The sequence below is a fragment of the Manduca sexta genome, chromosome 5, assembly GCF_014839805.1.
Source record: "Manduca sexta isolate Smith_Timp_Sample1 chromosome 5, JHU_Msex_v1.0, whole genome shotgun sequence".
Taxonomy (NCBI): domain Eukaryota; kingdom Metazoa; phylum Arthropoda; class Insecta; order Lepidoptera; family Sphingidae; genus Manduca; species Manduca sexta.
The window spans coordinates 135,026-205,025 of NC_051119.1; the positions used below are offsets into that span (position 1 = coordinate 135,026).

At 43.1% G+C, this 70,000-nt stretch overlaps 3 protein-coding genes across 4 annotated transcripts in view; all 3 read left to right on the forward strand.

Annotated features, from left to right (window-relative positions):
- Positions 1 to 1,911, forward strand: part of LOC119190692 — a 93,360-nt gene extending 91,449 nt beyond the window's left edge. Inside the window, exon 7 of the mRNA XM_037443094.1 lies at positions 1,855 to 1,911. Coding sequence (XP_037298991.1) covers positions 1,855 to 1,911 — 57 coding nt within the window. The remainder of the gene's footprint in view (positions 1 to 1,854) is intronic.
- A 9,294-nt stretch (positions 1,912 to 11,205) lies between these two features.
- LOC115455955 (trichohyalin) lies at positions 11,206 to 34,081 on the forward strand. 2 transcript variants are annotated; one of them, XM_030184786.2, is made up of 10 exons: positions 11,206 to 11,361; positions 14,503 to 14,597; positions 16,316 to 16,573; positions 18,550 to 18,700; positions 20,574 to 20,757; positions 23,567 to 23,745; positions 24,859 to 25,035; positions 25,853 to 26,065; positions 30,611 to 30,720; positions 32,256 to 34,081. In XM_030184786.2, the coding sequence occupies exons 4-10, from the start codon at positions 18,560 to 18,562 to the stop codon at positions 32,341 to 32,343; spliced, it is 1,092 nt and encodes a 363-aa protein (XP_030040646.1). In that variant the 5' UTR covers positions 11,206 to 11,361; positions 14,503 to 14,597; positions 16,316 to 16,573; positions 18,550 to 18,559; the 3' UTR covers positions 32,344 to 34,081. The 2 variants fall into 2 exon arrangements, with proteins under 2 accessions (XP_030040646.1, XP_030040647.1); XM_030184787.2 differs by having other exon boundaries at positions 32,259 to 34,081.
- A 34,108-nt stretch (positions 34,082 to 68,189) lies between these two features.
- Positions 68,190 to 70,000, forward strand: part of LOC115455951 (uncharacterized protein K02A2.6-like) — a 4,161-nt gene continuing 2,350 nt past the window's right edge. Inside the window, exon 1 of the mRNA XM_037443122.1 lies at positions 68,190 to 70,000. This exon is cut by the window's right edge and continues 1,576 nt beyond it. Coding sequence (XP_037299019.1) covers positions 68,387 to 70,000 — 1,614 coding nt within the window. The 5' untranslated portion in view covers positions 68,190 to 68,386.

Consider the following 70,000-nt stretch of genomic DNA (forward strand, 5'->3'; position numbering starts at 1 on the left):
CCTTTTTATTTCACTGTAATTAATTATATCGGACATAATTCCATTATTTTTATGATGAAAAATATTTTTCTAAACGTACCAAGAATCAGTATTAACTATTGTTGAATATAAGTTAATCTAATTTCGATTACAATGATAATAAAATACTTAGAAAATTACTGTTTAATCGCAATTTACGCTTTCGGTACATTATCCATATAATGCACAATTTATTAACTCAATTAACTGAATACTAATAAGAAATTAAGTATTTAAATTAGTGTGCGATATTTAGCAATATGTAGAAATATGAAAAACATAATTCACACCTTGATACCTTAATCATTAATGTAGAAAAAATAAATGACACCTCTACTCTGTAATAGATATTTAGTTTTACTATTAAAACCATTTATATCTGGCCCCTATTTCTAACGAATACTAAAGAAATAATTAATTTAATAAATTATGGCGCGGGGTTTTGATCGTGAACATTACAATAACCCGTGTAATATACCTCTTGTTGGTACAGGTGGGTAGTTACATAAATTTAGTAAAGATATAAAACAGAAAAACATTCACAAAATGTAATACAATCAAGTATTTAGAATGAAACAACGTAGCCGCCGAAAACCGACGAGGCGTGAACGAAATCCTTCAAAAACTTCATCGAATCAATAAAATGTATAATCCGCTAATGTTACTTTAAACGGTCATAGAACACGCAATCACACGAGCCCAAACGAACCAAGTAATAACACCAACAATAATACTATTTAATTTATTACTCACGATTGATGATTGATTATCCAAAAATGTTGTGTTGCGCTCGACGAACAGTCGTCCAAACTGTCACTATATCACTCACAAATCGTCTATGGTCAGTTGATTTAATACCGATATTAGTATTAGCGAGTAGCTAACAAACGCGCGACGTTCGGGCGTCAATAAGCGGACTGAGCCGCCATGACAGTTTGGCTGGGGTGCGGGGCGCATGCGCACTCACACACCTACCTTAAGGTCATTCCCCATTGTTCAACCCTCATGGAAATTGATGCCAGAACGTATTAGAAAAGACGAAACCTTTTTAACTTCAAATCTCGTTTCTTAATTTAAAACGATGAAACGCTCGTCTGGCACACACAACGTCTGAAATCTTGTTTGTGATTTTTGAATCGTTTACAGATTTGTGGCTTTTAAACTTTTGTTATACAATAACCTTTTCCTTACTAAAACGTGTACTTGGACAAAATAAATTACGGAAACATATATGTATGGGTTTTATGATTTTTGTAAGTAGATAAATGATGTTGCCACAGATCCTGAAGACTCCTGCTGTATTTAACTGAGCTAATCATATTATGTTTATTATAGGTTTTAAATAAATGAATAATCTATAACGTACCTGTACCCCAGTCAGTTATAGAAATATAAACAAACCTACGCACACTCTTTAAATAATTTATATATATCTGCTCTCTTTTCTTTCTAGAACAATTGTAATTTGTGTATCGTACCTACTTAGTATACAGTAGGTATAAATAGTTATTCATAATACAGAAAGGGACTAATATGCCACATTACAGCAAAAATATGCAACATTAAAAACCATTCAATTTTATATCTTCCAATTGATAAAATATCAGGGTATGCTTGCAAGCGAGTCGAAACGCATCTAAGCGGTTCCAGCAGCCCTTGCACGCCATGATTGGCGGTTAGGATATCGAGCAGGCGGCAATAAACCGAAGCAAGGCGAAGCGACAGCTTTACTGTTGCTTTGCAGTCAGGTTGACTAAATTCAAGAGTATACAGTATGGCCACTATGTGTTGCCCGGTTTTGAATTGATCAACACCGGCTCACTGTGTCTGTTCCAGGTAACAATAGCTTTGTCGTTACTCGTGACAAACTACAAGCCCACCGTAACTGAGTGACCGCATCTACTGCGACCGTACCTGAGCGGCCGCATTTGATGTACTTTCCGTCGACATTCCACACTTAGTGGTGCTATTTATATTTTTTTCGAACCATTAAAAATTCACATGTTAACGGAATCGATAAAAATATTTTTCTCTTTTGTTTATTTTTATAAGTTATCCAGGGGCTGATAAGAATTATTTTTGGCTGTAAACGTCCTACAAAACATACGAACAGGATACTAGAATCCCCGGCTTAGCAATTGCAGGGGCCTAATGGAGAGCGAGGAAAGATAAGAACTACGATACATGGGCGTGCATTCGGTGTGAAAGTCCGAGCGCACAAGAATTGCCTCGGGATGTGTTTAGATTTTAACTAGACTATTATTACTAATACTACTAATTCTACCAGGTGGAGAACATTCCAGAAAGTCACCAATTATTATCCAGAAAAGTAGAAGGAAATACAGAAGAAAATAATGTACGAGGACAGTAGCTATATAAGCATGTTATTATATAAAATCAGACAAGTGCGAGTTGCACTCGCGCGCCGAAGGTTCCGTAAAAACTTGTAGGTAAGGATCTAAATATTTACGGTTTTCACATTGCTTCCTTTGCATGTGCTCCAAGACTATTTTTTTGCCAAATTTTATGATTCTAGGTCATTGGGGAGTCTCTTAGAGGTTTTGATTTCCCTGTATAATTGAAAAATATGAGACGTAATAGTGTTTTTATTGCATATTTTTTGTACCTATTTTGGTTTGTGGTTATTGTTTACAGTTTTCACAAACATAAATGGTTCTTTCATATCTTTTGAAAATGTTCCCTTACAAGTTTGGTTTTTTATCCGCTGAATGAGGCTCTAGATCCGACTTTTGGTATAAATTTCAACCTGATATGTGTATGCGCTGCTGAAAAAAATGGTCTTGAACGACAGACAGATAAACAAGTAATCATATATACGTATCTGTCTGTATATATATATATATATATTATTGCTTTGAATGACGAGACGAGCTTTCCGTTCGACTGACGGTGTAATACGACCGCCCATAAACTGTAGAAACACCATCCAACACCATGAATTACAATTTACAAAGTATTGTTCGGTATTCCACTGCGCTCGCCATCCTGAGACATGAGATGTTAAGTCTTATTATGCCATTTTTAAAGTATCGAACCCTAAAAACGTATTAAAACCTTTTATCGTAATGCGATTATGGGTGGTCACTGTCCTACTTAACGCAGCGTACCGTTCAATATAACGTTGAGCGCGCGATCTAAAACAAATGAATGTGAACCCATCCTTTCATACCGGTCTATTACCTTTATACAGTAAGTATTAGCTTTTGCTCTCGGCTTTACCCGTGTGAAGGAGTTTACTGGGATAACTCCCGCTAAAAAAAGTATCCGGTTTAATTATATGTATGGCTCACTATTTTGGTTATAATAGCTTCCACATAAAAGGTAAATATATGCTGTCGCTGACTTTTATTTAGAACTATTTAAGACAAACAATCCTACGGTACATCATCTTTGTCTAACTCCAACGGTTTAGGCAGCGTACACCAAGATAACAATTATTTTCCGACTTACTTGATATGTATCGTTACATTGTGACCAAATTACACAAAATCATTATAAATTGTAGCCTATATGTTATTCTGATGTATAACCAATATTACTGTAAAGTTTCATCTATTTTCGTTCAGTAGTTTTTCGTGAAAGAGGAACAAACATACATACATCCATCCTCTCAAACTTTGACATTTATAATTCTAGTAGGACTAGCCCAAGCAAGCTCCTTTCTAGTGTTATTATTAAAATATTCATGATAAGTATAGATATATTTGTGATATTGTGTATTTTAAGAGCGGCTTTACTTACAGGTGTTCATCTTTACGGCACGCGGTACGGCAGCGCGCTGTGGTCCTCTGGTTTCGAATCCCGGGTCGGGAAAAGTGATATTTTGGGTTTTTCTGGGCAGTCCGAGCTGCCCGAGAGGCTCGCCCCCTATCACATTTTTGTGGTTATACTATACAATTTACATACACCATCGAAGTACACACGAGAACCGCACATTGAACGTATTTGCAATTGAAATATTTTGCGAGAAAATTAATTTCGCACAATCCTGCAGGCCTTAACTTTGCATAATGTCGCCGACGACATAGCACAGCCACTCTTATGCTTTTTCATCTCAGCCTTTTGTTTTAAGCACAAAGGGGCGTAATCCCCGACTTTGAGCAGGGGTGTAGTTAGGATTCAGGTAAGGAGACAAATTAAGAGTCAAATATTGTTTTAGTACCTACAGGATTATGAATGTTTGTTGATTTTACTTCTTACTATGTTACAACTGAGTAATATCAACTAGTTTTTGCTCACGACTCCACCTGCGTGAGAAAAATTCAGGATAAAAGTCCCGCTTTAAATTTTCTCGAGATAAAATTGAATCTATATTTTAAGTAAGACTTCTAGTAATACATTGGTGAAAACTGTATTCAATTTAGTGCAGCAGTTTTTGCGTAATGCGTGTATAAACATACAGACGGACAGATAAAAATACTAACAAAATGTTTTGGTTTCTGTTGCTTTAATTAAGATCCTCTATATTAGTTTTCTTCAATATCTTCAATGTACAGAAATTATCATCATCATCATCATCTCAGCCACAGGAAGTCCACTGCTGAACATAGGCCTCCCCCAAGGATCTCCACGTCGACCTGTTGGAAGCGGCCTATATACAGAAATTATAATAATATCTTATCTTACAACTTAGTGATATTATCAATGCGAAAAATCGTGGACATGAAAACATCACATAAATATTGTGATGTTTGCAGTAAATGATGCAGACTAACACATATGAACCAAATCCTGTATTAACTTAAAGGCCATTCATTATTTTGCCAAATAGAATATTTTGATTTTTCCACCGCGAAAGGACTCATGCAGACAGCCGCAACCAAAACCTAGTGTAAATAATAATATCTAACAGTATCATTTCCAATACAAGTACTTTTTAGATTACTTAATTTTATCCTAGCATCAATTTAGTTAATAAGATTTTACGCTATCTCTTCCTAAGTGTCTATAATTAAACCTACTTAATACTTGTGTGTATTACGATTTATGATAAATAAAATACATCCGTTACGTTCCCCATTTTTTTCTCTTTATTTTAGAAGTTTTATCGCAGCGCGATAATGCCACTCCGTAAGAGACATTACGAATTATCTTATGAATAATTAAGATTAAGTAGAATCATAGTTATTATACAATATTGTGCAATCTAAGTACGCACGCCGATATCATATAATTTGTATATAAGTTTTGCCTCATCCGTAATTGGATTACACAAAATACAGTTAACACTGCCTGTCTCTTTAATATGTAAACACTTACTTTCTAAAAGCATGTTCACTATTTATTCACAGATTGACAAACACATTTGTAAAACCGGGGTAGTTGTATCACAACAATGGACAATTTACCTTAAGATATTAATACTTATATATAATGTTTGTTTGTCCAAGATGTTACGACATGAATATCACTTAAAATGTTTGTGGTACAGGCTTACTATATTAAAATGCCATAAAAAATATAAAAGGAAATATTATATAAAAACAGAAAAGCATCAATTACGGATAAATATAAGAAACCATATCAAGTATTCTTAATGTTAAGGGGGTCATAACTCACATATTACTGGATCCGTCCCCGCGCGGCCAGACACGATGGAGAATTATCGTACTAGTGTAGTCTAGGTTAGACTTCAGACTTTATTCGGTATTAGGCGCAGTTCGCTCCGTCATTCAGGAGTTTTTTACGAGCCATGTATGCGTGAACGTTCCTGGATTTAACGCTCGATGAGGCCGGAGCTGCGAGCTTTGCGAACTTCGCTCTTAATAACTTGGCGACTAGTTATATAATACGAAGATATGGTATTCAAATTAATATTTGGCGTCGAATAGTAACGTATTCATAAATTAATTACATTGACTATTAATGATTTCTTATGTTTATGCGAATGTTAGACATTAAAATTAAATTAATTTTTGGATTTTATCACGGTTTTATATTTTAATTGTTTTAAAAGGCCGGCTGCCAGACTTTAAAACATTGTGAGCTCATTCTGCGTAGATTAAACCACCAACAGGTTAAAAATTTAAAAAGTTTTAAAATATAGCTAGATATTGTATCTTTGATTTTGCGGAGGATCGAGGCTGCAGTCTTTGAAACGTAAGGAGAAAATTAGAATATTAAAACCGCAATAAAGCCAGAAAAATAGTTTAGTTTTAATGATAACGTTTACATCATAAAAATAATAAGACCAGCATCGAAGTTAGTCACTGGGCTGTTAAATTGCATAAAATTTTGAAATGATGACTTGAAAAAATCTCTTGGGTGTGCCAAGTATTTGTACATACAATACTTTATCAAATTCAAACTACGAGGGTAGTTTAAATTTAATATATTATATTACCATTAGGATAAAAAAAAAGGCAAGGCACTGTGAGCTCATATTGCGTAGATTGGACCGACAATAGCTAAAACAATTAAAAATTTGTATAATTGTAAAATGTAGGTAGATATAACTAAATGCTCTAATTGGGCTACGATATTGATAGATTAGTGCAACACATTAATGTTGTTATGCACAATCAATACTGCAGAATTCAGATAAATTTGATGTGCCATTGTTTTATTGTTCCTAAAGTATTCCATTTTGAAAAATTCTGACGAGAGTTTGAAACTATTTCCACTGCTATATGTGTGGAGTATATCTATATATATAAAAATGAATCGCTATTTTCCTTGGTCACGCCATCACGCGTGAACGACTGGACCGAGTTCACTATTTTTTTTGTTGTGTTTGTTATTGTCACAAGAAGGTTCTTATGAAAAAAAAAATCAAAAAATTGCGCCGAAAATTAGAAAATTTAAGAAAACTTAACGACAATATTAATTTTACATAACTGTCAGTGGTTTGAAATAACTAAGACAGCGATCGACAGTTCGATAGTTATAGTTTCTAAATAAACCAAGGCGTCAGAATATTTTGCAACACGAGGCACTCCGTCTGACGCAGCAATTTTACTAGCTGTCAAGTCTTACACTTGAAATGTATAATGAACTAGAGGGAAATGCTCCCGCGACTGCGGCAGTCACATCTGCCCTCTCAGATAAATGAGCTATATGCAGACGTCTCGAGGTACACCTCACACATAGTTTTTCAAAGACGAAAATTATTTTTATGAATGATGAATTTTACTTTAGAATGCAAAAGTTTGTGAAAAGCAAATGTTTGAAAGGTTGTTAGAAGTAAACGCAGAAACCTTTGAAGGGATTATGATAAAATTTCGGATTCGGATAAATCAGGTCCTCTATACTACACCACTTGTTTTCTGGAAAAAGGCAACAGTGGCACTTCTTAAAGCTATTTTAGAAAATGGAAAAAGGGACGCTATCATTATAACTTACCATCCAAACCGCCACAGAAACTATAATTTCACGACGATTTTATTTGAAACCGTGGCAATACCTCGGTCGAGCCGGCACACTGCTAGTCACACGACTGCACAGCATATTTAATCAACATACCTCAGGGAGTTTAATGAGAAAATAAACAAGTTTAATCACATTAGCGCATCGACACACGCGGGGCGGGCGCGGGAGCGTTCACCCCCATTATGTGGAGTGCACAGACGGATTTATGGTACGGTATTAGTGTTAATTTACTTAATAGTCGAGGATGGAACGCACTATTAAAGCTAAAGCTACCCACATTCGGAACGTGCCCTTTAGGTATGCAACAAGTATTTACATGTAAACGGCGATAGCCTGCTTAGGAATGTAACGGTCAGCAGAGATGAAAGGCTGCAGGGTAAAACTCAACGTATACATTTAAAACTTCTAAGTTATACTCACGAAGAGTATTCTTTATTAATTATTAACTGTTGCTCCCGGCTTCGCCCGTGTGAAGGAGTTTTCCGGGATATTTTTTTCCGACTTACTTGATATGTATCGTTATATTATCACCAAATTACACAAAATTATTATAAACTAGCTTCCGCCCGCAGCTTCGCCCGCGTGGATTTCGGACTTCAAAAATGGAGCCGGTCGCGAACGTTCGAGAATGTTCGTTTTACGAAGCTACTCGCTAGGTGATTCGCTAGCCTCTAGGTGCCAAGCAAGCCGTCTGCCTGTGCGTTCGCGACCTTATATATATACAGAAATAATCCTTATAGCATGATTCAGTATTCACGTATGATGGCTTATTATTAGCGTATCTCATGTATAACTTTGGTGTTTCTATACCGATTTCTATGATTCTTTTTTATGGAATATTTAATAATGTGAACTTTTTTAATTAGGGATGACTGAGAGTGTTATAAACGTAAGAATAGACAAATATAATGAGAAAGCTTCGAACTGCTAAGCTATCGGGAGTTACACGTGTTATTGTGAGTCAACCATAAAAGATAGAAATATGCTGTCGTGGGATATTTTTTTACATAATTTTAAGGAGAACATTTCCGTCATACATGATTTCTGTGTAGCTATAACCATTAAGGTTGCACACGCAACGGAAGCTTAAACAATGGAGTAACTTCTCCCGTTTTCCCAATATTTCCCTTCACTGCTCTGCTCCTATTAATTGTAGCGTGATGAAAAGTATACTATAACCAGCACAGGAGTATGACAAATAATTGTACCAAGTTTCGTTAAAATCCGTCGAGTAGTTTTTGTTTCTATAACGGTTATACAGACAGACAGACAGACAGACAGACAAAAATTTTACTAATTGCATTTTTGGCATCAGTATCGATCCCTAATCACCCCCTGATAGTTATTTTGGAAATATATTTCATGTACAGAATTGACCTCTCTACAGATTTATTGTAAGTATAGATAGATATAGATTGTAGCCTATGTGTTATTCTGATTTATAACCAATATTACTGTAAAGTTGAATCCAAATCCGTTCAGTAGTTTTATCGTGAAAGAGGAACATACATACATCCATCCACACAAACTTTCGCATTTATAATATTAGTAGGATTATTGCTCGCTTAAGCGTGAAGGGAAACATCGTGAGAACATCCATATATCTAAAGTTCCATATAAGGTTGCCAAAACCTGTGAAACCTCCCAACCTGTACTAGGTCGGTGTGGTAGACTAAGGACTTATACCCTCTCAGTTGTGAAGGAGGTTCGTGACCAAGAGTGAGATAAGTATTAGGTAATGTGGACAAAGAAAATTTGGTTTCTAAACGACAATCCATATTTTTAGGTATTTTTTTGTGTTGTGCAAAAGCCATTCTACCACTTTTTGATAGTCCTATTATTATTTAATTTTATAGTATGTAGGGATATGCAATTATATTAAAAGTTTTTTATATTATTATCAAACTTTTTATGAAGGTTTTAAAATTAGATGGGACTTGAAGACGCTTACAATGTAGGACTGTTATTATTTTACTTGTATGTGTTTGGGGAACCACCAATAAATTTCGATTAATTTCACTTAGTTAATCGAAACTAAAACTAAATCATTCGAATAGTAATCATTAACCCCGTCACCGCGACACCGTCACCCGAGCAACCAGTTGGATCGATAGACCGAACCTCTCATATTTGAGAACACAACTAATTGTGACAATTATATAGTGTACAATGGTTTTGGCCAGGCAGAACGGTAAAGCCCCAGTTTACTTCGGACATCCGGCTCATTTCTGGGAGGTAAGAAACCATTACCATGTCAATATAGCAACAAAGTTATAGTAATGTCCTTTCTTCGATCCCTGAAGAGGTAGTCAAATAATTATTATATTACTGGTGGTAGGTCATATGTGAGTTCGCCTGGGTAGGTACCACTGCCATGTCTATTTCTGCCGCCAAGCAGCAGTGTGTAGACACTATTGTGTTCCGGTTTGAAGGACATTGTAGCCAGTGTAACTACTAGACATAATGAGACTTAACATCTCACGTCTCAAAATGGCAAGCGCAGTGGAATACACAAACAATACTTTGTAATTTAAGTTGTTGGATCGTGTTTCTACTATTTATGGGCGGGCGTATGGCTTACCATCAGGCGAATGGCAAGCTCGTCTCGTCATTCAAAACAATAAAAAAATTAAGAATAATATTTATACTAATATTATAAAGAGGAGGTTTGTAACATTGTATGTTTGTAGCGTCTTTCTGGAACTACTAAACTGATTTAGATTTTTTATTAATAGGAAGCTACATTTTTTCTGGATTTAAGGTCTCTTTCAGCTGTGACAAATTTAATCTTGTAAGTCAAGACAACCATATGATATCGTATATGTCGCAAATTTAGCGATTTTACAAATTTCTGTAATCACGCGTTCCTGAGAAAAAGGGTCTCGTCAGGCGGGTCGACGGACGGACATAATGTGATCCTATAAGGACTCCTGAGGTGCGAAACACTAAAAATGATTACGATTATACACCGGTTATTATGGAAGAGCTTGACAGTTGACTATTGCAAGAATAATAGACAAGGGAGAGTAATGATCGATGGTCAGAAGCCGATTTTCATGCAGAATCGATATTACATTGAACACAATTAGATTGATTTTAGTTGTCAATTAAATTATTAAAATTGCATTTGAGTGCTGAATTTATAGAATGTGCGACTGTGTTAAATATTGAGTTAAGAAAATATTGAAAAATACTTTTGTTTGTGAAAAACATAAAAATAGAAAAAATAAGATCAACATCATAAAACAATAAACTAAACATAGCTTTTACCCATAATGAATTTTATTAAATGTGTAATTAATTTAATTTTGCAATGATAAAATTATATTAATACGGTATCGTCGAATTCAAATATATCGAGTATATATTAATCGAAAATAAGCGGTTAAATGATGAACCAGCACTTACTGATTTGCGTTCTATTCTAAAAGCAGCATTAGTTTTTCGATGTGTTTAAAATAATTATATCTGCAATCTACACGTAAAACGAAACAAAAGTAGATAATTAAAGTGTTATAAAAAATCAATAAATGTAAAAAAATATTTAAAAAATAATACAATTAATGACAAATTTTAACTCATATAGAATATAGGTACTACATATTCTAAATTTTTATATAGTAATATGCCTAACAGGTAATACAAAAAAATATTTTACTGTAAATTCGTTAAAAAAAGAAATATCAAAACGCTGTGTTAAGAAAAGACACTTCCGTACACGTCATACGTCGGTAACGTCACTTCATAGTGACAGTTCCGAATTTGAAATTCGAATAGCCTTTTCTTTCTACCGCCGTCCGCCATAACCGTTATACGATTGTGGCTGTGCTATTAGTGACTACTTTGTATTACTTTATATTATATTTTTAAAACCATTGTGAGTTTAAAGCGTCGAATCCTATACATCTAATACGTTTTACGAAATAAAGTTGATCCATCGCATATTTATCGAATGTAAGTACTTAATATTTCTATACCACGTGTCACGTAAATTAATTGTTCGTATTTTTTGTGAAACAATTCCCTTCTGGCTGAACTTTTAATAGTTAGATAAACGGTGGCGAATAAAATATAACATTATTTAATTATATTTCACGTGTATGCATGAAATAGGTACTTAGTTGAACACGTTTTTTTTTTATAAGTACTGACACAGCAAGGTGACCCCAATGCTAATGTTAAGTGAAGTTGGGTCCAATAGAATATCGTCTGACGGTGGATAGCCGTGACAGTCGATACAATTATGCCGGCATATTGTAACCGGATATACGCAGGCTGATCCCGGAACGTGACACACTTACGTGGGTCACTATGGCGGGTTTGGATACCTCGTGTGCGGTGGTCGTTATCCGGGCGGATATAAAATATATCCTACCACCAGCTAAATGTATCGTATCGTATGTCGTTATAATTCATCACTATATATTAAGCCAGGTTATTTTGTAATTAGGTATTTTAACATGATAAGAGTTAATCATAAAAATTCAATATAAACAATTTAAAAATTACAAACGTATGAATAAAATAATTTATTCGTTTGTCTTGTATCTTGTCGGGTTATAATTTTTAAATATATTTTTATGAAATATCAGCTGTAAATGTCGATATATACTGCGATTACAAAAAATAATTTTAAGTATATTGGGGCTGTATTTCTTATTGGAAACTTAAACTTAGGTAGGTAAATACTGCAACAACAATAAGGAATTTTATATTATTGTGTATTTATCATATTTTCTGCGATGTATATCTTGTAACAGAATTTTGGTGACAAAACTTGCATTAATTGGGTTAGTTTTTGTTTTCATTAATAACAAAACCCTTTTCAAGTGTAGAACGTATTTTTTTGGAAACTGATTTATATCCAGAATGATTTTAATAATTCCAGGCCCTTTTGACCTCAAACTAATGCAACAAATTTTAACCATCTTATTTCTCCCAACCTTTGAATGCGAACACTTTTCTGCATTGGTAAGCTTTCCGTTCATTATAGGACGTAGGGTGCCTCGTAATTGTTTTATTGTAGGTAATGGGCAAGGGATGAGGGAGAATATCCTGCCCCATTTCATTTTATAGGCGATGACGCATTTAACTAATTACATTGAACGCCGTCTAACTGCCGGTATAATGATATTTTAATTCCAAAGGTAGGTCTTGATTACTGCTTTGGTTACTGCATTTATTTATCTGATTAACAAATGATAATAATATATTATCGTCAAGTACCTTTAACTGCACATTAATAAGTTAACTAAATTCGCATCGAAAATTTAGTTTGATGAAATCTGTTATAAGAGTAAAATTATTAATACCTAATTCGATTTCATAACCTTTATAGATTTTTGTTAAAGGCTTTATTTTAAAAATTAAGAACGGAAATTACATTATACGTATTCAAAATTTCGTCAATCGTTATACTTACCTATCAATATTTAATTATTTATTTACTCTTTATTGTACCAAACAAAAAAAATGATAGAAGAAAAGAGAGACAAAAGGCGCATGTATAAATGGCGGTCTTATCGCTCTAGGCAATGTCTTCCAGACAAACATGGGGTGGATATAAAAAACAAGAAATAGAAATATTATAATCTTAAATGAAAAATAATTTGTATTGATTGAACATAAATTAAATAATTTGTGTAGGTATTTTATTTGTAAAATTTTGTTGTAAAGTCGCCTAATTTGAATTATTCTTTTTATTAAAATTTCTATTTTTTTTACTTTTGTGTTTTCCAATTTTGTCTAGTTTTAGTTTTTAAAAACACAAAAAAAATATCTACTGAAATCTACTTTACCCACTACTAGCGACCTCTATTTGAAAAGCTACGTACAATTTTGTTATTCAATTTTGTGGGTGTCGTGTCCATTGTTTAGAGATTCAATTAGATGGCGTTTAATATTATTTTGTTAGCAAGAACTTCGTTCATGATGATCAGAGAAGTTTACACACGAAACGGCATCTTATTTCTAATATACAAAGCCTGACTTAATCGTTAGCGTTTAGCAAAGAGCCGACTTTGAGTTTTAAAAAAAAACATGTATGTAACAAATCCTTTCTAAAATGTGGAAATTGGTTTGCAAGCAATATATTAATTTGTACCGCCAGCAGTTGTTTGACCAACAGAAGCAGCGACATCTGTTTGTCAATGCGAACAAACTAGACAGATTGACTGCAAGCTATTGTCTGCACCATAAATGTAACAAGTCACTAAAGATTTCCGAATAAAGTTGTAGTTTTGGCGTTGACTTGTACCATAATTATTAATCAAACAAAATATTATAAGTAAACCTTATTACGATGTTACATTTTTTGTTAGAATTAACATGACTAAGCTAACAGAACCAGATCTGCCGTGGTAATCTAGAAGGCAGCAGCGGCGAAGGGTGCATACAACGGCGTCGCCAGGGAGGAGTAGGGGGAAGATCTAAAAAAGTTTCCAAATGTAAAGCAACCAAAGTGCTAAGTCTTTGATTCGACTTGACGTGCTTGATCGATCATTCCCGTACGTCGAAACTCGAATGAAACCGATGACTGCCGGCTTTTCTTTATGAAGCATTTATGTTTAATCTAATTGCCATTAGAACGATTTGCAGACCGTATTTATACATATAAATACTTATATGTCGTACCTTTCGCCACTGGAGGGCAGTGAGTCAAATGCGGCTATTTTATTACTGTTTTACTGGTTGGAGACTTAATGAAACTCTCATATATCAGGATCGACTTTATTGTGTGCGCGATATCGGTCGTGGCAGGAACGGAACAGGATAACTGGCAACGACAGTGTTGCCGTCTATTGAGGCATGACCATAGACCGACTTTATTTATTGTTGTCTATGTGACAATTACTGGTTTGGAATGTATGTACTTTAAACGAACTTTCTTCCTATATAGGTTTTATACATCTACGTAAATTAAAAATGAATTTTATTGTTTGATAAACAGCAGTAAGAACGATAAAATAATGTAGTTAACCAGGTAATAAAGCAGAACTGAGAACAGCCTTTTCTGACTTACTGCCCTCTCGATTATCAGAGATATGAAGGCGTTAAAACTTTGCAAATATAATAAAATAATGTATATTGTTTCAGAAACGCAAAATATTAGAAATGAAGACTACCGTGGACATAGCAGACATGAAAAAATTGTCCGACGTCGTCGACTACGACTCACTCCATTTACGAAAGTATGTATACTGTACTGTGAGGGTTCTTCCTTAGTAGCCCAAAAGCCTGGCTTGCCCTAAAATTATTTGCACAAAACGGAATATGTAACAATAATCATAATTTTACGGTCGGTACAGTAAAGATAAAAATTCCCGCGCTTTTTATCGCTGCACCGCACCGGTTGCGGTTCGCCCCGAGCGCACCTACACACACACTAATACATCGTAACATATACCACATCTGAATCGTATCAGTATGCACACATTTAATTTTTAATGTAAAACACGCGCACAATATATCTTCCGTCACTCTCTCTCGCGTGGGGTTCTACGAGGCTTTTCGCCTAGGTATTTCTTTCTCTTTAACACTTATAGATCGAATACGCATAAAATCCTACCACACACGCATAGCTATAGTAGGTTTCTATAACAATCAGTACTAGAAATAAAGCCATTCTTTATAAACAGTATTGCCAAGTCTGTGGACTCACTACTAATATTAAACATTTATTTTACATAATATTCCTTATTTGGATGTTTTTTTTTATTTTTCATGTATATTTAATGATTTTAGAATAAACATAATGCTATTTACCTAATAATAATTACTTTTACGAATTGTATGTATTTTAAATAAACCTTTCGTATAATTTTAGTAGAAATTTTGAGTATGATTTGTGATTAGTAACTGGCAACACTAGTTGTTTGTTTTGATTGAGCCGGCGATGCATTTTTTTTAAGCTTTTGTGTTTATTACATGTTTTTGAATTATTTAAAACATTTAAATAAAAGAATATGATACCTTATAATAGTTTCAAGTGTGTGAAAGTTTGATATTAAAGAAGAAAGTAAATTTGTTAGGTTATGATGAAAAACAACATTCAACAAGCTGGCGAGAGGCGCGAAATGTACTGAGTTAAGAACCTTATAAGCTATTTAGTCTAGTATCCAAAACTAATTGACGTGATGGATACTTCCATACGGACAAGTATTACCTAAGTTGTGTCATTAGCTTTACACATTTTTCTCGACTGAGACAAGTGTTTGGGATACTTCTGGTTAAGGATAATGATTAATCGGCGCTGTATGTAAGAGATATTCCAATTTACAAAAACATATAAACGCAATAATTCCGGTAAACAGCGAAATACAATCTTATTATATCAGCAATTAAATAGGTACAGTAGGTAATATGTGACGAAATTTCAAAACAGAACATTGCGCGTCGACACTCGACAGTCATTGTATTGTTAGTCTTTATGAGATTGGTTGATAATTGATATAGGTTATTTAACTTTTTTCAGAGGTCATGACGGGTCAATTTTTTTTAAACACTAGTTTTGTATTAAACGTAGACGATTTTTTTTGTGCTGCTTCGGCTTGTCCATACCCGACATGGTAGGCACGCCACTGTGTACACATACACAATAAGATCTAAGCCTAAAAGATGAAGTATGTAGGCGTAAATTATAAATTAATTGTAAAATTATGTTTAAAAACAAGCATTTATTTAAATACTCTAAAAAGTAAAAAATTAAACTGGGTCTGGAATTTCTGCCCAATATGGCCATAGGCTCACCCCCTATCATATCATAGGACGGAACACACTTGGCGAAATGGGTATCCATTCGAGTCCAACTCGCGCTTGTTTGTAACTACAGTGTAACTTAGTATATACTAGGTAAAATATATATTTTTATTCTTATGTACTCATTGATTTTATAATTTACATTTTACAGATTAATAATAAATAGAACAAGCAAGAAAGTGTCAAAACTATTGGACAAAGAAGAAATAAAACTCTGACAAAGAAGAAAAAACCTGAAATTACTTTTGGAGAAAGAAAACGAGGAAATTTTGGAAGAACTCGAAAGAAAGAAGCAAAGAGAAGAATGCGATTATTACAAAGAAAAATATGAAAAACTACAAAAGTATCAAGAGGATCTTGAACTGGAAAAGGAAAAGGAGTGTTTGAAAGCTTTGGAAAGAGAAAAAATGTAAGTAATTAACTATAGGAATAGGTTGGTTTACTTACTTTTTGAGAAATCGATCTATTATTATCAAGCGCTGGCCAGTTTTTTTAATCGGACTTCGGCAAATTGGCTAAAAATGTATACAAATATTCAAAATTAACTTTCGTGCGCGGCTTCGCCCGGGTGAAAGAATTTCCGGGATTAAAGTCCCCGCTATATATTTTTCCGGGATAGAAAGTAGTCTTCAAACTTCCTAGGCTATTAAACTATCTCCATACCAAATTTAATAAAAATCCGTTCATTTATTTTGAGAAAATCGTTTCATCTTTGTTCTATAATATGATAAATAATTTGTCACAGCGGATCGAAAATTATTGTTTACAATGATATTTCATTATAAACTAGTTGACCCGACAGACGTTGTCCCGTCTTAACCATGAATTTGCAGCGCGCATTCTGTCAATCGATGAAATTAACTTTTATTAAAATTTTGTAACGTTCCGCTCAACTTCCTTAATTTTTTCTTTCATAAGATCCTTCTCCTGACAATAACAAACACAACAACAACAACAAAAATAGTGAAATCGGTCCAGCCGTTCACGCGTAATGGCGCGACGAAGGGAAATAGGGATTCATTTATATATATAGATGTATATAAGCGCGTTGTTTTTAACCGATTTAAAAAAAGAGGAGCTTTTCCATTTGACGTGTTTTTTTATGTTTTTACCTCAGAACTCAGTTAATTACAAACCGATTTGTATTTTTTTTTTTATTTGAAATAAGTACGTTCCATAGTTTTTTTTTAAACCGGTTAAGTAGTTTGATCTTTAAACTATAATAACTCGAATACGTATGTCGTCCAAGTAAATTAATTTAAGAATTTTGCTTTCCTGTGACTTTTCAGTTGTGTTTTTGTGTTACGATTGTTTGTCTATATATACACACCTTTTTCCCTTTTCATGGGTACGCAGAGGCGTAACTGCTCAGCTTGATAGTCGTACCGCGTGTGCGACGCAACTACGCTATTTATTTCTAAATAATATCAGCCCTGTATTATATACTTGCCCACTGCTGGGCACGGGCCTCCTCTACTACTGAGAGGGATTAGGCCTTCGTCCACCACGCTGGCCTAGTGCGGATTGGCAGACTTCACACACCTTCGAAATTCCTATAGACAACTTCTCAGATGTGCAGGTTTCCTCACGATGTTTTCCTTCACCGTTAAAGCGAACGATAAATACACAAAGAATACACACATGATTTTTTAGAAAAGTCAGAGGTGTGTGCCCTGGGATTTGAACCTGCGGACATTCGTCTCGGCAGTCCGTTCCACACCCAACTAGGCTATCGCCGCTTTTTATTCATTTCTTGCTAACATAAAAAAGCAACTAAAAACTTTTTGACAAAATTTAATCCGCCTTAAAAAGATACTACAAACGAAATATAATTTAACATTACATGGTTATCAATTTTGAAATCCGAATGAAAATTCCTAAATATTTACATGAACAAATATAGTAATAATTTCAATCAGGCACCGACTTCATAATTGGTGTATTGGTAATGTTATTTTTTATACAAGCATGACAAATTGCACCACTGTACCTGTTGGTAAGTCCAATAGAATCTTGACTGACGAGAGATGATTACCTTTCGGCAGTCGACACAATTATGCCGGCCTGTTGGAACCGGATATACACAGGCTGATTCCAGAACGCGATACATATCGGCCACTACGACGCGTTTTAACCTTGTTTTACGGTGGTCGCTATCCGGGCGGTATAAAATATATCCACCAGCAAGTTTCAGTTTATAATATTTTTAATTATATTATCAACACTATACGAAGCAGCACGGGTCCCAAAATAAAAAAAATAACAACTAAAACATGTTATACTTTGTTTCTATATATGTAAGCATACATAGTTGTTAAACACTCGAGTTTCCCTTCCGATTATAGTTTAATTTAGGCTGATCGTTACGTATATTTGTAATTCCAGAGCAACAGGCATGCGATGTACGAAACAAGACGAGATTATGCTGAAACAGATGCAAAAAATGCAAATGATGGAAAAAAAGGAAATAGAAGAACAAGAACGAGCGGTAGAAGCCATGTGGCATCAAGTACTTATTGATGATTTTCTCAGAAAGGTAACACTTAGATAAATATGTCGAAATTCAATAATGCACTTATTTATTTTGGTACCATAGAGATAACTAAAAAATTTAGTTCCTGTAGCGCAATAACCAACTTACAACTGTCTCTATCTACCTAAAAGGCGGCGCGTAGACGCTGTAAAGTACAAACTGACCAAGTAAATAAAAAACCTGTTTAAGGACGCTATGCTAGATTTTTTGTTTTAAAGTTAACGGTGCCTTTACAAGAAATTACAGACACATCATGCCTTTATTCCTAAAGGGATAGGTAGAGATGCAAATAGTGCGCTTTTCGCCAAGTGTTATCCATCCCATGATGTGATAGGGGAGTACGCAATTGCACTGCTGAGGCAGTATATTTATTTATTTAAGAACCTTTAACGAAGAATACGCGACATATAATAAAACAATGGTGTAGCAATTACATATTAAGTGGTTTTTTTTATTGCTTTGAATGACGAGACGAGCTTGCCGTTCGCCTAATGGTAAGCGATACGACCGCACATAAACAGTAGAAATCCAGTGTGAAGTTCTTCTTGAATTATAGGAAACCACAGCATGTTAATTTAAATGTTTGTACAGTGAATTATTTATATAATAGTTTATTCATACCACAAAAATCATCCACGTCAAATCGCATTTTTAGTTTAATAATCATTACAAAAAATAAATAATGAATAATTATTATAAATCAATGTCGCTTGCCGCGTCTGTCTGAAGGCGATAAACACAAAAACTACTGAACGGATTTTTTACGGTTTTCCCAATGAACGGAGTGGTTCAGAAGGAAGGTTTTCGTATAATTCATTGATGTTTCGTGTAAATTGGTTGACATATGACGTTAATTGTCGAAAATGTCGGAAAAAATTAAGTCGACGGAGAGCTTTCATTAAAAACGATTCCTCATCACAATGAGATATATTAAAAGACTGTATGGTGGAATTGCTCGTTACTGTTATAGGGCTATAGAAAAGTCTGCAATGGCATATGTCTATCTTTTAAATATAACTTACTATACCATTAATGTAAGAAAATGGTCACATATAATGTAGTAATTAAGAAGCTATTACAACGGATACGATATTCTTATCGAATTATATTCAAAATTTTATTTAAAAGTTAGTTAATTTAAGCATTTCCTGCACATTATAATTACTTACATCATACAATTTAAATTAATATCCTAGGAGTTGTCACAAAACTAAAAAGATTACGCGATAAAATTCAAGCGGTCTCATACCGACGCGCCGTGAATCCAGACACACGAGTTTTTTTTCCAACCACGTGACCTCTTCAACAGTAATCGTTGTATTTAAATTTACATAAAACCGTAATGTACTATTGACATAAACCTTCCTCAAGAATTGCACTATCTTTCAGTAAAAACCGTACAAAAATCCGTTAAGTAGATTTTGAGAAAATCTATCACATATACAAACAGTTTTTGAGGACTTTGTTTTATAATATAATATCGATTATGTATTAGTACTGGGGCGAAGTTGGAGCGAGTCGTTATAATAATAATAATATCAGCCCTGTATTATATACTTGCCCACTGCTGAGCACGGGCCTCCTCTACTACTGAGAGGGACTAGGCCTTAGTCCACCACGCTGGCCTAATGCGGATTGGTAGACTCCACACACCTTCGAAATTCCTATAGAGAACTTCTCAGGTATGCAGGTTTCCTCACGATGTTTTCCTTCACCGTTAAAGCGAACGATAATTCACAAAGAATACACACATGACTTTAGAAAAGTCAGAGGAGTGTGCCCTTTAGATTTGTACCTGCGGACATTCGTGTTGGCAGTCCGTCCCACACCCAACTAAGCTATCGCCTATCAAGTCGTTAGTTATTACTAATTTCAGACGCACATAGAAAAAATAATGGCACGTAAAAGACAAGAGGAAATGGTCGAACGTCGAAAAGTGTATGACGCGCAGATAGCGAGCGCCAATCAGAAACGACAGCAGATTATCCGAGAAGAGATTGAGAGAGAGAACACACGGCTCGAGAAAATCAAGCGGAAAATGGAGCAAGATCATTATGCAGGTATATCAATCTTAGAGATTTGAGGCTGATTATTGAATTATGAAGTAGATTAAAAATGATTGATAGAATAAGATGTGACACAAAGTAAAAACTACCCCCTTTATTCATAGACGTTATTTATCTAAGGACGGAACAATGCTGTGATGGCAAGTCTGTTTCTCAGCTTTGTTTATCTGACAGCTTGCTGTTTGTTCACTTTTGTTTTTCTGACAGCAACTAGTTGGCTAATATTGTATCTCAATATTAGCCAATCATGATGACCCTACCCTACGCACTGCGAAGGCTGTCATGCCGTCAGCACTCAGAAACAGATTTGTTATCACAGCAATGCTCCGTCCTTAGATAAAAAAAGTCTATGAATAAGAGGGTACAGTTGTATGTATAATATAGTTTCAAATTTATCTTCAGTTAGTTAATAATCTATATCTATACTTATAATAAATCTGTAGAGAGGTCAATTCTGTACATGAAATATATTTCCAAAATAACTATCAGGGGGTGATTAGGGATCGATACTGATGCCAAAAATGCAATTAGTAAAATTTTTGTCTGTCTGTCTGTCTGTCTGTATAACCGTTATAGAAACAAAAACTACTCGACGGATTTTAACGAAACTTGGTACAATTATTTGTCATACTCCTGTGCTGGTTATAGTATACTTTTCATCACGCTACAATTAATAGGAGCAGAGCAGTGAAGGGAAATGTTGGGAAAACGGGAGAAGTTACTCCATTTTTTAAGCTTCCGTCGCGTGTGCAACCTTAATGGTTAAAGCTACGCAGAAATCATGTATGACGGAAATGTTCTCCTTAAAATTATGTAAAAAATATCCCACGACAGCATATGTCTATCTTTTATGGTTGACTCACAATAACACGTGTAACTCCCGATAGCTTAGCAGTTCGGAGCTTTCTCATTATATTTGTCTACTCTTACGTTTATAACACTCTCAGTCATCCCTAATTAAAAAAAATAACATTATTAAATATTCCATAAAAAAGAATCATAGAAATCGGTATAGAAACACCAAAGTTATACATGAAATACGCTAATAATAAGCCATCACGTGTGAATACTGAATCATGCTATAAGCTTCCTTCGATTTCACCAGGATCCCATCATCAGACCCTGACCGGACAATCGGACGACCTTCATACCACCATACATTAAAAAAACATCCCGACAAATTGAGCACCTCCTCCATTTTTGAAGTCCGAAATCCACGCGGGCGAAGCTGCGAGCGGAAGCTAGTAGTATAATAATAGTGGTTATTCAATGGTTGTAATTCGATTGGAATTCGCACTCCTCTATAATATGAACTTTAATCATGCCAAATCTCTCACCTCCGTGCGCGCCATGTGCTTAAAAAGGGGCTCAAAGATTTTCCTTTAAATAATAATAAATTGATTAGTATTTACGGAGAGTATTAAGTATTTATGGTCAAGTAATTTGCACCTTAGTAATGATTGAATACTGGGTGAGATTTCTCATCTTGACATCTTTAACATGCATGTAACCTATAATCGGCATATTGTTTGATTTTGATTTTAGATTATCTATATATATAAATGAATCCCTATTTCCCTTGGTCACGCCATCACGCGTGAACGGCTGGACCGATTTCAGATTTTTTTTTGTTGTATTTGTCATTAGTCATTGTCAGGAGAAGGTTCTCATGAAAAAAAATATCAAAAAATTACGCGGAAAATTAGAAAAAAAATAACAAAACTTAACGAAAATATTATAATTTTATATAAATGTTAATTGTTTGAAATAACTGTCGGCGATTGACAGAATGCGCGCTGTAAATTCATAGTTAAGACGGGACGTCTGTCGGGTCAGCTAATCTATACTTATAATAAATCTGTAGAGAGGTCAATTCTGTACATGAAATATATTTCCAAAATAACTATCAGGGGGTGATTAGGGATCGATACTGATGCCAAAAATGCAATTAGTAAAATTTTTGTCTGTCTGTCTGTCTTTCTGTCTGTCTGTCTGTCTGTCTGTCTGTCTGTCTGTCTGTCTGTCTGTCTGTCTGTCTGCCTGTCTGTCTGTCTGTATAACCGTTATAGAAACAAAAACTACTCGACGGATTTTAACGAAACTTGGTACAATTATTTGTCATACTCCTGTGCTGGTTATAGTATACTTTTCATCACGCTACAATTAATAGGAGCAGAGCAGTGAAGGGAAATGTTGGGAAAACGGGAGAAATTACTCCATTTTTAAGCTTCCGTCGCGTGTGCAACCTTAATGGTTAAAGCTACGCAGAAATCATGTATGACGGAAATGTTCTCCTTAAAATTTTGTAAAAATATCCCACGACAGCATATGTCTATCTTTTATGGTTGACTCACAATAACACGTGTAACTCCCGATAGCTTAGCAGTTCGAAGCTTTCTCATTATATTTGACTACTCTTACGTTTATAACACTCTCAGTCATCCCTAATTAAAAAAGTTAACATTATTAAATATTCCTTAAAAAAGATTCATAGAAATCGGTATAGAAACACCAAAGTTATACATGAAATACGCTAATAATAAGCCATCACGCGTGAATACTGAATCATGCTATAAGCTCTCTTCGATTTCACCAGGATCCCATCATCAGACCCTGACAGGACAATTGGACCACCTGCATACCACCATACTTAAAAAAACATCCCGACAAATTGAGCACCTCCTCCATTTTTGAAGTCCGAAATCCACGCGGGCGAAGCTGCGAGCGGAAGCTAGTAATTAATAAAGTAATAATTTTAGTTTGATTAATGGAAATAGTACAGGTTTGTAACAACTATTTCCAGAATTAGAAAGAAAAAAACAGCAACAAATGACAAACAAGAAAAATTACCTAACGTCGAGCGATATAAAATTATCAAGGATTCAAAGTGAAAAATTATCTGAAAAGGAATTTGATAACGCAGTAATTAGAAAAGCATTGGAGGAATTGCGACAAGAAAGACAGAAGAAACTAAGAGAAATTGTAAGTATTTCGCATAGGTATTGACAAAGTATTCATTTGTAATTTCTCGTTGATACTATCTAGGCAATAGTTTACACCTGTAGCGACGTGTGTTCTGCTTGACTGGAAATCTTTTCATTCCATAGAGGAACGCAACCATCTGTTCCTCTACAGTAGCAACCTTCACGTTGCCACGCACTGCGCTTGCGCACTTGCGCCTGATCTCTCTCCGGTCATGTCGGATTGCCGTCTCACCGGACTATGAGAGTGAAGGAACAGAGAGTGCACCTGTGTATTGCGCACACGCTTGTGCACTACAATATATCCTGCGTTCCTGGCTGATCTCCGTTGAGATTGGTCGCCGTGGCCGAAATTCGGCTAGGAGGAATTCATTCATTCACCTTCAGATCGATGCCGAAAATGGTGCAATAATAAAGTTTTTGACATACTTACAGATTGGGTGATTGGCTAATTTTAAAACTGCAGTTAGCATTTGAATTTTTTTTAGTTTAGTCCTGTTTTGATATTTTTGTATGTATTTACATACAAAAATATCCTTTGGCGTTATAAAACTCCGACTGAGCTTTTTATTAGAGTTCTAGGACAAAATCTATTATTATTGTTCGATTTAAATTATTTTCAAAAGGAAAAAGCCGCCTGCGTACCCTGATCTATAGCTACTATATATTAGAACCCAAGATTACCGAGCTTTCACTCTTCGATTATATACATTTTACGATTTAGATTTAGATAGATATCTACTTAATTCGTTCTATAAATTAAGTACTGTAACAAATAAAACAAGTAGCGCCACCTTTATTGATTTTACAATCAAGTTCATCGCGAGCGACCAATAGATGGCGCCACAGACGAAGAATCACTCGCCGGACTTTAATTCCAACAGTCGTTTTTTGTTCTATGTCAAAAGGTCGGGTTCTAGTCAATTTCCATTGCGTGGGACTTTGGCATTTCCTTACGTTTGTATAAACTAAACTTCAATCACTTCATAAGTGTTTACCGTCTCTTGATCCGACGTAGCCTTCGGCCCTGTTATGTACTAAATATCCACTAAAAATATAAAGATGATAGGATCAAGTTATGAACCAATTGTTTAATTTTAATATTGTTTTACAGCAAAATAAGCAAATTGAAAAACAAATATGCGTGGAGAACTACAAGAAAGAGAAAGAGGCAGCGTTAGCGATGGAGCAGGAGAGTGATCACATCGGCCGAATGTGGAGACAACAGGAACAAAGCCGTATTGATGAATGTTACCAACGAGTAGAACGCGAACAGCGGATAAGCAGAGAGGTATGGTTTGTATTTTATACTGAAACTAGCGACCCGCCCCGGCTTCGCACGGGTGCAATGCTAATACTAAATACGCTACAGAAAAAATGTGAATATATAAATACATAGCGGCCCGCTCTGGCTTCGCACGGGTATAACATAACAAAATAACAGTATTTCTCCACTATAAAATGGATGTTATTATTATACATATAAACCTTCCTCTTGAATCACTCTATCTATTAAAAAAACGCATCAAAATCCGTTGCGTAGTTTTAAAGATTTAAGCATACAAAGGAACAGAGAAAGCGACTTTGTTTTATACTATGTAGTAATTTGGTGATAATGCACAACAACGGTATTTCGGCTGACACTTCTCTTCCCCATACTCGCTCTGGATACTATATGCCTGCATATTATATTAACTAGTTGTGGCCGCAGCTTCGCCCGCGTGGAAATCAGTGTGTCACATAGTTATTCCCAGGCAAATCCTGACGCACGAGATTTTTTACAACCACACAAACTTCAACAGTAATCGTTATATTTTAGTAAATTTACATAAAACCTTAATGTTCCTAAACCTTCTTATATGTATGTAACCGTACAAAAATTTGTTCAGTAGATTTTGAGAAAATTGATTACATACAGACAGGTTTTGGGAACTTTGTTTTATGATATGTATACATCGATTGTGTGGAAAAATTGGGACGATAAGAAATGCTAGACTTCCCAACTTTGAACTAACTACTTAAAATGTTTCCTTCAGGGGCAAAAACCAAGTCGCCCAACCTGAAAAATTTGTCATTTTATTAATTTATCGTTTTATTTAAAATTTTAGACTGCAGCTAAAGAATACAAAGATCACGTTGATAAAATTAATAACGAGTTAATAAAAGCTAAACAGCAAAGAGGCGAAACAATGGAGCGCGTAAAACGAACTGCGTTGAAAGAACTTCGAGACAATATACGCCGCGCTGACTTGGAGTTGAAGAAGCAAATTGATTACAGAAATAACTTAAACAAACAGATACAGGACAATCAAAATCACTTGGTAAGCTTTCCACGCACAGATATATGTACTACGTATTAGATCTAGCATTCCGTACACTCATTGTGCTCTACTTAATTGTACTGTAATCCGTACACTTGACTTTAGTTTGATTTCAACATTGACAGCGCGTGGTTATGTACGAACGCTCATAATATAAGAACTCGAGTCTAAGTGTAAACATGGAAGTGAAATTAATCAAATAAGTGAAATTATTTTCTGTTCAAGTGAATAAATAGGTTATAACAGTGACGTTTTGGTTGCCATTTTAGTTCAGATTTTGAACAAATAGTTTATATGGACGTCCTTGTCTATAAAATATACGTCAATGTTACCGCATCTTACACGCGTGACGTCTCGTACATAATCATAACGTATGCGTAATTACAATTTTAACTACTGTGGAAATGACCTTATAACGATGCCTCGTCGCATCGTGTGCGAATTATTTTGTAAACGTTAGGCCTTACAGACCTCGGGCTATTTGTTTATTTATTTGTAATAAGGTACACCAACAGCACTATATATTACATCAATCAATATTATAAAAACAATAAGTGTTCACCAATATGTGTGTGTCGGCGCTCGGTCAGAGGTTTCCCCCAAATCCATGGTAAAGAGAAACACTAAAACTTCACTTTTTCCTTTTTATAATTAGTAACCCGAGGTATAGAAAACGACTGTGCCTCGCTGCTCAAATGCTCAGTTTAAATACTCTCCATTAACCGTTACAAAGTTTAGACATTCAATACATTGCTTGAATATAACATGATTTAACCAAAGTTTACTCGTAATTTAAATTAAACAATTCTTACAATAAATTGTTAATTATTTACAATATTTTAAACCAAGAATAGGTAGCGATGGGATATTATAAACAAAGATACTTAATTATTCCGGAACTGGTGACAGTGAGGAAATAACTTAAATCTAAAATTGTAAATTAAATACTTTAAAATGGTACAAACGTACAGTTTACATTTAAATAATCAAATATGTATTACAGAACATGTTTTGTTTTTACATAAAATCAAACTTATAATAAGGATGTCTAACAAATATAATAATTTGAACATCACGATTAATAAACGTAAGAATTACAAAAACATTCAAGTAAATCAATAACAAATATAAAATTAATTAAGGAACTCTTGAAATTACACAAATAAATCTCTTTAGTTCATTTCCGATTTAATAAAATATTTTAGTTATGTTTCGTGACAATGGATGGCGGTACATGGGTGCGCCCATATGTGCTACTAATAGATGAACACGCTTATGACACGACCCTTATGATTCGTTTCTTTTACAATAAGTGTGCGAAGAGCTTTACTATAGCAACACAAGCTGCTATTATTTATCACTGGCTGACCCGGCGAACTTCGTACCGCCTAACAGTCGATTCTTTATAATCCGGGACACCGGGTCAGCTAGTAAGATAAAAAAGAAAAAAGAATGTTGATAAGTCAATTACATTATGTCAAAAAATATAATTATAAAAACACTTAAAATTCTTTCCATCGTTCCATCTAACGTCAGTCAATTGTTTTGCCTTCCCGGAACCCCTCCACTAACACTTAAACTTTATGGTATAGTATTAAAGTTCAAATTGACTCTTAAGTATTATGACGATTCTTTTGTATGGGATAAAGAAAACTGTCGTTTTTAGATTTTCAGGCATTTTTTTAAAAATTTCTTTCCGTAAGAACCACCCTTGTACTTCAAGGAATATTATAAAAAGGAATTAGCGAAATCGGTTCAGCTGCTCTCAAGATTTGCGCTTAGAAAGACATTCAGCGATTCATTTTTATATTATAGACTAGCTGACCCAATGATAAAAGAAGTATAGAGGATGGGTAATATGGTCACGTGACATGCGGCACATTTCATGAACAAAATGGTGCCGACTCCGCCCCTTACAATAGTGATATGCTAGTACCGAAAATTTTGTATCGACATCGAAGAATTAAGAGAGACAAACAAGCCCCAAAAAGATCAAATACGAAAGGGGTTAGGAACTACCATAATATGAATATAACAAATCATAATGTAAACAAACAAACTGAAACTGATTTATAAGTAACAATTGTTAAACAAAGCAGTACCTGTTGTGACAAACATCCAGTTGTGTTTGATCTATATTTGTATGTTGCACTATTCCTTGCTAAAAATTTAAGTTACAGATTAAGATATTTATTTTATACATGATAAATGGAATAAGATAGCGTAGCCAGCAATTATTTGGTTGGTTTTATTTTATTTTATTATTATGCTCTTTGATCGAGAAACATAACTATGGTTCAGCAAACTAAAATCAATGACCGTAAAAATGGTGGTTAAGATAATCAATTATAATAATTATTTGCAATAACAACAATATGATTATGTATCTATTTCCGTGCATGCAAAGGTTGCTCGAAACATAAGACCGCCAATTGTAAAAATATATCTTACATTTCATCTTTATGTTGTTTCTTTTATGTTTATCTATTCTTTTATGTAACAATTCTAATTTTATTCATAGCAATATATTAAAGTAATATTACTATTAGGTGAAGTATAATAATCATTACTATTTTACTTATCGGGAATATTGTTGGAAAACAGTTATCTTTACTCGCGTTAATTAAACGTGTGGTTTATGCATATCTTCTCAAAATGTAAAGAAATATGTATTTGGTGTAGGATTCCAATCACGTCGCTCAATATTCTCAATTCATTTTGCCTTGGTTTTTAAATTTTTTGGTTATCTTAAAAAATATTCTAATTTCACTTATTTTGTCCTTCTGAATAATACAATATTGATGTGTGCTCTAACATTCTTTCCAAAGACAAAAACCGTAACTGATAAACGGGCGTCTGTTAAAATATCGATATCAATAATTTCTAAACAAATCCACCCACCCATCCCTAAGCTCGTGTGTAAACAAACATAATGATTTTAATGTGTATAAATCACGCCTAAAAGGGTCCAAAGCTTAACAAACCAGATCCACATATCATTTTAATTGATAAAACACATCCAAAAAGTAATTATACAAAGATATTTGCTAATTTTCGGTAAAAACAGTTACTAACCTATGAAAATATATTTCGGGGTCTTTCTTGCGTGAATTCGATTTGCATCCTTTCACACAACACTGAGTCATTTTCGAAACTTAACAAATACACTAATAAACACACTGAACAATTGAGAATATGATTATATTACTTTAAATTCAATATTTATGAAGATTTGTTTACATCGTCTGACACTACATGTACTTGCCGACTGGCCAGCATAAAATGGCGTTTCTGCCGCAAGGCGGTCCCAGTGTGTTGAAGTAAACGAAATAGTGCCATATGCGAAGAAAGCAATTATTTTTGTCTTTTTTGTTACGTTCCAAATAAGCTTTGAGTAAAAGAGATAGACATATATATTGACAATTCTGCGTCGATTTCCCTAACATAAATATAACTTATTCATATAGCTAACTTTTGAGGCCTGTCCTCTTTATATTTAGTCATTGAGCTGACCCGACAGACGATGTCCTGTCAACTATGAATTTGCAGCGCGCATTCTGTCAATCGCTGAAATAAATTTTTCTTAAATTTTCTAACGTTCCGCTCAACTTCCTTATTTTATTCTTTCATAAGAACCTTCTCCTGACAATAACAAACACAACAAAAAAAAAATAGTGAATTCGGTCCAGCCGTTTACGCGTGATGGCGTGACCAAGGGAAATAGGGATTCATTTTTATATATATATATATAGAAGATTATCGTTCTGGCCACCTCTGGTTGAACAGCTTGAAGTCTTTTTGTTAATGGTGAGGGTAGGGTTCCTTAAAGGACACCGAACAAAATACTTCCTAAAAATCATGTTTACTAGAATTATTACAATTAACACCGACAGATGCTAAATCAAAGCAACAAATAGCTAGTGAATATCATAGTCCTCCCACGTTTTTTCCCAACCATGCGTGCTACGGAGCATTACAAAAGGTAAATTATTTTTCGCAAACGCGAAAATCTTTAAGTTTAATATTTTTGCGACTAGATGGCGCTAATAGTCCCGCCGTAATCAACGATTCCTATGTATTTTTTTTTTATAAAACAAAATGGTGGATTAAAGTAAAATAGCGTATTCGACTTTTTTTTATAAGTCTTATAAAATGTATAAATTCTAAAACAGAAGAAATCATTGAAATGTGATGAAATATCCACAAGTTATAAGCCATTGTAATTTGATAGTTGGGAGTATACTAGGGGCGAGTGTCAAAAAACAGAAAAGAACCGGAATACTTACATATTATGACGTCAGCGGACATTACGATGCGTGCGAAAGAAAGAGATGGAGTAATATCTCCACTCCACGCCCACTGCTGCACGTAAAAATATTTGAATTTAGAATTATTTCTTCATTTCTTATAGAATTTTAATGTTTACAAAGGATTTCTTTTTGTACTAATTACTGTTACATAATTTGCACGAAATCAAACATGGTCAAATACCCTGTTACAGGATAAAGAAAAAAATATTATAATTTTATTGATTGTCATTTGCAGATAATGGAACAAAAACAAATTGAAATGAGAGACAGACCTTTTACGAAGAAAGCCTTAATGTTTCAAGATGCAATGTACAGAAAGTTTAAAAAGGCTCACGACGGAATGAGGTTTGTATTGAATAAATCTTTAATTCATTTCGCCTAATGAATTAGAGTCAACGTTGAGACCAACACGCAATAATACTGCACAACGCAACACACACTCCTCTGGAGAGAGAAATAAATAATAGTTTAAAAAAACTAAAAGAACACGCTTGTATTGCTAATCGAACTAAAAAGGAGAAAATAATTTCTATGTACAAAGAATTTATATTACAGTATTAGAAGGTTGAAGGATCAATCATAGTTAAGTACCTCAAAATAAAATTATAATAAACTTGAAGTAATTAACAGAATAATTTAACTCAGAGTAAAAAGCGCAGGATGCTTGATATAGTATGTATTATAATCATTCTATTGGCTACTATATATAAGAGGAGAATTATGAAAACGAAGTAAAATGCACCCCACGCTTTTTACTCTGAGTAAAATTATTCTGTTAAACACTTCAAGTTTATTATAATTTTATTTTGAGGTACTTAACTATGATTGATCCTTCAACCTTCTACTACTGTAATATAAATTCTTTGTACTTAGAAATTATTTTCTCCTTTTTAGTTCGATTAGCAATAAAAGCGTGTTTTTTTAAACTATTATTTATTTTTCATTTTTTAGTTTGATTTATCAATTAGTTTTTTGTAGACATAATATGGTATTGAAATGTCTCATGAGTCATTTCGTAATCTAATCATTTCATTTAAGGCTTCACTGTTGCATGGGGTTGTTCGTCCGAAACCGCAGGCATGCGCAGATCGCGCGCTAGCTCTATCCCTTTTACTCTTTCACAGCGGATCTATAAAAGAATTTATTAATCCTGGCGGTCCTAATAAGGATAATGGGAATCTCTTATCAAATTATTGCATAGTCATCGGTCCTTGATACGTGTGTAAAGTTTCAAATTAATCAGATTTCTGGAAATTGGTGAAAATTGAGCTCAAAGATTCCGTTACATACATACATACATACATAGATACAACCCAAGCTAATAAAAGCGTGTTAAAAATATTCAATATGTTGCCGGCGTTGTGTAGTTAGTGATAACTACGTTAATAGAACTAGTGGAATTGAGGCGGAAATCAATAAATGAATCCCATGATTATTGTGAAACAAAATCAATTTCAGCAAAATTAAAGGAACCTTTTTGGTGAACTCAATATTTTCATGTGATAACTATCTACTAGATGCTCCCTTTCTTTGTGTCATCCAGGGTGGCACGAGCAAAAATATATCATGAATGTCATAGGGATAGCTACTATTTTTAACCCCCGAGGCAAAAAAAGTGAGTGTGCCTATGGTGTCGGAAGTCACAAACACTGAATCGTTTTTGGTGCGTCTTTTGTTTGAAAGCTGTTGTGATCGAGATAGTTTTTAGCTATAATTTATTAAGATCTGTTCAGGTCTGAAGTTTATGAACTTATTTTACTTGACAAAATGGTTTTTCTAACTTTCAAGGATTCGATTGATTTGATATTTTAAAAAGACCACCATTTTGTGTCGGGGGTATTTATATTATAATGTACCTCAACGTTATCTTATATTTTCAGTAGCAGCACTACAAACCCAATTCATCCATTCAGAAGATCAATGCAGTCTAAACAAGGAAACTCAATTCAATTGCCGCACATAATATAAAAACGTATTTATCTGCAACAAACAATTCTTGAATGTATTTGGAGATATTATATAACTCCGCTAGAGCGAAAAAATTCAAATTCCCGGCAGCGGAACCTTTTCAAATTAAATAAGATTGACGTCGGCTTATTTCAACGCGCCGTCAATACAAGCTTGACATGATACATGGAGTATCAAGACGGCGGAAGCAATCTATATACACCGCTAAAAAGGAGTAGAGACAGAAGTGTTGATAACCAAACTGTACCGAGCCAATACGAATTGTTACGGCAACCGTAAGCACCAGTACGGATTTTCATGTGCCTTGCCTACTACAAGCAAAGGATCTACGATCTCTAGTCGACTGCATACGTATTTGCAGTCTACGACGCAGAAGCAGCTCAGGAACCGCTGATAGAAAAGCGACGGTTAAAGTAAACAGTGAACTCGCGTACAGTATAAATAATGACCTGAGCGGTGTGGCTCCAACTTAGTATTAAGCCTAGTACATATAAGTGTAGTATATTTAAACCATGTTAGCTTATGACTCCCAATTATTTGAATATGTAAATAGTATTGTATTTAGTAGCTAAGTTTATAAGTTATAACAAGTTTTAATTGAAACTGAGGGCATTGTGATCCCAAATGAACTAAAACTAAGAACAAGTGTAACAGTGGCGCCTTGATAACAAGACCGATACGATGCGGGCACTGCGCACATCCATAGCTGTATATAAGTGCTGTATTCAGTCTGATTCAAACTTTTTGGTTGTTCTGAAGATCGCAAGTTTCCAGGCGTCGAACACAATATTAGGTGTCAAATGCGTTACTGTTTACGTATAGCCGATCTCAGTAGGAAAATTAATGTTTTGTTATATTAAAAATTAAATTGAACCTAAATATATTGTCGATTTGACTATACCTGCGCAGACCTGCGCTCGCAGTTAACTTCACAGCCGCCAAGAAGTTTGAATGGAACTGTACTAACAGAGGTACACAACTAATAGTGGAACAAATTCTCGATTCAAGACAAGGGTCGTAACTGTAGTTATTGTATTAACTTAGGGCTTGCTTTGACTTAATGATCTTCATCTTTAAGATTGTACCGTTCCTACATAGACAGGCTAGTATGAATAAAGTAAATAGGTAAATTTTAGATCCTCTCCAACACACAACGGCATAATGCCGCTTGAGGCTTTGTCTGGTGTTGCCGGTTTTACCAACGCTACATGAGCAGAACTTTAGGAGTGTCTACTGGAACGTATCCAGAAGAAATACAAGATAACGTGGCCAGGCAGTGTTTGCACGACCAGCGATTAAAGGCTGTTCACCTTTGTGATAAACCTATACACCGTGTGCTTGTTACGTGCTTTTGGTGCCAGGGTATCTAATGGCGCTTTTTCGCTTCTGTACAACCGCCATTCAATGGGCAGCTCAGAATTGGCGCGGCCAAGAGGGATCCGACTGTCTAATTACACAAAGCATTCTGGGCCCTTATTCTGTATGATAGTGTAAACGCGTAACGCGGCCGTGTCATGTTATCTTTGAGAAATGTGCGTGGAATGGTATTCTGTAAGCCAAAGTTCTATAGTCCTTAACATGATGCGTTGTGTTACGTGGTTGTTACACACTGTCAAAATAACGTGCGGGATAGAGAATAAGGCCCCTGATGGTTCGTACTCTTAATGCCAACGTGAAGAACTTCAAGCAAGCGCGGGTAAACGGCGGGAGTAACTATGACTCTCTTAAGGTAGCCAAATGCCTCGTCATCTAATTAGTGACGCGCATGAATGGATTAACGAAATTCCCACTGTCCCTATCTACTCGCCGTAGCGTGCGGACGTGTCGCGGCGCGCTCTGCAATAGTGGCGGTTTTGTAGTTGTTAAATGTTATTTACTCAGTTTATGTGCCTCCCTCGCGAGTAACATTTATGTGTCTGTTTCGGTAATATATATTGTTGCGTGTGTGTTTAAGGAACAAGGACCCGTTTAGGTATAGTGTGAAGACTTGTAGCTTGAAACATTTATTTTGTGACTAATTTTGCGAACTATAGTCGCTTATCTGTTACGGTGACACTTGTGCTTACCCCCCTTCGGTAGTTATAAGATAGTTTTAGTTCATAAATAGTTAAATAGTGACAATGTGGAACTTTATAGGTTAGTTTTAGGTTATGTGCACGTGCCTTCTGGCACGCGGTCCAGTACGGCGGGTACTTTAACAAAACTTTTTTGTGAAGTGACAGCTGACAGGTGACAGTTGACAGTTGACAGCTGTCAGCTTCAAGTGACAGCTAAGTGTCAATTGCCGCGTGTGCTTTCGGGGTTGCCAACGGACAAAATTATCATTAATCGTACAACTGGAAGGTCGACGTACTCAGTGTTGCCTATACAAAATAAATATCCATATCTGTGGCGTTATAACTATTATACCGGACACTCCCTGCCTGACACGGCGCGAGGACCGGGGCGATGTCGGACCCCGACCCCCCCGCCCGGCGGCGCAGACAGGCAGAATTGGACGAAGCATTGGCCCAAAAAGAAGAAGAGCTACTTGCCCTTGAGCGCCAGAGTGCAGCGGAGGGCTTCACTCCTCGCAGATCCCTGGCCCGCACCCCTCCCCAGTTCGACTCCTATCTGGCCAGCCAGAAACGTCCCCTAACATCGCCTGAGGATAATCAGGACCAACTGCGGCGATGCCTGGGCGCGACGAGGCCTCTCTCCTGGGCCCCACCAGCAGCTGGCATCTCTCGGGGCTCCGGAGCCGGCCCTGCGGGCGTGTCCGTGTCCGAAACCGAATCACCTGCTGAGGGGGGTGCGGAGCCCCCCATCTCACTGTCCACGACGGCCCAACCACTCTCCGGCGAACTTAGCGGCGCTTCCAAGCCGGAGCTGCTGGAGCGGGCACACTCCTCTCTGCTGGACATCACCAAAATCGCTAACGGCATGGTCTCTGAGAAAAAATTTAAGCTGAACTCAGCAGACAGAGAGATTGTGAATGCGCGTGCCCAGCAGCTGCTGGCTGTGGTTGCAATGCTGGAGCTGCAGCTGGCGGAGGCCGAGAAGGAGTTGCTAGTGTCCCGGCATAATTGCTCCTCATTGGAGCTTCGGCTGTCTGCTTGTAATAGAGAGGACACTCTTGTGGACTCGTTGGTGAGCAGAATTGGGGACCGCATACCTTGGGCCTCCCCATCCACTGGGGTGACGACTGCCCCTCCCTCCTTCGCCAACGTTCTACGCACAAGGAGTGCCAACGTCCCCATCCCGGCACCATCCGGCCCGGTACTGGCCGTTTACCCATCGGAGGCCGGACAAAACATCATAAAGACTGCAGAGGATACTAAATCGGTAATCAAGCAGGCGGTGAACCCTAAAATAGTAGGTGTGCAGGTGGAGCGTGTTCGCAAAATCGGCAACGCGGGGATCCTCGTTCAGACCACTAGCGAGGCTGGGGCGCAGCGGCTACGGGAGGCAATCCCGAATACGCTGCGAGTGACCGAGCCGCGCCACCGCATGCCGCTGGTAGCGATCTCCGGCCTGAGCGGGGATCCAACTGAGGAAGCATTTATTACGGACCTGCACGAACAGAACATGGCTGCCGACGGAAACTGGCCCCTATCGCGCTTCAGGAAAGAGGCCAAGCTAGCTTTCAAGAAGGGTAGGCGCGGCGGAATGACCACTGTGGTCCTGCAGTGCTCGCCCGCCCTCCGCAAGACGCTGGTTGAGGCCGGGAAAGTATACATTGGGTGGGACGTCTGCCGCGTCTACGATTACGTGTCTGTCACTTGCTGCAGCAAATGCCAGCTATATGGGCATCCGGAGAAGCACTGCAGATCGCCGGAGGTCACGTGTGGCCGATGCGGGGAAACAGGTCACCGCGCACCAGACTGCTCCTCTACCACGTCCAGGTGCGCCACGTGCGCACGCTTCAAGAAGCCGGACGCGCCGAACCACAAGACCGCGGCAAGAGATTGTCCAGCCCGTCTACACGCGGAGGGTCAGACAGTAGCTGCCACCCGCTACATTCTCGCCTGAGCCCACACTCATTGGCCAGATAAATCTTGGGGGAGGAGAGCTGGCCACCACGGAGCTGCCTGCAATCGCGAGTGAGCTGGAGCTCGACATCATTCTTGTACAGGAACAATACTCCCCGTCCCGGCTCCTCCTACAGCATGGCCCCCGGGCCCAGGCGGGAATCTACATTCACAGGCAGAACATCGCGGTCTCCGCACTACCAGAATGGTGCAACGACCATTGTTATGTTGCTCACGTTGCGCACCTGGACCTCATCATAGTCTCCGCCTATTTTAAATATTCAGACCTGATTGACCCGCACGCGGAACACCTGACGAGGCTTCTCAGCCATTTCAGCGGCAGGTGCATCTTAGTCAGTGCAGACTGTAACGCCCACTCGCCGATGTGGCACTGCTCCATGCAGCAATGCAGGGGCCGGGGTATAACTGCTGATCGACGGAGAGCTACGGTGGAGGACCTCATTACGGCACACTCCCTTCTGGTGGCGAACTCTGAGGACCAACCGGCTACCTTCTTCACCGCCAACGGAGAATCGAACGTAGACATCACCCTGCACTCGAGGAGCTGTCATGTCGACGAGTGGCGCGTGCACATAGGGGCCAGTACCAGCGACCACCGCCTCATAACCTTCAAGGTGAGCCAGCCCACCGACCGGCGCGCAAGAAAAGAGTGCAGCGAGCGGTCCGAGTTGCCGCCGGGCTTTCGGGACCGGGGTGTCGATTGGGGCCGCTTCAGGACAATGATACACCTTAGAATGGGATATTTGGACACGAGCACATCTGCCGCCGAGGCTAGCGCGAGGTTTACCGACATAGTCGTACATTCCGCGCGGGCTACCCTCGGCGTCAGAAGACGTAAGAAAGAGATAGGCTACGAATGGTGGACGCCTGAGCTCGACCGTCTACGACGGCGGTGCGGCTCCTCGCGTCGTGCGTGGCAGCGCACTCGCCGGGCGGGCGGTCCAGCGGAGGAATACGCAGGTGAAGTGTACAGACGGGAACGTGCCGCATATCGGCGGAGGATGGCTGAGACTGAGACGGCCTTCTTCAGGGGGATCGCCGAATCCGGTAACCTGGACCCTTGGGGCCTCGCCTACCGGGTGTCCAGCGGGAGGAGCCGACCTCCTGAGAATGTTGTCACAGGCATCAGGTTCGCGGAGGGGTTCGCCGGAACTGTTGATGAAGCCATGCACGCCCTTGCCTACGCACTGTGTCCTGACGACGACTTGTCCAAGGACACGGAGCACCATGGCCGGGTTCGCGCTATGGCCGAGGTAGTCCCGGTTGGCCCTAATGCCCGTCCCCCGTCCGCGACGTGTCTTGGGGGCATAATTAGGCAGATGCCTAACACGGCACCTGGACTCGACGGGGTGACCGCCAGGATTCTACGTAACGTCTGGGCCGCTGCATCGGTGGAATTCCACCCGGTGTATGCCAAATGTATAGACGAGGGCGTATTCCCGGACGTCTGGAAAGACGGTCGTCTTCTTGTCCTGCCGAAGGGCAACAACAAGCCGATTACGGACCCGAAGGCGTACCGTCCAATTACGCTGCTCTCCGTCTTCGGCAAACTGCTGGAGCGTGTCATGCTCACATGCGCGCCTCAAATCCCACGCGGGATATCAGACTGCCAGCATGGCTTCACTCCGGGTAGGTCAACAGTCTCTGCGCTCAAAGTGGTGATTGATACCGCGCGCACGTCCGAGGCGCGCTATGTTCAGGCGATTTTCCTGGACATCTCCTGCGCCTTTGACAATGCCTGGTGGCCCATGATATTGTCCAAGGTGAAGCTGGGGGGTTGTCCCCCCAACATCTATAAGATGCTGGTGGGCTACTTCACCGGCCGCCGTGTCGGCTTGTTCGTGGGCGATCGGGTGTTGTGGAAGGAGTCCACGATGGGGTGTCCGCAGGGTTCAGTACTCGGCCCACTGTTGTGGAATGTGTTGCTGGACGACCTGCTCCGGTCTCCGCTCCCAAGTGGGGTCCGCATGGTGGCCTATGCAGATGATGTCACTGTTCTTGTCGAGGCACAATCCAGGGCCGGAATTGAGTCCGCAGCGGAGGCAACTCTTGCCACAATCTCGGCCTGGGGCATGAACAACCGCCTGGAGTTCTCCTCTGGTAAGTCATCCACAATGACCATCAGAGGGAAGCTCCAGAGGCCCCCGGTCATCCGCCTGGATGGTGTCTCGATCCGCTCAGTGGCTTCAGCGACCGTACTGGGGGTGGAGCTGGATGGGAGTCTCCTGTTCTCGCGGCACGCACAAGGGATAGTAGATCGCGCGGCCAAATGCTTCGGGAAGATGTCGCGCGTGTCGGCGTCTTCCTGGGGCATTCCTTACCCTGGCCTTCGAATTTTGCACCAAGGCACGTTTGTTGCAACCCTTGTGTATGCCGCGGCGTGTTGGTACGAGCGCGTCAAGGTTCAGTCGATCTCCAGCACCCTTCTCCGGAGGCAGCGGTCTGCACTGGTGCTCCTGACGAAAGCTTATCGGTCGGTGAGCACAGCCGCTCTCCCGGTGCTTGCTGGGGTGTTACCCGCCGACCTGGAAGTGTTCCGTGCTGGCAGAAAAGAGGCGGTGCGTAAGGCAGCGCCGAAGGCGGAGTTGCGCAGACTAATACGCGAAGTTTGGGATTCCGTAATTATACTTTGGCAGGATCGATGGAGAAAGGAGACGAAGGGTCGCGAGCTCCGTATGTTTTTCCCCGACGTGGCTGGGAGACTCGGCATGAGCTGGGTCGCACCAGATTATGAAACCTCCCAGATTCTGACCGGTCACGGCTGCTTTAACAAGCGCCTGTCTGATATGCGGCTCCGGGAAGACAGTATGTGTGAGTGTGGATGGAGTGAGGAGGACAGGCATCACGTTCTGTGGTACTGTCCCCTGTACGAGGAACTCCGCTGGAGAATGCTAGACGGTATCATCCTGAAGTTTAACGGTCCTGCTTGGTACGCCGACCTCGTGAGCTCGGAGGTGAACTTCGGGCGGCTGCGGGAATTCGCGCACGGCTGACACAAGACACGGAACAGCGCGCCGGGCAGACAAACGTCGGCAGCTGCGGCGAACGGCTAGATAAGACGGCATGCCCCAGAAGGGGGAGAAGTGCTTAAGGGACAATGGATGCAGAATAATAACTTGTAGGGAGCCCGAAGAACTCGCGCGGCGGAGTGCATGTTGCTTAGCAATCGCAAAATCCGCGCGAGAGTCTCCCGAGCTTAGGCCCCATATGATCGCAAGATTGGTTGGGCCATGGGTTGGTTGGTGGGATTGTCCCTATCTACTCGTCGTAGCGTTCGGACGTGTCGCGGCGCGCTCTGCAGTAGTGGCGGTCTTGCAATCGTTATATACTATTTATTCAGTTTATGTGCCTCCCTCGCGTGTAACATTTATGTGCTCTGCCTATTTCGGTGGTATATATATATTTGCGCGTATGTTTATGCAACAAGGACCCGATTAAATATAGTGAAAAGATTTGTGGCTTCGTAAGCACTTATTTTGTGCGTGTTATTTCTGCGAACTGGACGCTACTCTGGACATGGTGACACTTCCTTATGCTAGTTTTAAGATAGTTTTTATACATATATAGTCTAATAGTGTTAAATAGTGGTAATTGTAGGTTAGTTTTTAGGTTATGTGCACGTGCCTTCTGGCACGCGGTCTCGTACGGCGGGTACTTTTATAAAACTTTTTGTGCAGTGACAGCTGACAGGTGACAGTTGACAGTTGACAGCTGACAGCTGTGACATTAGACGTGTGTGTTTGGGGTTGCCCGAATAAAATATTAAAAATTTTCTTAATTGTGATCGAACACCTAACAACCGGAAGGATCACCCAGTCTTGCGTATTTTTACTTAGGCACGCATGTCTGCCGGTGATGCCGATCAGGCCGTTCGGCGACGCCGACAGGCGGAGCTAGACGACGCCTTGGCCCGTAAGGAAGAAGAACTGTTGGCTCTGGAGCGATAGAGTGCTGCGGAGGGCTTCACCCCACGCCGCTCGCTGGCTCGCACCCCTCCCCATTCTGAACCCCACAATTCCAAGAGGCCTCTACTTTCTCCGGAGGAGGTCCAGGAGCAGCAGCGACGGGGTCTGGCGTCGGAGAGATCGCGGGCAACACCAGTGGCCGGTATCGTCACGGGCCCGAGCGTTGGTGCCACACCGGTCACCCCCTCGCACCCGAACACTGTAGTGGGACTGAGTGCGGAGTCAGAGACTTTCCCGCCCTCACACCCACCACTACAACTCCTGTAAGCCAGGATCAGCAGTGGCACGCATTTTGTGACACCGAGCAGTGAAGCTCGGCGAGTCTCAGGGAAAACTAATATGTCATTATCCCGCAACGAAATTAATCAAATAGAAAAAATAGGGAGGAGTTGGAAATATTAATTGTCCACTTCCCTCCAGAGCAATGCGGGTGACAAAATCATGATGTAAGGAGGCGATTTAACCTCAAGGATAGGGACGTTTACAACTAGATAAGCTAGTTATAAAGCACCACGGATAAAATTAAATGAAAGGGTCCTATCACATGAGCTGTTAGATTTGATTACAATAGGCATGGCAAAAACGCCGGAAAGCACGGAAATTCCGTCTAGTCTCAACAAGGTCCATGTAGTATACAACCCCAGATGTTATTTGCATACTGTTTAACATGATGTTGCGCTCTTCATGCCAGAGACCACACTCCCAAAGTACGTGATGAGCAGATTGTTCAACCTCGTAACCAGGTGTAGAGCATGGGCACGCAGGAGAATCAACCAGCCTAAATGAGAACAGTTTACCCTTAAAATTACCATGGCCGGTAAGAAATTGCGATACACAGTAATCTATTTCTAGCCAAGTTTTAATTAGGCGATCGCGAACGTACGGAAAGTATTTATATAAATGACGCCCTTTCGAAGACGAGTCCCACCTACATTGCCATTCATTTAATAACTCGTTGTGTACATCAGTGTGCGTTTTAAATAGTCTATCGATTCTTAAGAGCTCGCGAGACGTAAAAACTTTTATCCATATCCTCTCTGGTTGAGTAATACATAGCGGCGCGACGCTGTACCTCCAAATCGACAGGGAGTACACCCGCGAGGATAGGCAAAGCTTCTGTACTAACAGTTCTATACGCCTTGCACAAGAATATCAACGCCAATCGTTGACTCTGGAGCAGTTTCCTGCGCACAGCACCGATAGTTGCCCTATCGGCCCATACAGGTGATCCGTATGTAATGCAAGCTAAGTAAGTCGCTCCATAGATGATTTTGAGCGTAGTGAAAGACAGTCCCCACGTAGAGGTCGATATCCTTGTCAAGGCGTAAAAGTTACGTTTTGATTTTTCCCCGACGTTTTTATATGCTCTAGAAAGGAAAAATTTCGTTCTAAAATCAAACCTAAATAACAAACCGATTCTTTCCTTTTTACAACAATATTATTAAATTTTATTCGCGGCGGTGATTTTAATATACCTTTTAAAAGCAGTTGGAACGTTTTGTGAGGTGCGAATGTAAGGCGATTTCTTTCACCCCATTCAGATATTAATTGTAAACACGTATCCGCCAAACTTTCAAGCCCCGATCTACTATTAGATTCTATTAGTAAGAGGCCGTCATCCGCATATCCCGGTTAAAAGTGCATCCTACAGGTAAGGGGAATTGAAAGAAAATCATCGAAGCTCAAATTCCATAAATAAGGACCTACAACTGAGCCTTGTGGACATCCCATACTCAGCGACTTCGACACGGCATGGTGGCCGAGTTTCAGTTTGGATGTTCCGTACGAGAAGTATGAGTAAATTAGGGAATATATATTCCTATAACAGCCTCGTATTTTTAACTTAAGAAGTATCATAGGCCACCAAGCTTTGTCGAAGGCACCGGAGATGTCTAAGAAGATACCGAGTACAGTTTTATGTTCCGATATACTTACTGTTCTTCTAACCGATATTGCCGCGTCTGTAGTCGACCTACCTATGGTAAATCCGAATTGATTTTTGTGAAATACTGGTCCGCCCGGTAGCAGACGAGGGACAATGAGGCGTTCTAGAAGTTTACCTAGAGATGGTAACAACGTAATAGGTCTATATGACTTGGGATCATCGGGAGCCTTGTCGCCACTTTTAGGTATTATTCGAATGAAACCGGAGCGCCATATTCGCGGAAATATACCTTCAGCAATACATCGGTTAAAGACAGATAGTAACGAATCTCCGGCTGATTTACACGCTTCTTTAATCATCTTGTTAGACACTTTATCTCGCCGGAGGCTTTGTTTAACGGCAGAGATGCAACAATGGCAATAAATTCATCTAATGTCGCAAGGTTTGAGACTGGAGAGTTTGGCAATTCCGCGGCCCACATTCTAATTTGGTTGTGATAATTGTTGTCATTAATAATATCATCGGGAATAAGTGAATGCAACAGTGCTTCCGTAGTCTCCTCAATACCAGTCGTATAGCTATTATTAAATTTAATATTATCGATGTAAGATAAATTAATTGGTCTATTTGCTTTAAACTCTTGGTATAAAGGAGACCAAGGGCCCTCCTTATCTAACCGCGCGGCGATTTTACGCAATAAATTACCTTTCGATTTTGTACTGCTGCTCTATAGTGCGACCTGGCAATTGTAGGTTCATTAATAGCAGCTGTCAATGTGTCACCTGTGACACAAAGCTTTTTAAGCCTGTTAAACCTCCTGCGCGCCCTACGAAAAATTCGGCGTAGGTGGACTAGATTTTCGTTCCACCAATCACATCTACGAGTATTTGTAATTGAACCTCGACCGATAGCAACATCTGCACAGTATGTGAACGTGGCCGACATAAATTCAGCACATGTTTCAGGTGAGAGATCATTGCGAGTAAAATCTCTGGCATGTCTAGCAAATAAAGAGCTAAAAAAGTCCCAGTTAGCCCCTTTAGTTTTAACTCTAAAATCATAGTTGTTATGAATAAAACCTTGTGTCAATCTAGGCAAGAATTCGTACACAATCAGGCGATGGTCACTACATGACGCATCCGGCAGGACACGCCACCTATCAAGTCGAACGTCTCCACTAGAAAGTGTGACGTCAATAGAAGACTCGCCCGTAGGGCTACAGTAAGTTGGTGGTGCATCGGGGGTATTGTGAATACCAAGATTCATCTCTGCGATGAAATCTTCGACGGCGCAACGCCGATCGGTATCGGTGGATCGATATTTGCCATACCAAAGAGTAGATGACGCATTAACGTCAGCGCCTATAATTACTTTACGACCTGCAAGTGATCGTAAAACCTGGCGGAGATGGTGTATATGTGGTCCTACCGGGTCCGAGTATTGAAAGTAACAGCTCACTATGAAAACCTTACAGCTCGGATTTGAAACCTCCGCGACTGCACAGTGTGACGTCATGAGATTACGCACTGAAGTTACAGTGAAATTAGAGTTCGCTACATAAATGCCAGCTCGTGAGCTGCTATCAAGCTGTACGACTCTGCTACGCAGTCGAGCGTGTTGATATTGTTCCTGTACAAGTACAACGTCGAGTTTATAATCCCGAACTAACGTATCTAATTCCGACGTCGCCACCCTATCGTTGTGGAGATTTAATTGTCCGATAATAAAGTTATCCATATTAAATTTATTTAATAATTAGTTGACAAAATGAGGGTTTCTAATTTATTTTTGTATGACGGACATTCCTGAGACCCACAGCGATGGTCGTGGGGTTTCTTAAAACGTTTGCAAGTTGCGCATACGGGCTTAAAATCACGATTGTCCTTATGTGGACAAGCCTTGGTTTCATGTGCCTCGGCACAAACGGCACAAGTTGGTGTTTTAATGGTGCAGAACTTATGCACATGCCCGTATTGTTGGCAATTGAGGCAGCGGACTATCTCCACGTCATCAATAAACCTGCAAGTTGCCCCCGATTCGCCGAACGATTTTTACGGATTTAATGAAATCGTCCTCCTTAATTGGCATTTCATCCTTAATATTTTGCCGATACAAAGCTGTTAAAAACGGTTTGTCTTCCATTGAGGATGGGACATCTTTAATTAAAATTCGCGGACGTCGACCTTTTGGTTTCTCTAAACGTAAACCAGCTGATTTTAATGCATCCACCGACTGGAGTTTGTGAATCTGACGTTCGTTGGCAACGCGAAGTACAACGCCAGCTTTCGCGGTTTTTAACGCCTACGATTTGAAACCCGTCGTCGCTAGGTTTAATTGCATTAAACAGCGCCTGTTTCGTGGCAGACGATGACGTGAGATCAGCTGTCCGCTCGCTAGTCGGGTAAGCCACTACGCACGGGAGAGGCGCGCGAGGCTCCATTGCCGGGGCTTGTTTTGGCAGACGGAGCTTAACGGAACTCGCGTAGGTCATTTTGCCGTCCGCTTTGGGTGGAGTAGGACGGGGACAATTCTTGATACCTTCTAGCTCTCGTTGCGCATTGGCTAACTTGGTTTCGTTGCACGATGACTTTAGGGCCAACACCGAAACGATTGCTGTGATGCGCTGAGTAAAGTCCATTATCGCAGACTTATTCGCGACGTTCATACGTGAACCCTGATCATTCACGAGTTCATTTATTTTGGACAAATAATTCGCGGCCTCAGAAACCAAATCGCAATAATTATCCTCTTTTTCAATGTTATCGTCGGACCTAGGCGAAACCGTATTTTGAGATGCGGATCGATTTATTTCCGGTGAAGCATTGATTGACGGCGAATTTTCACTAAAAGTCGCTTGGGTTTTGCGGAAGAAGGCGATCTCGATATTATTACGCTTTTACGAAAAGGGTTTGGACCCCGATCAGGCGGGTCGTCGTTATTATTTGGCATGTTAAATTGAATTAAACGCTATTAAAAATACTAAGTTAAATGGCAAATACACGGAATAGAAATACTTATTACCTTTACGGCAACCGGCCAAGTACCCTCGCAATAAAAATAAAAATAAAAGCACTTACCGATGAAACAATTTGATAATTATTTCAAAAATCCGAAATAAAACACTCAAAACTTACGGACCGTAGTACACAGAACAACACCACACAACCAGAAACAGCCCACGAGCCGATAATCAAACCCTAAACGCAATTTGCACAATTTTAATAATCAGTGCGTAAGTACGTCACCGCACCGTGCGCGCGCGCGGAGTGAAGTGAGTGCGGAGTCAGTCAGCCCAACGCCAACTGCGGTCTCGTCCTCTCCCGACCTCAGCATTGCTACAAAGCCGGAGCTACTGGAGCGGGTGCATGTTTCCCTATTAGATATAACGAAGATCGCGAACGGGATGGTTTCGGAGAAGAAGTTTAAATTGAATTCTGCGGATAGGGAAATAGTCAACGCGCGCGCGCAGCAGGTGTTGGCGGTGGTCGCCATGCTTGAACTGCATCTTGCGGAGGCGGAGCGAGAATTGTTGGTGGCCCGACACAACTGTTGCTCTTTGGAGTTGAGGCTCGCGGCCTGCAACAGGGAGGAGACCCTCGTGGATACCGTCGTGGACAAGATAGGGAGGATCGAGGAACGCCTGGCGGGATCCGCTCCTTCTCCAGGAGGGGGCCCTGCCCTTTCCTTAGCCAGTGTCCTTCGCACTAGGGGTGCGACGGTCCCGATCCCGGTGCTGTCAGGGCCGGTCCTGGCTTTCTACCCGTCGGGAGCAGGCTCCGAGGAGCTGAAGACTGCGGAGGACACTAAGACCGCGATCAAGAGGGCAATCGACCTAAAAGTGGTGGGCACCCAGGTAGAGCGGGTGAGGAAGATCGGCAATGCAGGAGTCCTGGTGCAGACAACCAGCGAGACTGGCGCAAAGCGGCTCAAGGAGGCCATTCCGGTGACTCTGCGGGTTGCTGAGCCGCATCTACGCATGCCGCTGGTGGCCATCGCGGGACTGAGCCGGGATCCGGAACCGGATACCTTCCTGGCGGACCTCCACGAGCAGAACCTGGCTGCTGACGTTAACTGGCCCCTAGGGAAGTTAAAGAAGGAGGCTAAGCTGGCCTTTAAGAAGGGCAGACGAGGGGGCAACACAACGGTGGTCCTGGAGTGCTCGGCCTCCCTCCGGAAATTCCTTGTCGAGCAGGAGAAGCTCTACATTGGCTGGGATGTCTGCCGAGTGTTCGACTACGTTGCAGTTACCTGCTGCACCAAGTGCCAGATGTACGGCCACCCCGAGAAGCACTGTCGAGCCGCGGAGACTGTGTGCGGGCGGTGCGGGGAAGTGGGTCATAGGTCTTCTGGATGTTCAGCTGCCACATCGAGGTGCGCCACCTGTGCGCGTTTCGGGAAGCGGGATGCGGTGAGCCACGCCACAGCATCGAGGAACTGCCCAGCGAGCTTGCACGCAGAGGGGAGAACCGTGGCTGCCACCCAATACATTCTCGCCTAAGCCCTTCAACGTCGGCCAGATTAACCTTGGCGGTGCGGAGCTGGCGACGGCGGAGCTGCCAGCGATGGCGGGTAAGCTGGGACTCGACATTGTTCTCGTCCAGGAGCAATACTCGATGACCCGACTCACCCAACAGCATGGCCCCACGTCGCAGGCAGGGGTCTACGTGCACCGGCGCGACATCGCGGTCTCCATCGTCCGGGAGTGGTGCAACGACTACTGTTTCGTCGTGCACGTGGCGGACCTCGACCTTCTACTAGTATCAGCATATTTTAAATACTCCGACCCCATAGACCCGCATGCCGAACACCTATCTGTCTGCTCGACTACTACAGTGGCCGTCGCATCGTAATAGGGGTGGACTGTAATGCACACTCGCCGATGTGGCACTGCTCTGCCGGGCAGATTAAGGGCCGCGGAGTCATAGCGGACCATCGCAGGTCCACGTTCGAAGAAGTCATACTGGCGCACAACTTGACAATCGCCAACACTCAAGACCAGCCGGCGACGTTTTCCACGGTAAACGGAGAATCCAACGTGGACGTGACCCTCCACACGCGGAGCTGCCGCATCGGCGAGTGGCAGGTGCTAGTAGGGGCCAGTACAAGCGATCATCGCCTAATCACATTCACGGTGAGCCAGCCCACCGACCGGCGAGCTAGTCGACAGTGTGCTGAGCGTTTTCGGGATCGGGGTGTTGATTGGGGCCGCTTCAGGACGATGATACATGCAAGGATGGGATACTTGAACCGGCCGCCGGGTGGGGTTGTTTGTGGGTAGCCGGGTACTGTGGAAGGAATCCACCATGGGGTGTCCGCAGGGGTCCGTGCTCGGCCCCACTCTGTGGAACGTGCTGCTGGATGACCTGTTCCGGTCTTCGCTACCGGCGGGCGTCCGCCTGATCGCCTATGCGGATGACGTCACGGTGCTGGTGGAGGCGCAGTCCAGAGCGAAACTAGAAACAGCGGCTGCGGAAGCACTAGACTCCATTGCTACCTGGGGAGCTAATAATCGCCTGGAGTTTTCCCCAGGTAAGTCATCAATGATGACCATCAGGGGAAGGCTCCAGAGGCCCCCAGTAATTCGCCTGGACGGCGCCTCGATCCGCTCCGTGAGTTCGGCGACCCTGCTTGGGGTGGAACTGGATGGGGGACTCCTGTTCTCGCGGCATGCACAAGGAATAGTAGATCGCGCGGCAAAATGCTTCGGGAAGATGTCGCGTGTGTCGACGTCTTCCTGGGGCATTCGTTTTCCGGACCTACGAATCTTGTACCATGGCACATTTGTCGCAACCCTTGTGTATGCCGCGGCGTGTTGGTACGAGCGGGTAAAGGTGCAAGCGATCTCCGGCACCCTCCTCCGGGGGCAGCGGCCTGCACTAGTGCTTCTGACCAAAGCCTATCGGTCGGTCAGCACTGCTGCTCTCCCGGTGCTTGCCGGGGTGTAACCGGCCGACCTGGAAGTCTATCGTGCTGGCTGGAAGGAGGCGGCGCGCAAGGCCACGCCAAAGGCGGAGATGTGCAGACTATTACGCGAAATCCGGGATTCCGTAATAGTACTCTGGCAGAATCGGTGGGAGACGGAGCCGAAGGGTCGAGAGTTCCACATGTTCTTCCCCGACGTGGCTGGGAGACTCAGCATGTGCTGGGTCGCACCAGATTATGAGACTGCCTAGATACTGACCGGACACGGGTGCTTTAATAAGCGCCTGTCTGATATGCGGCTCAAGGATGACAGCGCGTGTGAATGCGAATGGAATGAAGAGGACAGGCACCACGTCCTGTGGCACTGTCCTCTATATAACGAACTCCGCTGGAGAATGTTGGAGGGTCTCGTTCTGGAGTTTCACGGCCCCGCTTGGTATCCGGACCTCGTGAGCTCCGAGGTTAATTTCGGACGGCTACGGGAGTTCGCACACGGCTGGCACAAGACAAGAAACAGCTCGTCGGGTAGGCAAACGTCGGCAGCTGCGGCGAAAGTGCTAGATAGGACAGCATGCCCCAGAAGGGGGAGAAATGCTTCAGGGACAAAGGATGTAGAATAATAATTTGTAGGGAGCTCGAAGAGCTCGCGCGGCGGAGTGCACGCTGCCTAGCAGTCGCAAAATCCGCGCGAGTGTCTCCCACGATTAGGCCCTATATAATCGTAAGATTGGTTGGGCCATGGGCTGGTGGTGGGATTTGTCCCTATCTATCTACTCGTAGCGTACGTACGTGTCGCGGCGCGCTCTGCACCAGTGGCAGTTTTTTGCAGCTCATATATAGTATTTTCTCCGGTTTATGTGCTCCTTCGCGTGTGACATTTATGTGTTTCCCTATTCCCTATTTCGGTAGCATATATATAACGCGTATGCTTTATGGAACAAGGACCCGTTTAAACACAGTGTTAAGTCTCGTGGCTTTGTAAGAATTTATCTTTTGTGTATTTTTAGTGATATTTCTGCGAACTGGACGCTTATCTGGACGTGGTAACACTTGTGCTTACCCCTTACGCTAGGTTTAAGATAGTTTTTATATTCATATAGTTAAATAGTGCTAAACAGTGGTAATGAGTAACATTTAAGGTTAGTTTTAGGTTATGCGCACGTGCCTTCTGGAACGCGGTCTCGTACGGTGGGTACTTGTTTAAAACTTTTTTGTGCAGTGACAGTTGACAGCTGACAGCTGTCAGCTTCAAGTGACAGCTGAGTGACAATTGCCGCGTGTGCTTCCGGGATTGCCAACGGACAAAATATTAATAAGTGTACAACTGGAAGGTCGACGTGAACAGTGTTGCCAACACAAAATAAATATCCAGTCTACTTTAATCAATTAAATATATTCATACTATTTGATACACTGGATGCTACCATCTTGTGGCGTCATAATTACTATATCGGACATTCCCTGCCTGACACGGCGCGAGGACCGGGGCGATGTCGGACCCCGACCCCCCCGCTCGGCGGCGCAGACAGGCGGAGCTGGACGAAGCACTGGCTCAAAAAGAGGAAGAATTACTTGCCCTTGAGCGCCAGAGTGCAGCGGAGGGCTTCACTTCTCGCAGGTCCCTGGCCTGCACCCCTCCCCAGTCCGACTCAAATCTGGCCAGCCAGAAACGCCCCCTAACGTCGCCTGAGGATAACCAAAACCAACTGCGGCGATGTCTGGATGCGGAGAGGCCTCTCTTCTGGGCCCCACCAGTAGGTGGCATCTCTCGGGGCTCCGGAGCCGCCCCTGCGGGCGTGTCTGACGCTGAAACACCTGCTGAGGGGGGCATGGAGACCCCCATCTCACTATCCACGACGGCCTAACCAAACACCGGCGAACTTAGCAGCGCTTCCAAGCCGGAGCTGCTGGAGCGGGCGCACTCCTCTCTGCTAGATATAACTAAAATTGCTAACGGCATGGTCTCCGAGAAAAAATTCAAATTGAACTCAGCAGACAGAGAGGTTGTCAATGCGCGTGCCCAGCAGCTGTTGGCTGTGGTTGCAATGCTGGAGCTGCAGCTGGCGGAGGCCGAGAAAGAACTACTGGTGTCCCGGCACAACTGCTCCTCATTGGAGCTTCGTCTGTCGGCATGTAACAGAGAAGATACTCTTGTGGACTCGTTGGTGAGCAGAATTGGGGACCGCATACCTTGGGCCTCACCATCTTCTGGGGTGACGACTGCCCCCCCCCCCCTCCTTCGCCAACGTCCCAATCCCGGCACCATCCGGCCCGGTACTGGCAGTTTATCCATCTGAGGCTGGTCAAACGACTATAAAGACTGCAGAAGACACAAAATCGGTGATCAAGCAGGCGGTGAACCCCAAAGTAGTAGGTGTGCAGGTAGAGCGAGTTCGCAAAATAGGCAACGCGGGGATCCTCGTTTAGACCACTAGTGAGGCGGGGGCGCAGCGGCTACGGGAGGCAATTCCGAATACGCTGCGAGTGACCGAGCCGCGCCATCGCATGATGAGCAGCGATCTCCGGCCTGAGCGGGGACCCAACTGAGGAGGCATTCATCTCGGATATGCATGAACAGAATATGGCTGCCGACGGAAACTGGCCCCTATCGCGCTTTAGGAAAGAGGCCAAGCTGGCATTCAAGAAGGGTAGGCGCGACGGAATGACCACTGTGGTCCTGCAGTGCTCGCCCGCTCTCCGCAAGACGCTGGTCGAGGCCAGAAAGGTATACATTGGGTGGGACGTCTGCCGCGTCTACGACTATGTGTCCGTTACTTGTTACAGCAAATGCCAGCTATATGGGCACCCGGAAAAGCACTGCAGATCGCGCCGGAGGTTACGTGTGGGCGATGCGGGGAAACAGGTCACCGTGCATCAGACCGCGGCAAGAGAATGCCCAGCCCGTCTACACGCCGAGGGTCAGACAGTAGCTGCCACCCGCTACATTCTCGCCTGAGTCCACACTCATTGGCCAGATAAATCTTGGGGGAGGAGAGCTGGCCACCATGGAGCTGCCTGCAATCGCGAATGAGCTGGGGCTCGACATCATTCTTGTACAGGAGCAATACTCCCCGTCTCGGCTCCTCCTACAGTATGGCCCCCTGGCTCAGGCGAGAATTTACATTCACCGGCAGAACATCGCTGTCTCCGCATTATCAGAATGGTGCAATGACCATTGTTATGCCGCTCACGTTGCGCACCTGGACCTCATCATAGTCTCCGCTTACTTTAAATATTCGGACCAGATTGACATGCACGCGGAACACCTGACGAGGCTTCTCAGCCATTTCAGTGATAGGCGCATCTTGGTCAGTGCAGACTGTAACGCCCACTCGCCGATGTGGCACTGCTCCATGCAGCAATGCAGCGGCCGGGGAATAACTGCTGACCGACGGAGAGCTACGGTGGAGGACCTCATTGCAGCACACTTCCTTCAGGTGGCGAACTCTGAGGACCAACCGGCTACCTTCTCCACCGCCAACGGAGAATCCAATGTGGACATCACCCTGTACTCGAGGAGCTGCCATGTCGACGAGTGGCGCGTGCACATAGGGGCCAGTACCAGCGACCATCGCCTCATCACCTTCAAGGTGAGCCAGCCCACCAACCGGCGCGCAAGGAAAGAGTGCAGCGAGCGTACCGAATTGCCGCCGGGGTGTCGATTGGGGCCGCTTCAGGACAATGATACACCTCAGAATGGGATATCTGGATATGAGTACATCTGCCGCCGAGGCTAGCGCGAGGTTTACCGACATAGTCGTACACTCCGCGCGGGCTACCCTCGGCGTCAGAAGACGTAAGAAAGAGATAGGCTACGAATGGTGGACGCCTGAGCTCGACCGTATACGACGGCGGTGCGGCTACTCGCGTCGTGCGTGGCAGCGCACTCGCCGGGCGGGCGGTCCAGCGGAGGAATACGCAGGCGAAGTGTACAGACGGGATCGTGCCGCATATCGGCGGAGGATGGCTGAGACTCGGACGGCCTTCTTCAGGGGGATCGCTGAATCCGGCAACCTGAACCCTCGGGGCCTTGCTTACCGGGTGTCCAGTGGGAGGAGACGACCTCCTGAGAATGTTGTCACAGGCATCAGATTCGCGGAGGGGTTCGCCGGAACCGTCGATGAAGCCATGCACGCCCTTGCCTACGCACTGTGTCCTGACGACGACTTGTCCAAGGACACGGAGCACCATGGCCGGGTCCGCGCTATGGCCGAGGAGGTCCCGGTTGGCCCTAATGCCCTTCCCCCGTCCGCGACGTGTCTTGGGGGCATAAAAAAGCAGATGCCTAACACGGCACCTGGACTCGACGGGATGACCGCCAGGATTCTACGTAACGCCTGGGCCGCTGCATTGGTGGAATTCCACACGGTGTACGCCAAATGTATAGACGAGGGCGTATTTCTGGACGTCTGGAAAGACGGTCGTCTTCTTGTCCTGCCGAAGGGCAACAACAAGCCGATTACGGACCCGAAGTCGTACCGTCCAATCACGCTGCTCTCCGTCTTTGGCAAACTGCTGGAGCGTGTCATGCTCACATGCGCGCCTCAAATCCCACGCGGGATATCAGACTGCCAGCATGGGCAGGGCCTCCTCCTGGAGAAAGAGCTGACCCCGCCAGGCGTTCCTCAATTCTCCCGATCTTGCCCACGACGGTGTCCACGAGGGTCTCCTCCCTGTTGCAGGCCGCGAGCTTCAGCTCCAAAGAGGAACAGTTGTGACGGGATACCAACAATTCTCTCTCCGCCTCCGCAAGGTGCAGCTCCAGCATGGCGACCACCGCCAACACCTGCTGCGCGCGCGCGTTTACGACTTCTCTGTCAGCCGAGTTCAGTTTGAATTTTTTCTCTGAAACCATCCCGTTTGCGATCTTCGTGATGTCCAGTAATGAGACGTGCACCCGCTCCAGCAGCTCCGGCTTCGTGGCGATGCTAAGGTCGGGAGGGGGGGAGAGCGCTGCTGGTGCTGGACCGGTTGACTCCGCGCTCACCCCCGCTTCAGTGTCCAGTTGCGAAGGGGTGACTGGTGTGGCACCGACGCTTGAGCCCGTGATGATTCCGGCCATTGGTGGTGCTCGTGATCTCTTCGACGCCAGACACCGCCGCTGCTGCTCTTGGACCTCCTCTGGTGAAAGTAGAGGCCTCTTAGAACTGTGGGGTTCAGAATGGGAAGGGGTGCGAGCCAGCGAGCGGCGTGGGGTGAAACCCTCCGCAGCACTCTGTCGCTCCAGACCCAACAGCTCCTCTTCCTTCCGAGCCAAGGCGTCATCCAGCTCCGCCTGTCGGCGTCGCCGAACGGCCTGGTCGGCATCACCGGCAGACATGTGTGCCGAAATTAAAATACGCCAGACTGGGTGAGCCTTCCAGTTGTTCGGTGTTCGATCATTGATCGATCGATTAAGAGAATTTTAATATTTACTCGGGCAACCCCAAACACACACGTCAACTGTCAGCTCTCACCACACAAAAAGAAAAGTTTTACACAAGTACCCGCCGTCTGGGAACGCGTGCCAGAAGGCACGTGCACTTAACCTAAAACTAACCTAAAAAGTTACACATTACCACTATTTAACACTATTTGACTATGTACAATCGGCCAAGTTTCTGCTAGTACACTTCCAAATACATTTCGCTTGACCGGTCTAATGTCCCGAGATATTTAGACACGCCCCTGTCTCATATTTCACCAATTACGACAGTTTTGGAGATGTGCGAAAGGAGCAGCAGATAACTCTTATTGTTTACTTTAGTTGTATTTTACTGATTGACGACGCGCATGCAACTATTGAGTACCGTTTTGCTTACAATTATTTTTTCGTTTACGGACACCGATATCTTGCCACTACGTAAACTTATGTTCGTTTACTGGACTCTTAATTACTTAGTCGCCGACCTGTCCTGTGAATACTGCACCATAGATTATATATTCCGTGAATTAAATCTTACGGTAAGTAAATCAGTCATACTATACTCGACAAATATTTTAATATTAATTTTAATTAGTGGACGTTAATATGCGTGGGAAAAATATAGCAATTTTAAAAAAGTCTATGGCTTTTTTAAAATTATTGGTCATCATAATTAATTACATTTAATGCCAACATAAACAACCTCCTTTTTAAGCTCTTTTAAATATAATTATAATATTATTGAGTTTTGATGAATACTTATACCTTTAATTGTGTAAAACAGACTTCAATATGCTACTTATTATATTTTATATTAATCCTTAAGTTATCCTTCCTATCATAGGGTCAAATATGATTACTGTCATTGGTGTGTTTTTTTTTTGCCAAAAAATTAACATAGTGCTATTAATCATACTTATAGTAATCTATGCAGTATGTTATTCAAGTTGCTTTACGTATAATCGAATGTAAAAATATTGAAAAGAATTATAATTGAAAAACTAAAAAGTATTCAATGCAAAAATAAACTACTTGGGCGGGTATACTCACTATAGTTATAGATGTTACCTATCTTTTCTTGATCTCAGTTAAGAATTCAGAGTTTTTGATATTGAAACAGCAGTAGCATTTAGCGTAACTTTTACCGTCGAGTTTTAAAAGTAAACTCTAGTTTAATGTCGGGGAGATATTAAGATAGGCCGGTAAGCCTTTTCTTCTTCTTCTTTAAGTGCCTCTTTATAGTTAAGAGTTAGTTTATATAGCCTTTTAGTCCAGTCAATAAGCTCAATAAGGTGTTAATTTACGTATTCCCAAACATATGAGTGATAATTCATTCGATTTGGGATGTCATCTAGAAAAATAATCCTTAGTGTTCATTGGCACTTAAAAAATACAATTGTTATTAAGAGTATAAAGAGGTTCTTCGATAACTTAAAAAAAAAATTAATATTTAAGAAATAAGGAGGAAATTTCCAATTTAAAAAAGTCACGATGCCCGAAATTCTATCTCCATTATTAATAATTTTTATTTGATGCCAAAAATATAGACGAGTCTAAATAAGTTATGTATAGGCGGTAATTTGTTTTTATTACAGTAATATTGCAAGGCCAACACTTTTATTCCTGCACATGTGCAGTTTAAAAAGTGTAAATATTTCACATAAAAAGGGTCTTTGTTAGAGCACGATTTTTTTATGTTTTTATTAACACCGGTTCCACGTCGACGCCTTTATCGGAAAGCGGCGTCCATTGTTTATTGGATTTAGATAAGTTTAAATATTTTAAGTAGTGGTATTATGATTTCTTACTAGAGTAATCAACTATGTTGGCGCGTTATAAGATCCGTTTATAGACGTTTAAGTTCTACCAAGAGGTTTCTATTATTACTTATTGTTTCTTTTACAACTACATAATATGTAGCACTGAATTAAAGTAGAATTAAAATCAGATTTAATGCAATTTGGGATTTTTATTTCAATAAAATGTGTGCAATTATGGAAAATAGATATGATTTTTTTTTACTTAATATGGATTATTTCGTACTTAACCTCCCACGTATTTTGTGTCGGCCGCACAGGCGTTCTACTCCCATATAAATTTTATTGTTTTGGCACTGTAGTCATTACGGTAAAATATTATTATAATAATAGATTTTAGTAATGAATATATAATTTAATTGTATTACAGAGAACCACTGTCTCTCGATGGATACACTAGGATGCGAATGAGAGCTCCATCGCTGACCGATCTAGTGTGCACCCTCTACTCAACCTGCCTGCTGAGCGTGTCAAAATTGTAATGAACACAAATAAATCATATCACAGAAGTAACAAAAAAATGTGTTTTATTTACATGGATTTTCTACGAAATTTTATTTGTGTTTCTCATTATTTGTTGCTATTGCAAATATATTATCTACTATATTCGATTTTAACTTTCAATAATATATAGCGTAACGATGTGTGCGTGAGCCTCATCGACTGGTTCACAAAACGGGCCTATTGAAATAAATCATTAAATTTGAAAGATTTGATTATAATATTTTTTTAAAAAGTATTTAATTTAAATATTACACTTAGAATGAACTCCTTGCAAATATAAACGTTATTAGGTACATTTGGAAGGCATTTCAAAAAAAGTTAAGTAATCAAAAATCTTTCTCTCTGGAAATAATTACAGCGAATAATTTTTTTTTCTGAAATTCTTATTTTTTTAAATTTTCCCTTTATATCCGCAAATGATAATAATACCACTTACTTATGTAAAAAAAAACAGGTAGTTATATTTTTTGACGAATCGTGAAATTATTTGTATGAATTACTCAGCCATGATATTTCTTTCTTATTTTTCTTATAAATGAAGGGTCTAAAATTATTATTGTAATGACACCAAGTTACTAATTTTTGGCACATTATTATTCAATAAGTTTGAAGGTGGTTGGAATTAATTCGAAACAAATAACCAGCGCCCATACAAAAAGTGGACATGTCCTTTAAAAAGTAAATAAAATGTTCAAAAAAGCATAAAGAATTTGGAGAAAAAATATCAATTTCTAATAATGAAACGAATAACAATGATTTATGATTATGTGAATGATTAAACGAATTAAATAAACTGAACTGTTTAAGTAATTTTTACTATTTAAAATTCAATCATAATACGCAGCTATTCAATCGATAAAAAAATTCAATAACTGTGAATTGATTATAGACTTTGGGTTTTAACTGGGCGAATACTAAATAATTGGCTAAAGAAAGTAACTAAAGTTTACAAACTGGACATGTGCAGCAATAAAATGTTAGCCTTCCAAATATTACTGTAATAAGAATTCAAAACAACGCCTACACTTATAATCTTTAAATGCAATAGCATAACAATAGACTCAGTTTAACGATAAATGCGTCCACGTAAGACCGGTGTCAATACAAACATTCATCAAAAATGCGCTCTTTAACAAACCATTTTTATGTGAAATATTTATTCTTTTCAAACAACATCTGCAGCAATAAAAATGTTGGCCTTTCAATATTACTCTAATAAAAGCAAATTACCGCCTACACATAAAATCTTTAAACTCGCCTCAAATTCAATAAATAATAATCACTGCATACCGATAAATAGTCTAATTAACTACTTCAAAAAGGTGTTAACTAGTCCAAATTAGGATGAAAAAAAAAGTTATTTCGTTATTAACTCAAAAACTATTCATATTTAAGATAAAAAGATCATTAAGAGAAAATAAAAAAAAAACAATATCTCCAAGAAGCTAATAATTTTAGGTCAATTATTTTAACTTTAATGTTAATACATATTTGTAAATACAGAGATTGGAATAAAATGTTATCGTCTAAGTTTTTGAAATTAAACAAAACAACTATTCAAATAATGAAATCTATTCAAATATTAACCATGATTTATGATTATAATATGAATTATTGAACGAATTTAATAAACTAAACTGTTTAAGTTTTACGATTCAAAATTCAATCATAATATGCAGCCATTAAATTTGTTTAATAAATTAAGTATAGACTATGGGTTTAAAGAGACAGAAAACTAAAAAAATGGCTTAAAAAAGTAGCTATGATATTTACTTACAAAATATAGTTGTGACAAATATGACAGAAATTGGTTTTAAAATCAATGTTTTTTGAATACAACAAAAAGTTTGGTTTCTTAAAACATAAAATAAGGTAATCAGACACATAATATAATATAAAATAATTAACGTAATGTCGTTTCTCATTTATTAATAGATAATGCCAAAAAAATCAACAACAAAAACACTGTAAATCGCGATTGTCTCCAAACTATAAAACTTTTGTTATTGCGTTCTTTACGCCGACGATATGCATCTTACAAGTATAGGAATTATCGTCATAGCATAGACGTGCGCGCATCAATTTTAATTTCGTTTTCTATTATACACTCAGCAGCGGTTCGGTGGTGTTACGTAACGTCATTGCAGGTAGCCAGTAGGCCTACTACTGATATCGATCTATGCATTCGATCCCAAATCCCGCCTCCCAAACGTAGTAAAATATTTTTGCTAAGTTATTTTGGCCCTTAAGGTGGTCGAGCGCGAACTTTGCTGATTGTATGTATAAAAACTATCTTAAAACTAGCGTAAGGAGGTAAGCACAAATGTCACCATGTCCAAATTAGCGTCCAGTTCGCAGAAATAACACAAAATAAATGCTTACGAAGCCACAAGTCTTTTCACTATATTTTAACGGGTCCTTGTTCCATAAACACACGCACAAATATATATATACCACCGAATTAGGCAGAGCACGTAAATGTTACACGCGAGGGCGGCACATAAACTGAATAAATAGTATATAACGATTGCAAGACCGCCTCTACTGCAGAGCGCGCCGCGACACGTCCGAACGCTACGACGAGTAGATAGGGACAATCCCACCAACCAACCCATGGCCCAACCAATCTTGCGATCATATGGGGCCTAAGCTCGGGAGACTCGCGCGGATTTTGCGATTGCTAAGCAACATGCACTCCGCCGCGCGATTTCTTCGGGCTCCCTACAAGTTATTATTCTGCATCCATTGTCCCTTAAGCACTTCTCCCCCTTCTGGGGCATGCCGTCCTATCTAGACGTTTGCCGCAGCTGCCGACATTTGCCTGCCAGGCGCGCTGTTCCGTATCTTGTGCCAGCCGTGCGCGAATTCCCGTAGCCGCCCGAAGTTCACCTCCGAGCTCACGAGGTCGGGGTACCAAGCAGGACCGTTAAACTTCAGGACGATACCGTCTAGCATTCTCCAGCGGAGTTCCGCGTACAGGGGGCAGTACCACAGAACGTGATGCCTGTCCTCCTCACTCCATCCACACTCACACATACTGTCTTCCCGGAACCGTATATCGGACAGGCGCTTGTTAAAGCAGCCGTGACCGGTCAGAATCTGGGAGGTTTCATAATCTGGTGCGACCCAGCTCATGCCGAGTCTCCCAGCCACGTCGGGGAAAAACATACGGAGCTCGCGACCCTTCGTCTCCTTTCTCCATCGATCCTGCCAAAGTATAATTACGGAATCCCAAACTTCTACGCAACTCCGCCTTCGGCGCTGCCTTACGCACCGCTTCTTTTCTGCCAGCACGGAACACTTCCAGGTCGGCGGGTAACACCCCAGCAAGCACCGGGAGAGCGGCTGTGCTCACCGACCGATAAGCTTTCGTCAGGAGCACCAGTGCAGACCGCTGCCCCCGGAGAAGGGTGCTGGAGATCGACTGGACCTTGACGCGCTCGTACCAACACGCCGCAGCATACACAAGGGTTGCAACAAACGTGCCTTGGTACAAAATTCGAAGGCCAGGGTAAGGAATGCCCCAGGAAGACGCCGACACGCGCGACATCTTCCCGAAGCATTTGGCCGCGCGATCTACTATCCCTTGTGCGTGCCGCGAGAACAGGAGACTCCCATCCAGCTCCACCCCCAGTACGGTCGCTGAAGCCACTTAGCGGATCGAGACACCATCCAGGCGGATGACCGGGGGTCTCTGGAGCTTCCCTCTGGTGGTCATTGTGGATGACTTACCAGAGGAGAACTCCAGGCGGTTATTTATGCCCCAGGCCGAGATTGTGGCAAGAGTTGCCTCAGCTGCGGACTCAATTCCGGCCCTGGATTGTGCCTCGATAAGAACAGTGACATCATCCGCATAGGCCACCATGCGGACCCCACTTGGGAGCGGAGACCTGAGCAGGTCATCCAGCAACACATTCCACAACAGTGGGCCGAGTACTGAACCCTGCGGACACGCCATCATGGACTCATTCCACAACATCCGATCGCCCACGAACAAGCCGATACGGCGGCCGGGGAACAACCCCCCAGCTTCACCTTGGACAATATCATGGGCCACCAGGCATTGTCAAAGGCGCCTGAGATGTCCAGGAAAATCGCCTGAACATAGCGCGCCTCGGACGTGCGCGCGGTATCAATCACCACGTTGAGCGCAGAAACTGTTGACCTGCCCGGAGTGAAGCCATGCTGGTAGTCTGATATCCCGCGTGGGATTTGAGGCGCGCATGTGAGCATGACACGCTCCAGCAGTGCCGAAGACGGAGAGTAGCGTGATTGGACGGTACGCCTTCGGGTCCGTAATCGGCTTATTGTTGCCCTTCGGCAGGACAAGAAGACGACCGTCTTTCCAGACGTCCGGAAATACGCCCTCGTCTATACATTTGGCATACACCGTGTGGAATTCCACCGATGCAGCGGCCCAGACGTTACGTAGAATCCTGGCGGTCACCCCGTCGAGTCCAGGTGCCGTGTTAGGCATCTGCCTAATTATGCCCCCAAGACACGTCGCGGACGGGCCAACCGGGACTACCTCGGCCATAGCGCGGACCCGGCCATGGTGCTCCGTATCCTTGGAGAAGTCGTCGTCAGGACACAGTGCGTAGGCAAGGGCGTGCATGGCTTCATCGACGGTTCCGGCGAACCCCTCTGCGAACCTGATGCCTGTGACAACATTCTCAGGAGGTCGGCTCCTCCCGCTGGACACCCGGTAGGCGAGGCCCCAAGGGTCCAGGTTGCCGGATTCAGCGATCCCCCTGAAGAAGGCCGCCTCTGTCTCAGCCATCATCCGCCGATATGCGGCACGATCCCGTCTGTACACTTCACCTGCGTATTCCTCCGCTGGACCGCCCGCCCGGCGAGTGCGCTGCCATGCACGACGCGAGTAGCCGCACCGCCGTCGTATACGGTCGAGCTCAGGCGTCCACCATTCGTAGCCTATCTCTTTCTTACGTCTTCTGACGCCGAGGGTAGCCCGCGCGGAGTGTACGACTATGTCGGTAAACTTCGCGCTAGCCTCGGCGGCAGATGTACTCATATCCAGATATCCCATTCTATCGCCTTGCAGCCCGTCTCCTATGGGGGGAGGGGGCTCAGAAGCCCCCGCACACCGAAGGACGCCCTCGGCGTCTACGGTAGCGTGAGGCTAACTACACACTGCCGTCCATCCCGGGAGTCAACCGACAAATGTGCAAAGATGCACAGAAATGCACTAGTGCGGACAGCCCCCTGCTGCCCGCCGACGACCCCCTTCGTGGCCCCTATTAGTCACCTCTTACGACAGGCAGGGGATAACGTGGTGGAATTCTCCAAACGCCCCCATTCCACAGGGCGGGAGACGCCGGTCAGTCGTCCACCCGGCGCCTCCTACGTCTCCTCTGACGGCGGGAGGGACCCCGTTCCCGAACCTTCTCGGCACTCTCCTTCTGCGAGAGGACCACCTCGCAGAAGTGGGCCACCGCACGCCAGGCCTCTGGACTGCCGACCATGGAAGCGACCACGGCCGGCACTGAACGACGACGACTGAAACGAAGCGACCACGGCCGGATTCCTGCCCTGGGACAGATCCCAGGGCAGGAATCCGGCCAAAACACAAGCCGTCTCGTGCGAGACCGTGCGGTACGCCCGTATGGCCCGCTGCGCAACGACCCGCTGCGGGCCCCGCAGGAGGGCGACAGAACGCCGCCCTAGGGCGTCAGCCCAGACCGGGCTACCGTACAGCGCCATGGACCGCACGACCCCGTGGTACAATCTTCGGCAAGGGATACCAGGACCTTCCAGGTTGGGCAGCAGGCTGGAAAGAGCGCCCGCTGCCCTGGACAACTTCGTCCGCAACTTCTCAAAATGGGCGCGGAATTCCCACCGGCTATCTAAAGTCAGACCTAAATACTTCATAGTTTTGCCGATGGGAATCCGCACTCCCTCAACCACGATGTGGGCACCGGCCGGTGGCCCCCGCCGAGGCCCGTGAAAACAAATGGCCTCGGTCTTCTCTAGGGCCACCTTCAACCCTAAACGTCGGATCCGACTCACTACGTGGCCGGTGCCCACCGCCGCTAGGATCGCGGCGTCCTGGAAGGTCTTGGACGTGGCAGTGACTAGCGTATCATCCGCATAGCACGTCACGCCGACGCCCCAGAGATTGGCACCACGGAGCACCCAGTCGTACCCGATGTTCCACAAGAGAGGGCCTAGAACCGACCCCTGTGGGACACCGCACGACATCGCTCTTCGGTGCCACCCGTCGGCGCCCGGATACACTACGTACCTGTCAGAAAGGTACGCGTGCACCAGACGCCTGAGATAGGGCGGCACCACATGGTACCGCAGTACCTCGTTGATACAGGGCCAGGGGAGCGAGTTAAAAGCATTCGATATGTCGAGGGAAACGGCGATGACGACCTTTCCCCTGGCCACTGCTTCCTCTGCCTGCGACTTGACCCGCAGAATCGCGTGGACAATAGAGCGTCCACCCCTAAAACCAAACTGGTTGTCGGCCAAGTTGGGACCGACCCTCTCGAGGTGCTCGGCGAGGCGCGCGTGTAAAATGCGTTTTTTAAAGTTAACAATTTCCATGATTGTTCCCAGGAGTATGGGGGAAAGGGTGGTCCGCCCAGGCAGAGTCCCCTGTACCTGGGTAAGCCTAGCGTAACCCGCACAGAGTGTCGGCCGGTACTCTGGCGGGGGTCGCACTCGGGACCGAACTACCCATCGGCCATGCATCCCCTCGCGGTGCGCCGCCGCTTGAGATTCGGGGTGATTTTTTATAGAGGTTTTCTTCCTCGCGGTCCGGGCGGTTAAGCCAAGACCCTCGGCCCGGCAGGAACGCGAGACATATCCACAGACCTCCATACCGGGTTACGATCTATGACAGTGGCAATGAGAGGGAAAATCCCCCCCACTGCCTGCTCGGGGCGGGGTAAGCGCACACCGAGCCCGCCGACACCCCCGGAACGGAACCGGGAGCTGCCCGAGATGGGCCCCACGACGTTGGCCTAGTCGACGGCGGAAAATATCGTCAGCGGGCCTACTCGCCAACGCCACAAGTGACGGAGAGACTAGTCGACGACGACACTGTCCGACGGCGTAACTAGACGGCGGCCGCCGCAAGTGGCGACGACCGTCAACAACTCGTTGTCAGGATATTCGCCGGCGCGCAGATCAGCCTGATCGGTCTGATCGACGCGCCGTTGCCCAGGGTGCACCACGAGGAGGTTTCCTGACCTAGCACCCCTGTACACTTCACCTGCGTATTCCTCTGCTGGACCGCCCGCCCGGCGAGTGCGCTGCCACGCACGATGCGAGGAGCCGCACCGCCGTCGTAGACGGTCGAGCTCAGGCGTCCACCATTCGTAGCCTATCTCTTTCTTACGTCTTCTGACGCCGAGGGTAGCCCGAGCGGGGTGTACGACGATGTCGGTAGCCTCGGCGGCAGATGTGCTCGTATCCAGATATCCCATTCTGAGGTATATCATTGTCCTGAAGCCGCCCCAATCGTCACCCCGGTCCCGAAAGCCCGGCGGCAACTCGGACCGCTCGCTGCACTCTTTTCTTGCGCGCCGGTTGGTGGGCTGGTTCACCTTGAAGGTGATGAGGCGATGGTCGCTGGTACTGGCCCCTATGTGCACGCGCCACTCGTCGACATGGCAGCTCCTCGAGTACAGGGTGATGTCCACGTTCGATTCTCCGTTGGGGGTGGAGAAGGTAGCCGGTTGGTCCTCGGAGTTCGCCACCTGAAGGGAGTGTGCCGCAATGAGGTCCTCCACCGTAGCTCTCCGTCGGTCAGCAGTTATACCCCGGCCCCTGCATTGCTGCATGGAGCAGTGCCACATCGGCGAGTGGGCGTTACAGTCTGCACTGACCAAGATGCGCCTGCCACTGAAATGGCTGAGAAGCCTCGTCAGGTGTTCCGCGTGCGGATCAATCAGGTCCGAATATTTAAAATAAGCGGAGACTATGATGAGGTCCAGGTGCGCAACGTGAGCAGCATAGCAGTGGTCGTTGCACCACTCTGGCAATGCGGAGACCGCGATGTTCTACCGGTGAATGTAAATTCCCGCCTGGGCCTGGGGGCCATGCTGTAGGAGGAGCCGGGACGGGGAGTATTGCTCTTGTACAAGAATGATGTCGAGCCCCAGCTCACTCGCGATTGCAGGCAGCTCAGTGGTGGCCAGCTCTCCTCCCCCAAGATTTATCTGGCCAATGAGTGTGGGCTCAGGCGAGAATGTAGCGGGTGGCAGCTACTGTCTGACCCTCCGCGTGTAGACGGGCTGGGCATTCTCTTGCCGCGGTCTTGTGGTTCGCCGCGTCCGGCTTCTTGAAGCGTGCGCACGTGGCGCACCTGGACGTGGTGGAGGAGCAGTCTGGTGCACGGTGACCTGTTTCCCCGCATCGGCCACACGGGACCTCCGCAGATCTGCAGTGCTTTTCCGGATGCCCATATAGCTGGCATTTGCTGCAGTAAGTGACAGACACATAGTCGTAGACGCGGCAGACGTCCCACCCAATGTATACTTTCCCGGCCTCGACCAGCGTCTTGCGGAGAGCGGGCGAGCACTGCAGGACCACAGTCGTCATTCCGCCGCGCCTACCCTTCTTGAAAGCTAGCTTGGCCTCTTTCCTAAAGCGCGATAGGGGCCAGTTTCCGTCGGCAGCCATATTCTGTTCGTGCAAGTCCGCAATAAATGCCTCCTCAGTTGGATCCCCGCTCAGGCCGGAGATCGCTACCAGCGGCATGCGATGGCGCGGCTCGGTCACTCGCAGCGTATTCGGGATTGCCTCCCGTAGCCGCTGCGCCCCAGCCTCGCTAGTGGTCTGAACGAGGATCCCCGCGTTGTCAATTTTGCGAACACGCTCTACTTGCACACCTACTACTTTGGGGTTCACCGCCTGCTTGATCGCCGATTTAGTATCTTCTGCAGTCGTTATCGTCGTTTGTCCGGCCTCCGATGGATAAACGGCCAGTACCGGGCCGGATGGTGCCGGGATGGGCACGTTGGCACTCCTTGTGCGTAGGACGTTGGCGAAGGAGGGAGGGGCAGTCGTCACCCCAGAAGATGGTGAGGTCCAAGGTATGCGGTCCCCAATTCTACTCACCAACGAGTCCACAAGAGTGTCTTCTCTGTAGCATGCCGACAGCCGAAGCTCCAATGAGGAGCAGTTATGCCGGGACACCAATAATTCTTTCTCGGCCTCCGCCAGCTGCACCTCCAGAATTGCAACCACAGGCAGCAGCTGCTGGGCGCGCGCATTGACAACCTCTCTGTCTGCTGAGTTCAATAGCAATTTTGGTAATATCTAGCAGAGAGAAGTGCGCCCGCTCCAGCAGCTCCGGCTTGGAAGCGCTGATAAGTTCGCCGGAGATTGGTTGGGCCGTCGTGGACAGTGAGATGGGGGTCTCCACACCCCCCTCAGCAGATGTTTCGGCGTCGGACACGCCCGCAGGGCCGGCTCCGGAGCCCCGAGAGATGCCAGCTGCTGGTGGGGCCCAGGAGAGAGGCCTCGCCGCACCCAGGCATCGCCGCAGTTGGTCCTGGTTATCCTCAGGCGATGTTAGGGGGCGTTTCTGGCTGGCCAGATTGGAGTCGGACTGGGGAGGAGTGCGGGCCAGGGACCTGCGAGGAGTGAAGCCCTCCGCTGCACTCTGGCGCTCAAGGGCAAGTAACTCTTCCTCTTTTTGGGCCATTGCTTCGTCCAGTTCCGCCTGTCTGCGCCGCCGAGCGGGGGGGTCGGGGTCCGACATCGCCCCGGTCCTCGCGCCGTGTCAGGCAGGGAGTGGCCGATATAATAGTTGTGACGCCACGGATATAGATATTTATTTTTTTTTGTTGGCAACACCGTTCACGTCGACCTTCCAGTTGTACACTTAATAATATTTTGTACGTTGGCAACCCCGAAAGCACACGCGGCAATAGACACTTAGCTGTCACTTGAAACTGACAGCTGTCAACTGTCACTGTCAGTGTCACCTGTCAGCTGTCACCTGGCAGCTGTCACTGCACAAAAAAGTTTTATGCAAGTACCCGCCGTACGAGACTGCGTGCCAGAAGGCAGGTGCACATAACCTAAAACTAACCTACAATGTTCCACATTATCACTATTTAACCCTATTTGACTATATATATATAAAAACTATCTTAAAACTAGTGTAGGGGGGTAAGCACAGGTGTCGCCATGTCCAGATAAGCGTCTATAGTTCGCAGAAATAATCACAAAATAAATGCTTACGAAGCCACAAGTCTTTTCACTATATTTAATCGGGCCCTTGTTCCATAAACACACGCGCAAATATATATATACCACATAAACTGAATAAATAGTATATAACGATTGCAAGACCGCCAATACTGCAGAGCGCGCCGCGACACGTCCGTACGCTACGACGAGTAGATAGGGACAAATCCCACCACCAGCCCATGGCCCAACCAATCTTACGATTATATGGGGCCTAATCGTGGGAGACACTCGCGCGGATTTTGCGACTGCTAGGCAGTGTGCACTCCGCCGCGCGAGTTCTTCGAGCTCCCTACAAATTATTATTCTACATCCTTTGTCCCTGAAGCATTTCTCCCCCTTCTGGGGCATGCTGTCCTATCTAGCACTCTCGCCACAGCTGCCGACGTTTGCCTACCCGACGAGCTGTTTCTTGTCTTGTGCCAGCCGTGTGCGAACTCCCGTAGCCGTCCGAAATTAACCTCGGAGTTCACGAGGTCCGGATACCAAGCGGGGCCGTGAAACTCCAGAACGAGACCCTCCAACATTCTCCAGCGGAGTTCGTTATATAGAGGACAGTGCCACAGGACGTGGTGCCTGTCCTCTTCATTCCATCCGCATTCACATGCGCTGTCATCCTTGAGCCGCATATCAGACAGGCGCTTATTAAAGCACCCGTGTCCGGTCAGTATCTAGGCAGTCTCATAATCTGGTGCGACCCAGCACATGCTGAGTCTCCCAGCCACGTCGGGGAAGAACATGTGGAACTCTCGACCCTTCGGCTCCGTCTCCCACCGATTCTGCCAGAGTACTATTACGGAATCCCGGATTTCGCGTAATAGTCTGCACATCTCCGCCTTTGGCGTGGCCTTGCGCGCCGCCTCCTTCCAGCCAGCACGATAGACTTCCAGGTCGGCCGGTTACACCCCGGCAAGCACCGGAGAGCAGCAGTGCTGACCGACCGATAGGCTTTGGTCAGAAGCACTAGTGCAGGCCGCTGCCCCCGGAGGAGGGTGCCGGAGATCGCTTGCACCTTTACCCGCTCGTACCAACACGCCGCGGCATACACAAGGGTTGCGACAAATGTGCCATGCTACAAGATTCGTAGGTCCGGAAAACGAATGCCCCAGGAAGACGTCGACACACGCGACATCTTCCCGAAGCATTTTGCCGCGCGATCTACTATTCCTTGTGCATGCCGCGAGAACAGGAGTCCCCCATCCAGTTCCACCCCAAGCAGGGTCGCCGAACTCACGGAGCGGATCGAGGCGCCGTCCAGGCGAATTACTGGGGGCCTCTGGAGCCTTCCCCTGATGGTCATCATTGATGACTTACCTGGGGAAAACTCCAGGCGATTATTAGCTCCCCAGGTAGCAATGGAGTCTAGTGCTTCCGCAGCCGCTGTTTCTAGTTTCGCTCTGGACTGCGCCTCCACCAGCACCGTGACGTCATCCGCATAGGCGATCAGGCGGACGCCCGCCGGTACCGAAGACCGGAGCAGGTCATCCAGCAGCACGTTCCACAGAGTGGGGCCGAGCACGGACCCCTGCGGACACCCCATGGTGGATTCCTTCCACAGTACCCGGCTACCCACAAACAACCCCACCCGGCGGCCAGTGAAGTAGTCCACCAACATACTGAAAATGTTCGGTGGACACCTTTAACCTTGGTCAGGATCATGGGCCACCAGGCATTGTCGAAGGCACCAGAGATATCCAAGAAGATCGCCTGCACATAACGCGCCTCTGACAAGCGGGCAGTGCCAATCACCGCATTTAGAGCGGTGACTGTCGACCTACCCGGAGTAAAGCCGTGCTGACCATCCGAAATCCTAGTAGAGATTTGAGGCGCGCACTTGAGCATAACACGCTCTAGCAGTTTGCCAAAGACTGAGAGTAGTGTAATCGGACGATACGCTTTCGGGTCCGTAATTGGCTTATTGTTGCTCTTTGGCAGAACCAGGAGACGACCGTCTTTCCAGACGTGCGGAAATACGCCCTCGTTTACACATTTGGCATACACCGTGTGGAATTCCACCGTTACAGCGGCCCAGACGTTACGCAGTATTCTGGCGGTCACCCCGTCAAGCCCTGGCGCCGTGTTAGGCATCTGCCTAATTGATATGTACGCGAACAATTATAAAACGTTCACTTATATCTACCCTCGAGCTGCGACTCAAACATCTTCACCCGCGCGTCAACCAGTAATAAAGTGATTGTGAACCTGACAGGCTGTTTTACTCGCGTCACCGACACTACATTTTGGCGACGAGGATTTAATTACCTGCGCTTAAATATACATATAGTGCAATGTCGTATTTAGGCAGTATTTCTAATTTCGATTATAAATCTGGAGATTGGATATTGTTTCGTATACGTATAGATCAATTTTTTAAAGCCAATTCGGTGAAGGAGGAGAACAAATGTGCGATTTTAATAACCCATTTAACGAATGACTCATGCCGTTTAGCACGAAATCTTGTGTATCCTCGAGACGTGGAGAAACTATCATACGGCGAACTAGTTAAGGCGTTGGACGATCATTTTAAGCCAAAACAGTGTACGTTTGCGGATCGAGCTAAGTTTTACGGAGCGACACGAGAACCAGGTGAATCATTGGGAGACTGGGCTGCCCGTTTACGGGGCTTGGCAAGTTTTTGCGAATTTGGTCCCGCCCTGGAGACAGTTCTAAGAGACCGATTCGTTCTTGGGCTGCACATAGGACCGGAGCGAAAAAAGCTATTCGATCAAGATGCTACTAAATTGACCTTCACGGAAGCATTAGAGGTCGCCGAGAAAGCGGCCAGTGCAAGGTTGGCCAAACTATCAGTACAAGAACTGAAGGTCAGCGAGATATCCGTGAAGCAGGAACCAATATATAAGATTGGGACGTCGGGTGGCAAGTACCAGGGTGCTGGTACCGGGCGAAGAGGTGCCGGGAGCAGCCGTGGCCGAGCGAACGCGGCAACGTCGCGTCAAACGACGGGTCGTAACGACTCAGGTACCCCCGGATTTCGGTGCGAAGTCTGCGGTTTGCGAAATCATAGTGCCGAAATGTGTAGGTATAAGGGCTACCGTTGCCAAAAGTGTGGTGTTAAAGGTCACTTGAAGAAAGTGTGTAAAGCCCGTGTGCATAAAATTAACGTGGAAGATGATCATAGCGAAGAAAGTGAAGAGGATTGTGAGGAATGTAAATGTTATAATATAAGGTATGATAACTACAAACCTATAGTTATAATGATAAGGGTTAATTGTAAAGACGTATTGATGGAGATTGATTCTGGATCTAGTATTTCTGCTATGTCTGATTTTTTTTATAAACAAAATTTTTGTCATCTCAATTTATCACCGTGTAATGTGAAAATGTGTTTTTATAATGGCCATAGAATCATCCCTATTGGGTATTTTATTTCTAAAGTGTCTTACAACAATATGACACTGAACATAAAATTTTTTGTAATAAAAAATGGCGGAGCCCCTCTTCTTGGCCGTGATTTTATGCAAAAATTCAAGTTAGATATTTTACCCATAGATAATCAAAATATGACTTATTACAATAACAATATTATAGATTATTATGGCGATGAAATTGGCAGTTTATTAAACAAATACAAGGATTTGTGGAGCGATGGGTTAGGCAGGTTTAATAAATTTAAAATATCTTTAACGCTTAAAAGTACCGCTACCCCCAAATTTTTCAAATCTAGGTCAGTGCCATTTGCGCTAAAATCAAAAGTAGATGCTGAGATTGACCGTTTGACATCTTTAGGCATACTTGTTCCAGTCACTCATTCCGATTATGCGACTCCGATAGTGCCAGTTTTAAAAAATAATGGCCAAATTAAAATTGCTGGCGATTACTCGTTAACATTAAATAGAGATTTGTGTATCGATAAGTACCCAATGCCCCGGGTAGAGGAAGTA

Bases quoted from the DNA above. Each gene is read 5' to 3' on its own strand.
- LOC115455955 (XM_030184786.2), top strand. From the start codon at position 18,560: ATGCGATGTACGAAACAAGACGAGATTATGCTGAAACAGATGCAAAAA. The intron at 18,701-20,573 runs GTAACACTTAGA...TACTAATTTCAG, and splicing joins TTGATGATTTTCTCAGAAAG to ACGCACATAGAAAAAATAAT. The intron at 26,066-30,610 runs GTAAGCTTTCCA...TGTCATTTGCAG, and splicing joins AGGACAATCAAAATCACTTG to ATAATGGAACAAAAACAAAT.